A 67248-nucleotide genomic window follows, 5' to 3' on the forward strand; every position below is an offset into this window, starting at 1 on the left:
ATTTCTTTGTTTTATCTTTATTTTATGTTATTCCACTTTATTTTCTCTTTTTTAGGTTTACTTTTATGCATTTTACTTTTATATTTTTATTTTATTTTGTTGTTTCCCTTTTAATTTGTTTTTTTATTTTTAAATTCAAGAAAAGGTTACTTTTTTATATAAAAATTTGCACTACAATGCTGACATAAAAAAAAAGTGAAACAAAAGGAAAAGGAAAAACTAAAATCCCAAAGTCAACTCTGTTCCCTCATCCTGAAGCCATCAGTTGCAGTGTTCGAGCATACAGAGAATGCTTAGAATATGTTTACACAGTGGCAGCGTGAAAAAGGTATTTGTTTTTCTTGCTGAAAATTCTTAAGTAGCAGCAGCAGACATACATGGAAGGGGAAAGAGTTTTGAACGAGCATCTGCCAACTACAAAGTGGAAACATGAAGAAAGAAAAGAGACAAAGAAGATCCCGCGCCAGAGGATATCCCAGAGTTCCCATGAAGCAGTACAAGAGGAAGGAGTGTGCTTTGGCTTTGAAAAGAGGGATTATCACATTGGAGACGGACCATCACTGATCATCACCACTTAGAGAGCAAGAGACCTCAGACCAGAGAGAAAAGAGGAGAAACGACTGTTGTGTGAACCTGGCTGCCCAGTCAACTTCACTTTCCGATGCCTACAAGATCATTTTTCGTTACCAAAAGAGAAGTTCGGTCGAGGAGAGCAAAGGGAATTAAAACCCAAGAGGAAAGGCATCTTGAAGCTGCGAAGGTAAGTCTTCGTATACCTGAGCTCTTTGGTCATGCTCCTTGTAGATATGCTTTGCTTATGCGTGCTGAGAGATGAATGATCGATGTTCGATCAATGTATATGGTTGTGTTTGCTTGCCTTCCTCTGTTAATCAAAACTGCACCCAAAATGTAGATTCAGTGCCTGCAAATTTCATCTATTTTGCTAACAATAGAAAATAGGCATATACTCCCCAACATCAAAGCTTCAATACCCTTTAACATCCAGAAAACATGTAATAAAAAGAAAATAGAAGTAGCATAGGTGTTTTCATATAAGTTCTCATAAGAAAACAGAAAAGAAAAAATCAATCAAAGAGAGAATGATCCTGGGAGCAACATTCCCCGGGTCCGGTACTCACCCTTCACATATTACTACTGTGAGAACCATCAAGAACCACTGGGGCACAGACTAAACGGATTCTGAGTTTCTCTTCATATCTCCGTCTTCCTAAAGAACCTGAAAGATAAAACCACTGGCCATTCGTTGAACGAATTAATCTTGCATTCCAATAACCATTGCCAAGGCCTCCCCACCTATCATTTTTCTCGGCGACCACTGCTTCTTCTCCAAATACGCTCACGCTACTGGACCAGCTCTGAGTCCTCCGTTTACAGAACAACTTGCTCACAGAAACCATCCCTGCATCAACGGCAGTAGACCTCGTCGGTGTCAGAGAGAACGCGTCCCGGGAGCGGCGACGTTAGCTCGGCGGACGGTTGTCGCCACGCGGAAAGAGAAGGAGCTTCGCGTCGTGGCCGTCTTGATCCTGGTGACAAGCAGCGGCGTGTGCAACGTCCTGGGCCGTGATCCATGGCGGTCGGTTCGGAGAAGGAGGCGTGAGTGCATCGGCAGCGGTTGGTCTCGTCGGAATCAATGAGAACTCATCCTAGGGAGTGTGTTCTTTTTCGCTCACGAGAAGAGAAATAGAGGGCGGTGACTGTGTTGGTCGTCGGTGGTTTCGGGCGCACCTGCTGTTGCCGGCGATTTCGAAACTGGTGGAAGGCGGTGGCGTGGTGGCCAGTTCTGGCTGAGGCGGCAGCGAACCTCCGAGAGGGGAAAGAGATCTTGGGTCTCTGGAGAACTGAGTATGAGTGTTGGGAATGAAGGGGGAGATGCTAAACCCCTAGGGATTTCTGGACAAAAATTCGGCCAAACCCTAAAACAAAAGAAAGAGATATATTTTTCCTTGTACCCCCTGCTTTCCTTTTCACACTCCTTTCCGCTTGAGCTTAGGCCCAGTCCGTTATTAGAAAGAAAAATGGTTTAGACACCCCCGTTTTCACTTGTATACTCCCATTCCGTTTGGGCTTAAGCCCACTCTATTTCTACAAACAAAAATAAAAAAGGAATTGGACCTGGGCACACATTTCGGGATGCACCCCCATTTTCATCTTTACACCTTGGCAGATACAAAGTTGGAGAAAAAGGATTTTGACCCAAACTAAAGAGCCTCAATTTTACTCCGCACCTCTAGTTTTTATCTCTGCACTCCTATTCTTATTGGGATGTTCTCTTGCTTTTATTTTATTTTTATGCTTTTATCATTTGTTTGACTATTAGATTTTATTATATGTAACCCCTTGTATGATAACTCCTCACCCCTTTGTTTTATTTATATCTATTGCACTTGTTTGTTTTGTTTTACATAAAAATTACAAAAATAAGAAAAAAAGATAAAATATTAAAATTACAAATATTTTAAATTAAAAAGAAATATTTTAAAGGTCAAGCACATGTGTGATCGCTCGCATCATCCTTGTGCTAAAAACCTTTTCTCTTTCTTTTATAAAAAAAATACAAAAATATATTTTGAAGGTAAAGCACATGTGTGATCGCTCGCATCGTCCTTGTGCTAAAAACCTTTTCTCTTTCTTTTATAAAAAATACAAAAATATATTTTAAAGGTCAAGCACATGTGTGATCGCTCGCATCGTCCTTGTGCTAAAAACCATTTCTCTTTCTTTTATAAAAAAATACAAAAATATATTTTAAAGGTCAAGCACATGTGTGATCGCTCGCATCGTCCTTGTGCTAAAAACCTTTTCTCTTTCTTTTATAAAAAAATACAAAAATATATTTTAAAGGTTTAGGCACATGTGTGATCGTTCGCATCGTCCTTGTGCTAAAAAACCTTTTCTCCTTCTCACATAAAAATACCAAAATATAAAACATTCACATCTTCAAACAACAATCAACCTTTCGGCCAGAACTACGTGATCCTTGATTCTCCATCAAAAGTGGAGATACGTAGGAGCAAGGCTAGTCCTTGTCAGGTTCACTTCCCCAAAAATCCAAATTTATCCATAATCAATTTCTCAAACAATTCCTCAAACAAAATTTTCAAGCAGTTTCTGAAAGAACTACGTAACCCTGATTTCTCGTTCTGAATGAGAATACGTAGGAGGAAGGTCAATCCTTGTCAGGCCCAAAAAACAAAAAAATATATTTTGTTTCTTTAGAGTTTTATTTTAGGGGACAGTTAAATATTTTGAAAACCACATCATATTCGCGTATTTAGTTAAAGGTACTGCCTTAAGACAAGCGTTGTAGGGTGCTAATACCTTCCCTACACGTAATCGACTCCCGAACCTAGAATATGGTTCTTGTAGACCATGCCTTATCATTTTATGGTTCTTCCGTAGTTTTCCAGAATAAACTATGGTGGCGACTCCAAATCTCTTTTTCAACCCGTTTCTTTTTTTGGATCGTCGTCCCGTCGCGATTCCGGTTGCGATAGTTTGAAACTATGCTACTGATAACAGTTGAAAAACTGTTATTTTCATGCTTAAAATTGATACTAAAAGCAACCTTTATACTTAGAAACTAGCTTGAAATCATGCTTTTATTCATATTTTCAGAAATAAGAGAGCTGGACAGGTTTATGCTTGATTTCAGTGTTTTTGTGCAGGTTTTTAAGGTGAATTTGGTGAAAGAAGTGAAGAAGGAGAGAAAGGGAATCAGAAAAGACATCAAAAAGTGCCAAAGGAGGAGCCGCAATTACCGCTCAGTGGCAGTTTACCGCTGAGCGGCACTCAGGAGTTCACGGGGGATCCGTTGAGGGGCAAAATGGCCGCTGAGGGGAAGAACCGAGCTCGCGCACTTACCGCTGAGCGGCACTTTTATGGGCTTGGGCCTAATTTTTCTATAATTTACGAATATTATATAAGCTTTAGGGTTTCCTAGGGTTTGGATCTTTGGCTGGGACAAAGCAAACACTCTTTCTTCCACCCCTTTGAAGGAGGATCTTGGATGCTCAGGCTACCTCTTCACCTTTTTAGGGTTTTATTTTTCATTCTTTCATTATTGTTCATCTAGGTTCACCATGAATATGGTGAACTAAACCTTGTATGTTTGTTGGGGAATCAATGTAATCTTTTGAAGCTCTCATATATGGAATTTGTGCTTGCATCTTAATCTAAGACTTATGCTTTCTTTCATCATTAGTTAGGGTTTTTCCTCTTTGCTCAAGGCTTGCTTTGTTTAACTCATTCAATGCATGATTATTGATTTTGTCGATACGGGAACGTACGGGGAAGTCTAGATCTGGGGAATTACTCCCAATAGTATATTGGTTGTCGTTAAGCTCCTGTGCTAAAAGAACTAATTATTAGGAATGCTAGGAATTGTATGAACTCGTAATTGGGGATAGACCTTCTTAACAAGGTAATTTAGAGAGTGGCATTAACAATGATGACTTGAATGTTGAATTCCTAAAATATGAGAGTGGATAAGATGAAATTGACCCCCAACAACATACTCATCCATATATTCCATTGAAAGTATTTGTATTTTGTTTTAGCCATTGATCACCCTCATGCATACATGTTTATTTTCGTCTTTTGCATATAAAATCCAATTATTTTGTTCTTAAGTCTTAGCTAATCAACAAATCACAACTAAACTAGGCCGTGAGTCCTTTGGGAGAACGATACTTGGTCTTACCAAGTTTATTACTTGAAACGATTCGGTCATACTTGTCGATTGTAAAACAAGTTTGTGACATCATATTTTGGTGATCATAAATTTGTCATCAAGTTTTTGGCGCCGTTGCCGGGGACTCGTGGTTTAACTGGTTAATTTGTGTGATTATTAATTATCTTTGACTTGAATTTTAAATTTCTGTTTTTATTTTTTGTCTTTATTTTTCGGTTTTTATTTTATTTTATTTTATATTATTCTCTGAATCTTATATCTTCTCTTATATCTTTTTGTGCTAACAAATATTTTCTAGAGTTTTGTGCCTAATGTTTGCAGGATGCAATTTGAATAAGAATTTAATAGGCACTCAATTCTACTAAGGTAATTTCAACCACTGGTGGGATCTCACTCAGGCATGGATAATGATCAATTTTGGCAAGCTGTCAAACAATTTAAGAATCGACCACCACAACAATGGCAGCAAAAACCCTCTCTATCGGGAAAAAGGAGAACGTTGGAGGAGGCAGTTCAACAGTACATACAGATACCTGATTGTCATCACAAAACCACTCAAGCTGCCGAAGAATTTGATAGGTCGCCACCACAACAATGGCAGCAACAACCCTCTCTATCAGTAAATTTGGATGACACCCTTCAGCGATTTTTGAAAAATTCTGACGCTACTCAGAAAAGCAATGAAGAATCATGTAAAAGGATGGAGATGCACCTTCCTTTACATTAGTCAGAGATTGAATGAGGAGGTTAATACTGAAGTTAACCTTAAGGAAGAAGGGCAAGCCATTGTCACTCAAAGTGAAAAGATTCTTGATGAGAAAAAAATAGGGGGAGATGAGGAAAAGACAGAGAGAAAAGAAAAAGAAGAGTTGAGTGAGAAAAATAAAGATGAAGAAAAAGAGAAAGAAGTGGTTGAGAGAGAAGAGAGAAAGAAATTGTGTGTGAAAATAAAGAAGTTGAGGAGAAAAAGAGAAGGGAAGAAAAAAATAAAAGAAAAGAAAAAGAGAAAATTTGGGGAGAGGAAGCGTAAGAAAAAGAAGATGAGAGGAAAGAAGAAGGAATCATATGAAAAATCCCATCCTCATCTAAAGAAGAATCATAGGAAGGAAAAGAAATTTAAGTGCTTTATGGAAATTTTCAAGAAATTGGAGATTAAAGTTCCTATGATTGAGACATTGCAACAGGTTCCTGGTTTGATCAAATTTCTGAAGAAGTTCAGTAGGAAGAAGAAAAAGAAGAAGGAACTTGAGCTTTACTGGGTCAAGCTAATGACGTTAAAAGAGCGCTTGTTGGGAGGCAACCTAGTGATTTAAAAACTTTTGATTTTATTTTTGTAATTTTTAATTTGTTGAACATTATTGTGTAAATATTTTGCTGGACATAGCATCTACTGAAGGATGCTAGTTGGATATAGCATCTACTGAAGGATGCTAGTTGGATATAGCATCTACTGAAGGATGCTAAGTTGTAACACCTACTGATGGGTGTTGGTGAGAAAATTTTGCACCTACTGATGGGTGTTGGTGGATTTTGGGTCAGGCTCGTGACGTTAAACAAGCGCTACCTGGGAGGCAACCCAGTTGATTGAATATTTTTGTTTGTTTCATTTTAGTTGCATAATAGGGTTTGCATAAGTATTTTAAGCATAGAATTGCAGGGAACCAGTGAGGGGCATGCCTAGGAGGCACGTAGGTTAAGAAAAGAAGGAGAAGAGCACTTCACGAAAGTGCCGCTGAGCGGTACTCTCGTAGATGGGCTTTAGTTTCCCCTTAGCGGAACCCGAGCCCATGAGGGTATTTTTAAACCCTAAGCTGCGTGATTGTTCATTCTTTCAGGCTCTTCTCTGCACAAGCACTCCCACATACCTTCTCCAAGGTTTTCCACATCTTTTCACTCTTCCCTCTTAAGAAAACTTCTCTTCCACTCACTTTTTCACTAGTGTGCCATCAAAGTTTGGGGTTGGAAGAGAGCATTTTAGCTTGGAAACATTCTCATTGCATCTAGTATCTCCACCCAAGTAAGTAAAATACATTTTGTTCATTCTAGGGTTCTTGATTTTGAATGTGATGGTTAAAGCATGATTATTTAGGGGTTTTGATTTCTATGCATGATTTGATGATATATTTGATGTTTGAACCGATTAAACTGCATGATTATGAACTGGAAAAATGAAAATTGCATTTGGGTGGAGTTAGGACAGCTTTAAAAGAAGTTTTTCAAAATTATGCAGAGTTACCGCTCAGGGGTAAACTGTCGCTGAGCGGCACTCTGCCAGACTTGGTTTTTTGTGATCTGGAATGTGGCACTGGTGGCGCTGAGGGGAAATTCTGGCCCTCAGCGGTGGTTTAGCTTCGAAAGGAGTTGTGTTCTGTGTTTTACTAATGATTAACATCATGTTCTGTGGTTTTGTATTTGTGTTTGAATGTAGGAATGGCATCCTCTTCAGGAAAGAGATTGAAAACCATGGCAACCAAGAGAAAGGAAAAGGAACCAGAACAGCCCCACTCTAGTAGGTTCCTCTCTAGGAAACATGAGAAGCACTTTAGGGTGGTTCAGGACAGGAGACTTCTAATGGAAAGAAAAGTTGGAATGATACCTAACTTTGCTCCTCAATTTGGAGAGCAAGTGTTAGGGAATGACTGGGGAAAGCTAGCCACATATCCTGCACCTGCCAATATAGCTGTGGTAAAAGAGTTCTACACCAATGCAAAGAAGATTGGTGACTATCCAGCTGAAAATTATCTGGGCTATGTCAGAGGCCATGCTATCAGGTATGATCCTGATTCTATCAATAACTTCTTGGACACTGTGTGGGCTGGTGAGCAGTGCCAGTTTGCTCTTTGTATGGAGGAAGGTGCTGATTATGAGGATGTAGAGAGAGTACTATGCATACCTGGAGGACACTTCCAAAGGAATAGATCTGGCTCAGTGGTTAACATTAGGAGGACGGATTTGACTCCTCTTGCAAAGTATTGGATGGCATTTTCTCATGCCAACATTCAGCCATGTTCACATGTGTCAGATATTACTCTCAGCAGGGCACCCTTCATCTACTATGCTATCAGGAACTTAAATGTTAACATTGGGCAGGTGATAGCTGATGAGATTAGTGTGTGTGCCAATACCTCAAACAACAAAGCACCCCTGGGACATCCCTCCTTGATTACTCACCTTTGCAAGCTAGCTGGGGTGGATACTTCTGTTCCACCATTTGAAAGGCCAAGAAAAGCCATTGATGAGGCTTATTACAGACAGTACTGTGGAGGTGAGGATGCAGCTCAGCCAGTTCCACCATGCCGTGCTCGTAGAGAGAGAGGGCCAGTACAGAGCCAGACATCGGCTGAGACACATGAAGCAGAACCATTCCAGATGAGGGATATGTACATGTCCCTTATAGGTGCTCAGTTACAGTCCATTCATAGAGGGCAGGTGGCTACTGCTGAGATGATTGTGGGGATGTATGATACACCTCCAGCTCACAGGTGGACTATGGATGAATTCCATAATGTGGTAGCTTGGCCAGAGGAGCCAACACAAGGTGGAGGAGCTGAAGCAGCTGAAGCTTCAGTTAGGGAGATGGAAGAAGATGATGATGATGCGTTTGAAGATGATGAAGATGAGGAAGAAGAGGAAGATACAGAGGACAGCTCAGATTGATGAGGAGCTGAGATAGCATTTACTGATGAATGCTATCATGAACTTATGCTTTTGTTGGTTTAAGTGTTCTGAACTTATTTACTTTTGTTTTAGATTAGGGTTGAAGTACTCTATTGGAAACCTGGTTTGTTATGATGGTTTGCTATTGACTGTGATTGTGTGATAAGTAATGCTTGATGATGATTATTGATTGATTGATGTTGAGATAGATGTGCACATAAAATGCTTATACAGGTGATTCACAAGCTTTGTGAACAAATGCAGGATATTATGATTGTGATTGTGAGATTAAGCAGGATGTGTATGTCAAATGTGAATGAGCTTATATGTGAGGTTTTGAGCTCCAGAGTTTTTATTGATTGAATGCTATTGCTTTGAAAGCATGAATGACTTTGCCCAGGTTTTCTATGATTGAATCAATTGCTTGTTTTGCATCATATGATCAAGGCCATTTTTTGGAACCCTTTTTATTGGCCAAATTCATAAAGTTAGCCCATTAAAAGAGAACACTTTGTGTTATATCCTTTGAACCCTTAGCCTTGAACATAAATTGAAAACCCTTGTTGAAAAGCTTTACCTTGAGTTAAGTAGAAAATCTTGTGTGGTATTGTTAAATGTTCAAGTTTGGGGTTGTTGGGAAAGCATGAAAAAGAAAAAGGGAAAAGCATTGAGCTAAGAAGCCAAGAGATAAGAATGTGAAAAGAAAAAGAGAAAGAAAAGAAAAGAAAAGAAAGGCAAAGCTCAATGCAAAAGAAAGTTGGGAAAAATAAGAATAATTGTGTTGTTATGATTCTCTTAACTCAAGGATTTTGTGATCCAGAAAAACCAATTTTCTTGTTAGCCCAGCCACGTTATAAGCCATGGAAAAGTCCTTGTGATGATGCATGCTTGTTAATGTTTTTGATTGTGGTTAAATGAAAGGCAAAGTTAATTCATGTGACATTGTGATAGTGGAGTGAATGAGTGATTACCTCTTATACACTTGAGTGTGAGTGAAACACTTTACCTGGTGAAGAAGTATTCCATGAGCACATAAACATCCATGCCTAATTGATTGATCATTCATGAAAAATAGCATTTGTTGGATATTAAATAAATTCGTGAACACTAAAGCATGTGCACATCTTGATTGAAATCTTGGTCATAAGTTTGATTGAAGTTTTTACTTATCTTGAAAAGAAGATTTTTGAATGAGTGAACCATCATATGAATTGGTGGAAGATTGAGTTACATTTTGTTTGCTTGAGGACAAGCAAAGTTCTAAGTTTGGGGTTGTGATAACAGTTGAAAAACTGTTATTTTCATGCTTAAAATTGATACTAAAAGTAACCTTTATACTTAGAAACTAGCTTGAAATCATGCTTTTATTCATATTTTCAGAAATAAGAGAGCTGGACAGGTTTATGCTTGATTTCAGTGTTTTTGTGCAGGTTTTTAAGGTGAATTTGGTGAAAGAAGGGAAGAAGGAGAGAAAGGGAATCAGAAAAGACATCAAAAAGTGCAAAAGGAGGAGCCGCAATTACCGCTCAGCGGCAGTTTACTGCTGAGCGGCACTCAGGAGTTCACGGGGGATCCGCTGAGGGGCAAAATGGCCGCTGAGGGGAAGAACCGAGCTCGCGCACTTACCGCTGAGCGGCACTTTTATGGGCTTGGGCCTAATTTTTCTATAATTTACGAATATTATATAAGCTTTAGGGTTTCCTAGGGTTTGGATCTTTGGCTGGGACGAAGCAAACACTCTCTCTTCCACCCCTTTGAAGGAGGATCTTGGATGCTCAGGCTACCTCTTCACCTTTTTAGGGTTTTATTTTTCATTCTTTCATTATTGTTCATCTAGGTTCACCATGAATATGGTGAACTAAACCTTGTATGTTTGTTGGGGAATCAATGTAATCTTTTGAAGCTCTCATATATGGAATTTGTGCTTGCATCTTAATCTAAGACTTATGCTTTCTTTCATCATTAGTTAGGGTTTTTCCTCTTTGCTCAAGGCTTGCTTTGTTTAACTCATTCAATGCATGATTATTGATTTTGTCGATACAGGAACGTACGGGGAAGTCTAGATCCGGGGAATTACTCCCAATAGTATATTGGTTGTCGTTAAGCTCCTGTGCTAAAAGAACTAATTATTAGGAATGTTAGGAATTGTATGAACTCGTAATTGGGGATAGGCCTTCTTGACAAGGTAATTTAGAGAGTGGCATTAACAATGATGACTTGAATGTTGAATTCCTAAAATATATGAGAGTGGATAAGATGAAATTGACCCCCAACAACATACTCATCCATATATTCCATTGAAAGTATTTGTATTTTGTTTTAGCCATTGATCACCCTCATGCATACATGTTTATTTTCGTCTTTTGCATATAAAATCCAATTATTTTGTTCTTAAGTCTTAGCTAATCAACAAATCACATAACTAAACTAGGCCGTGAGTCCTTTGGGAGAACGATACTTGGTCTTACCAAGTTTATTACTTGAAACGATTCGGTCATACTTGCCGATTGTAAAACAAGTTTGTGACATCATATTTTGGTGATCATAAATTTGTCATCAGCTACTCAAAAGTGGAGATCACTAAAGCAAGGTGAAGCCCCCAAATGTCAGTAGTTGAAGGTAATAAAGAGCATATCAGTTAGTAGTTAGATCAGAAGTAGTAGTGATCAAGTCAGTAACATAATGGTTATTAGAATAAACATGATGAGGTATAAGAGTATCAGTCAAGGGTTGATCTGAAGTGATGACTAGTAGAAGATAGATGAAAGGTTGGTGGTGTGGCAGACAATATGATTGGTTATGAGAAAGCAAGGTTCTCAAAGAGCTCAGGTGTAGTAGTGCAAAGTTGTTTTGAGGTTAATGGCTAGACCAATATACACTATTTAGCAGTAGAGTATTTTAACACAGAGGTAAGGTTTTCTTGTCAGCCAGGTTGTTGGGAATAATATATTTGTCAAATAGGTAGTTGAAATAGAAAATGTAATGAGAGTAGGTTGTTCCTTCTAGCTTATAAGTGAATTTTCGAGGTCGAAAATTTTTGATGTTGGGGAGAATGTAAAGACCCAAAAAATAGAATAATAGAGTAGATAGAGGTGCTAAAATAACTGAACTGAGCTTTTAAGGTTGAAATACATCAATAGTATAAATAGAAATTTCTAAATACTCAGTTCATTATCTTAAAATTGTTTATCTCTCTAGAACCATGATGAGTCAATATTTTCTTCACTTCACTTAGTTTATTGTGCTAGAATTAATCAGGAAATTGTGCTTAAATGTCCGATATTTTTCTGTTTTTGCTGATTGTGCTTAATTTGATCAGAAATTCTTATTTTAATTAATTTGAATTATCTGAGGCTAATTATTTGCAATATTAATTGGAGGGAAATTGTTGGATAATATTTGGGACTTAAAGAGAAATGCCACATCAATTATTGTTTAAGCTAAAATAAGAGGAGGTGTGGATTTCATTTTTGGGGGTGCACATGGAGATGGGCTGGAATTAAGAACACATGCGAGATTTAATTATGGAGCAGCAGCACACAGATAGGGAGAGATGTATGGTGCCACGGTCCATTCAAGAAGTGGAGTGTATGGTGATTGGAGAATTCAAATCAATTGCAAAGAGATGGCACACGTGAAAGAAGTGCTAAATCACTTGGCCTGGTCCAGCAGATTTCTTGCACATGGGTTACATACACATTCCACGGTCTAGCAGCTTGGAGGTGCACACGGAAGAAAAGAGTTGCTGCCACGTTTTAGTAGGTGATGTCACGGCCTGCACCATTCAATTCGTCATTCATCACGACCCACTGGAAGAGGGGCAGCCCTTGTGCACATGAGCATCCAGCTGGCTTGGGAGGAAGGGGTGCTTGGAGTAAGGAGCGTCCTGCGTGATGGGCTTTAGGCAGCAGCAATGGCTGTTGCTCCCTCCACCACCTCAAGTGCTCCTGCACCTCCTCACAATTTTCTTTTATTCCAAAAATACTCTACATCTCCTCACTATTTTTTTTTATTCCAAAATTACCCTACACCTCCCCATTATATTCAATAATCTTTCTCTTTCTCTCTCCACATTAATGGAGCATTGTTCAGATTTAAATTTGTGATATATTGCAAAATTTTATTTACATTTTCCCTTAAATAAGCTTGATTCAATCTTATTTTCACTGTTCAATATATTTTTTTTCTCTTCAAATCACTTAATAAATGGTAAAATTTGTTCTAAATTTCTAGAAAAATGTTTATATATATGTGTGTTTTTTTTTACATTTAATATCTATAAGTTTTAATATTATATTATGTTTTAACTTACCAACATGTTTGACTCAAATAACTTGAATAAAGTATTTAATTTATTAAATAAATAATATAAAAGTATTATTAAATACTTAAAATATAAAAGAAAAGTTATTTGTTAAAGATTTGGTATTTATTTAGTTCTTTCGTCATTATAAAGTTAGTATATAATAATAATAATAATAATAATAATAATAATAATAATAATATATTATTTACTATTAATATTATGTTTATTATTTTGTATTTGCATCTAACTTTTAAGTTTATAAAATGGAAGTGGTAGAAGTACTAATATTGAAGTTTCCTCTCAATTTTATATTTTGCAATATATCACAAGTTTAAATCTAAGTCATATGAATGCTCCATTAATGTAGAGAGAGAAAGAGAAAGATAATCCTCCATTAATGCAGAGAGAGAAAGAGAAAGATTGTTGAGGATAGTGGGGAGGTGTAGGGTATTTTTGGAATAAAAGAAAATAGTGGGGAGGTGTAGAATATTTTTGAAATAAAAGAAAATAGTGGGGAGGTATAGAAGTACTTGGGGTGGTGGAGGGAGCAACACCCAGCAGCAATAAGCAACGTCACACTCCAGCTTCAACAAAAGGTCCAGCAGCGGGATGGAAGACTCACGGTCCAGCAAGCAGAAGAGGTTGTTACGGGAGAGTAGTGAGAGCCGCCACCTATGGGAGATTTATTTTGGCTTAAAGGGATGTAGCGCACGGAGGGGAGCGTGGTGCACGGCCTGGATGGGAGAATGTAGCTTCCTGTGTTGGTGTGCACGGTTTTTATTCCAGCAGCGAGAAATGAGTGTTTCTTTTCTTTAGAGAATAGTGGCAAGGTGATTAGATAGGAGTGGGTGTGTACGGTGAGTAGAGCTAAAGAGGGCACAATGATTTCATTTTCCTTTGAGAAGCAGCCACTGTTCATGCTTTATCTTTAGAGCTTTTCCGTGAAGAACTGCCTTTTCAATTCTTTATCTTACTCGTTACATTTCAATTTTATTTTATTGTTCACGCTCTCTTGCATTGAAATGTTATTCAACTCACACGGTGCTCACGGTGATTTTTATTATTCCAAAAGAAAAATTTCTTTTCTTGTAATGAAGCTGTGATTCAATTTTCAATTGCTTCGGAGTGGTGTTTTAAGCGTTATTTCTTTTTTCAGCTGCAATATGTTTTCTTTCTTTATTAGTTTAAATGTTGCATTTCATTTTATTCCAAGTTGCAATGTGCATTTCGTTATTAGTCAAACGTTCTTTCTATTATTACTAGTACATTTTAATTAGTTCACACATCTTGCTTTAGGAATCTTCAGTTCACTGCCTTCATTCATTTTAATTAGTTTACTGTGTTCGTTCACTATGCTGTCTATTCTTTTCGGCTTCTTTATCTTCCTGCATTTCCAATTTCCTCACTTGCTTCAGAGACCGTTCGGTCTCAATGTAGAACTGTTCGGTCATCTGTAGGACCGTTTGGTCTTCCTGCTTTGTTCATTTATTTCAATTTTTCCAATTATGTTTGGTTGTATTTAATTTCCAGTTTTAATTTAGTTCATTTCTAAGCACAAAAACACTTTAAAACCCCTCCACTACATGTTTGACCTAAGTCTCGAACCACAATTGGTCCTTGAGACACGACCTAGGAGTCACTTCCTAGCACTATACTGCATTCTTTAATGCACATCAAATTTGATGGGCCGCGATAGCCGCATCAAACCACTATTTCCTAATTTTCCTCTCCCTTCTCTCTAGATTTCTCTTATCTCACTTCATCTGATTCAAAATCTTGTTGCGCCTATGACATCCCGGTGTCAAGGGCTTCCTTTTCCACCAGTCAGTTTCGTGTTTAGAGCCGGTAAGTGCGTCTCTCTTTGATTCTTGAAACTTCTGCAATTTCTTGTACATGCAAGCATGTTCGGCTTTGCGTGTGTTCATCAGTTCTTCATCTTGGTTCTGATTCTGTTTCTGGTTCGGTGGTTGGTTTCCTTTCACCGTTTCAAAGTCTATAGGATGTTCTAGGATCATCTTGCGGTTTAGCAAAGCTATGTGAAAGGTTAAAATCTGTCAAGTTGTGCTGTGCGATTGAGAGGTAAGGGAAGCTAGTTAATTTAATTACGATTTTCTGAGTATAAAAATGTTGTTTGATGACCCTACATGTGTATGAAATTGGATTTTTGGTGTGCTCGGCATTGTTCCATGAACTGTCATATTCTGTGAACATGTTGATTAGCTTCTGTAGTGTTTTGTTATTGTGTCGTGTGAATTTCTATGTATTAGAGTAGTGAAATTGGAGAATTTAGATTGGGTATGGAGTTGGTTGACAAGAAGAGTCTGGACAAGTTGTTTTGGACCTATTAGAGCTCTTAGAACCTTTAAAAATGTGTAAAAAGTAGGAAAACAGATTTTGGGTCTTTGAGTTGTGGATTATGCAGAATTTGAAGTGAAATCTGGTACGAGACTCTTTGGAATGATGTTAGAAAGATTTAGGTACTCTTGGATAGGTGTAAATGTGTATATGATTCGTGTTTGGAAGATTAGAAGTTTGGAAAACTGTTTAGCTTTGGTAAACTTTGATGTGTTCATAATTCTGCAGAAGTTTCTGCAGAATTATGCAAAAAATTGAGGATTCGTTGTTGACCGCTCGACCATGCGCTGATTTGGCCGTTCGACCTTGTTCTGTGCTCGGTCATTAACTGGGTTCGGTCTCTTTGGAGTCCTCCCAGTTCATGACCGTTCGGCCTTAGTAGCACTCGGTCTCGGTAGTGCTTGTTCTGTATTCGCGCTCGGTCTCGGTAGTGCTTGTTTTGTACTAGTGCTCGGTCTCGGTAGTGCTCAGTCTTGTACTGGCACTCGGTAGTGCTCGTTCTTGTACTAGCACTCGGTTTTGGTAGTGCTCGGTCTTGCACTGGTAGTCGGTTTGGTTTTGGTGTTCGGTCTTAACTACGTTCGGCCTCTAATGAGCCTTACCTTTTAACGACCGTTCGGTCTCTCTTAGTGGTCGGTCCTAAATAGTGTACGGCCACTCCTTCAGTCTTACCTAGTATGGATCGTCCGGTTCTGCTCTATGGATAGTGAAAGACCGCTCGGTCTTACACTAGGTGTTCGATATAAGTTCTTAGTATTCGGTCTAAGCTCTAAGTGTTCGGTTGTTCTATTGTTTGACCCTCAAACTGTATGCGGCTCATGTTTGAGCCTTACTCTTCAAATTGACTTTTCAGTCATATTTATGAGTGGTAGTTGTTACCATTCGTTCTGTACTAAGGTGGTATTGGTTTTACTGTTCGGTTGATTTTACTTAAATGTGTTATGGATGAGGAAGTATGATGGTATTAAAGTATGTTATGATATGTGTAATATGGATATCAAAGAGTATTCCAAGGAGCAATATCTCGTGCATGGTTATTGAATTATAAAGTATGAATATGGATATGGTAAGCTGGCGTTCATCCTGAAATTCTATGAGTATCATTCTCACATAGAGAGAGATATTTCATTTGTGAGAATAGCATGAGGTCCCACCGCCTCAGGGTGCCGAGGTAGGTATTATGGGATTAACCTTGGGTAGTAGCATGATTGGTGTCAGCTGTTACACTACCACAAGTGCAAGGACGACTGTAGCTACATATTCATGCAATCCGGATAGTCAAGTCAAGTGGTCGGTCATAATATGCTTATATGATATTTGTATGTGTATGATTATATTATATGTTTGTCTGAATTGCATGTTACATGATTAATTAAATTACACTAGCTTACCCTTATTTTCTATCTTGTCATGTTGTCCGTTCGGTATTCTTCCTTGCGATGATCACCCTGTGGGTGTGAGCAGATGGAGAGGAGTTTTCACTAAAGCAATCGCTGGAAACAGAGGATCCACCTACGTAGGTATAAGACCGTTCGGTCTTGTACATAGGTTCGTACCATCATAGGAATTTTGTAAGGTTTTAAATTTCCTGGTCATTTTAGGATAATTGTAAAATTTTCCTACGGTGATTGTTCTATCTTGATATTATGTGATGTCTCATTAATGTAATTTCATACTATAATTTTTGAGATGTTACATTATTTGTATTAACGAATTTTTAAATCTGTTTAATATATTCTTTTAAATTTGATTTTTCAATTTAAATTTTTTTATATATTTAATTTCATTTTAATATTTTAATATTTTAAAATATATTTTATAAAATTAAAGTAAAAAGTATTTAATAAAATTTTAAAAAGAATGTTGAAAAAATAAAGTTAAAATGTAATAAATATGTTAATGGATATTTAAATTCGTTAGAATTTTGAAATTTGTTAAAAATATTTTGGAAAGGTTTTTCTTAAACATATTTCAAAATCTGTCGAAACATTTAACGAATTTTAAAATTAGTAAAGGCTTTGTTAAATTTTAAAATTTATAAAGGTTTTCAAGAGATTTTAATATTTGTTGATATTTTTAACAAATTTAATATTTAATGAACTTTAAAATTTGTTCAGATTTTAATAAATTTTGAATGTTTCAATAAATTTTAAAATTTATTAAAAAAATTTTATAGGAGACTTTTAACGAATTTCAAATCGTTAAGGTTTTTAAATAAATTTCGAAATTGATAACTGTAAAATAAGATAAAGATGAAAAAGAAGAAGGAAAAGGATGCAATACCGTGCTAGGTTGAAAAAATTGAAGGTGGAAGAAAATACTATTAGAGGTGCATGGAGAAACATTTTCAATTTATTCTCACAATTCTTGGTCTGCCATAAATTTCATGGGTCCAAGCTAATATGCAGTGTAATAATTATAGTTAATAATTAAGGAATGTTTGCTTCCTAAAACTTGTTAGGAAAAGAAAAAATTAATAAAGTTATTATAAGCTAAAATTTAGACAACTTAAAAATATTTTTTAAGAGATTAACATTTTTTTTCTTTGTTAAATTGTGTATCGTTTTTATTCCCAATATGTATTGTATAACGAAATAAACGAAAACAATATGAAAGAAAAAAAAATAAACTTATTATTTACAATAGCTACGAAAAAAAGTAGTATCCAACCAGTAAACTTGGAGAAATTTGTGGTGGTAGAAAAAGAAGTGTTGCTTACAAGTCAGACTTTTAGATTAGATTAATTTTAGGTTTAATCATTCAGGATATTCCTATTTTCGGACAGAATCTCAATTTGGTCATTTTCTTTCTTGGCGTCTCAATTGGGTCCTATTTTTGTGAAAATTACAAGAATTCGGCCCTTGCCGTTAAATTAAGCCCAACGACGTCAGTGTCTTGTTAATGTGGCACGACTGGAATGAGTTTTTAATTGACTTGTAGGCGCACTCTATCTGATGTGGCAGGCCGGTCATTTTTTTTCAGATTTTCTTCTACTTTCCCTACCTGAATGATCATCTGTTGCTTTTTCCCCACCAAAGCTATTTCCAAGTAGTTCAGATCTTGGTATCCCTGAAGTATCTTTAGAACTAAAGCCATTAAATTTATCATGGCTTCTTTGAATGGCATCAAGCCCGTTATCTCTAAGATCTTCAGGCAACACTTTGGAAGAATGTGAAAGATCGGATGCTCTAGTAACCTTGTCATCATGCAATTGATCAGAAACAGAATCATTGGATGGTAAAGACATGGTTTTGATCTGAGCATTCACAAAATTAGTTTCATATCTACTATGCTCATGAAGTTGTGAAATGCCATTAACAGATACATAATGTGTATCTGCCAAAGGTTGCTTAATCCTTGACTGGTAAGCAGCATCTTTTGCAAGAGTTGGCACACTGGAACTCTCAATTTCATTGTCTTCATCATCAACATCAGAACCATAATTTCCAAGACCTAAAACATCTCCAAGAGAACTAGAATTAGATTTTTCACTGGAACCATCATTTTCTACCCTCTCTTTGACTGGTTCAAATCCAACGTGCATTCGAAGTAGAGAGAACCCCCAAATCGGGTTCGTCCATCAGCCTTCGTCGCGTCACCAGGTGCCGCTGTCACTAGAGCACCGGATTTCGCCTCCTTCGTCTCCACTATCATGCAACCCTGCAAACAAAAAGCCTCAAATTTGCGAACACTTAGCGCAGGAAAGATCGCCTCCTCCGACACCTACAAAATCTGGAAGCGCGACAACAACCTTCCTGTCGGCACTTCCCTCGCCGGCTTTGGCGGTCTCAAAATCCAGTGCGCTGACCAGAGGTTTCCTCTTCCTTGGAGACGAATATCACTAGCATGACGTCTCACCCGATCTCTCAGATGCCATTAAAGCTGCCATGGAAAAAGGTAAGAGCTCTGCCTCCACATCGGAGCTAGACTCCGTCGACGATCACCGCCAAGGTCAGTGGGTTTCTCCCCAACTGCCACCTCCGCGGCTACCATTCCCGTCTTTAGCACCATCATCAAAAACACCAAAACCCTAAGGCGTGACCTTCACCACGCCAAACACCGATGGACAACGCCTCACCATCACGTAACTACTAGAGTCAGCTTCACAACCCAACAATCCTACTTTCCATTTGTTTGTTTTTTAAAAAAAAATATAAATATACCTAACAATCCTACTTTCAATTTGTTTGTTTTTAAAAAAATATAAATATACACGTCAGACAGAGTAGCCCCTACACGTCAATTAAAAACTCATTCCAACGTGTCACGTCAACAAGACACTAACGTCGTTGGGTTCAATTTAACGGCAAGGGCTGAATTGTTGCAATTTTCACAAAAATAGGACCCAATTGAGATACCGAGAAAGAAAAGGACCAAATTGAGATTCTGCCCGAAAATAGGGACCTCCTGAATGATAAACCTTAATTCTAAGAATTTCAATAATAAAATATATATAAAAAAATTTAACCTTTTTATAAGTTTAAATTATTTTATGTACAATTTAAAAATAAAAATGTAGAAATATTAATGAGAGTTTCACACATTGATAACCTATATATAAACTAATTGCAACAATTAATTTTATTTTTTTTTCCTTTAAAATTCCATAAGTCCTTATTGTAACATCCCATTTTAATAGTATAAAACTACAAAAAATGAAACGTTACATATATGCTAAAAGAACCACTAGATAAAACGAACATCGCTCAAAGAAAAGATTTACTTATGTAGATCTATCTAACAAATCATTTGTTTTTTCCCCATCTCTAGCTGGAACAACTGAAAAGGTGGATAAAAACAATACATCATAAGTTTAAAGCATTTCATATAAGAATAATGTATAAATTTAATCCAATCCAAACATCTTAACATGCAAAGACCTAAACTAACTGTCCGGAGTTAGAATGAATACCGAGCTATGACGGGTTATGCACTTGTGGTGGCCTCTACTGCTTTGCAAAGCCATTCCTAAAGGGTTTCACCCTACCACACACAAGGTTAGTCTGTTACCGCGCAATAGGCCTTCAAGTAGTGCCTACACTAGGATCTCCTACTACTCTCACCACATGAATCAATCCTCTCTAAATGAGAATGAAAGACCGAGCTCCCTATATTCATTCTAAACAATACAAGTATCTCACCAAGAGATCCTACTTTGATACTCAATTACACCACATTGAATCATACATTTCTTCACTTTGAATCACCATTTATACCTCGGATATTCATATGATTTCATACATCTTATACATAACATTCAATGAATTAAACATCATTCAACCACTCAATAACAGAGGAAGAAAAGAGTAAACTGAACTTGGACCAGTCGCACAGCGCACACAATCGGTGAGCAAAACCAGAGGGCTTTCGCATAGCGACCCCAACTCGCTATGCGAGAGCCCCCAGGCAGTGACTTAGACTCCCCAAACACTCAAACACTCGCAAAGCGCACCCATTCGCTATTTGAATTAAACTAGCATTTATCCCAAACCACCATCAGTCGCACAACTCCTAGATTCGCCATGCGAATCACCAGACAAAGAGCAACCCTCTCCAACCACTCGCAAAGCGCACCAAGTCGTTGTGTGAGTGCCCAGGCAGAGAGCAACTCTCTACAGTCATTCGCACATCGCACCAGTTCGCTGTGCGAATTCCCTGGCAGAGAGCATCTCGCCAGGATGACTCGTTGTGCGAATCCATTTGCTCAACGAGTCTGCATAATCTGTAGAACGAAATTCTGCAGAATTATGCAACTCAACCACAAAATACCAATTCTAACTATTTTTTCCAACTTCTAACACTCCTAGATTGTATTATATACCTATTTAGACTTGTCTAAGTGATTCTAAACCTTCCTAACCTCAAATTAAAGTGTTTATGAACCAATTTCCATTCTAAAATGTAACACCCCTTATAAGATATATTAATAATAATAATAATAATCTTGAAGCATGAATCTTATGAAAGTATTTTTTTTTTAAAAAAACAATACATCACATAAACAAACCATGCGTACATCATAAGTTCATACATTACAACAAACAAATCTTAATTGTTTCCTTAAAATAAAAAAATCAAACAAGCATAAATAAGAAAACATTATAAAAATCCCAACAAGTTTTATTTCCCATCTCTCTCGAAGAGCTATTCCAATCCAGCTTTATCTGCAATACCATCTACTCCCGTACAAGTACGATCATCGCAGGTGGAAACCACAACCACAACATGCAAGGGTGAGTAACCAGAAGTATCACATCATACACCCACTACATATAAACTATAATAATTTCCATGATTTAATATAAATCGGCACACATGACATTGCAGACTAGTCTTTCATAAACTAATGTCGTTTCCTTGTAATTCGTCGTCATAACCTGTTCTCAATAACAGGCGATTCGAGTCGTCTTCCATCGCGACTTCAGACCTATCTCCCCGACTCCTCAAGGACTAACGAGTAAAAATATCGATACTACGCGTAACGATGCACTATACTCAACACGAGCCGAAGTCATTGGGCGAGACATTCACCTCCTCGCGCAGAAGAAGGTGACACTCGAATCTCAGTCTCACGCGAGACTCGCATTTATTATAATATTAATGCTCACAAGACAGATGAAGTTACAAGTAAATAACATAGTGTATGTACCACATCAAACAAAATAAACGTGCTCAATCACGAATTCATACACATTCTCAATAACATGTATAAATAAATCAATATTAGATCAAGAAAATAACCAACAATTCTCAATAATTGTTTTAAAATACTATTTGTACACATAATTCATTTCAAGAGCAAATAAACCTAGACAACATTATTTGTAGAATACTATTAGGACGACCACTATTCACCGGACACTGTGGAACGAACACTACTGGACGAACGCCATTTTCCAAACACCAGGCCGAACACCATTTGGACGGACGTCATCAAATCACACTATCAGGTCGAACGTACAAAACCGAATATTGAACACCATTAGTCCGAACACGAAAACCGAACACCATATTCAATTAAACACTATTGGGCCGAATGCTATGATCGAGTACTTAGGCCGAACACTAAACCATCGAACACCATATTAAAATTGAACACTATTCAGCCGAACGCTAAAACCGAACATCTCACTGGATTAAACATTGTTCAGCCGAACGCTAAATCCGACCACCTCACTCAAATTGGATACTGCTAGGACGAACGTTAAAATTAATCTCATATGCTCAACACTTAAAACACCAAACGTTATTAAACCGAATACTATTAAGTCGAATACTATTTGAACGAACGCTAAGATTGAAGCCTGAGAAAAAGATTATCAAGATCGAACGCTATCCATCATTAATACCCTAAGACCGAACGCTACAAACTACCTAAGAATACTTACATAAGGCCGAACGCTCACAATCTGAATAAAACCAAGACCGAACGCTCACAATCAGAATTAAACCAAGACCAAATGCTCAAAATCAACAATTCCCCAACACCGAACGCTAAAATCCACAATTCACCAAAATCGAATGTTCATTATTTAAACATAAGAACATCAGATTTAAGACCGAACGCTATGATAACTAATTCACCAAAACGAACGTTCAAGATCTTAAACTAAGGATATCAAATTAAAGACTGAACGCTTACTAATACACCCAAAAACGAACCTACCAGATTCAAACCTAAGAATATCAAATTTAGATCGAACGCTTAAAATCACTAAAACATCAAAATCTAACGCTCAAGATTTAAGCCTAATCATACTAAATTCAGCCGAACACTACAGTCACCCATACACGAAGACCGATCGCCGAACGCTCACAAAACAAGCCTAGAACGAACGCTAATGCTCGTTACTGAAGGACACAGGACCGAACGGTTATTTGGCCGACCACTGGTCGAGCACTATTGGGACGAACGTCTAATATGATATTAACTTTCACCATGGACGAACGCTAATGCTGGGTACATCAGAAAATAAAACCGAACGCTCAGGAATTTTGGCCGACCACTAATTTGATCGAGCCATTTGGACGAACGCGCGTTCTGCAGAATTCTGCAGAATCGCACCAGATTTCCAGAAACCCAGAAACTCCCAATTTTCATCCCCAAATTCCCAGATTTGCATTAATACAGTATGATTCAACAATCAAACAAAAGATGTAACTCCCCTTACCTCTTGAAGACTTCCTTAGAGAATCTTGAATCTAGAAATGCAGTATCTTGATCTCCTTTCAAATCCAAAAGCTCTCCACTTCTCCTCTCCCAGATCTCGCAGCAAGCTTTTCACTCTTCCAGAAAATCAGAATCCAGCCCCCTTGAATCCATGGAGTCTTCCCCTTAAGAGGAAGGATGACCTGGACACTCCACTGTCGGACGAACCTCAGCCGTTCCCTTCCACTCCTCAGTGCCAAGCACACTATGAAGAGCTGATGATGAAGATTCCTGGCGGCTGGAGCACTTCCAGGTGGAGAGACCCACCACTCACAGTTGCTGCCCACTTTGCTGAATGGGAAGCCTCTCCATTTCAACGTGCAGCCGCCCACTACTCCACTTCCATAAACATGCAGTCGCTCCCTACCCTACCACTTAGAAACGTGCAGCCCTCCCCCACTTCCTCTTTTTTTTTTTTTTAAATGGACGCTCGGTCCTTACATAAAACACCAAATTCATCAGCTTAAGGACCCAAATTCAAATCCACCACTTTGCACATGTTTTTGACCATTTGATTGACTCAAACAAGTCACAAATGACTTACCCAGACTATCCCAACAGACTAATTGAGTCCTTGACCTCTTGTTCTCATTTTCACTACCTCACTTCCTCCAAAATGACTCAAAACATGCATAATTCACTTAACCTTCTATCTAGTTATCCTTATGACAGATTACCCTCATCCATTATGATCAAAACAACTTTGCACCACATTCAGTTCAGTTCAAAATCATCATCTTCATAAGTTGAAAATCAAGCAATCAAATTACATATAACACAATATTACTCAAATACCTAAATTCAATTCAATCACTATTATATCACAAACTTCATCACACATACATGCCAAATTACTAATCAAAAACAGAAATCTAGCTTCCCTTACCTTGAATAATTCTGGACAGTTCCACCAAAACCCCGACAGCTTGCTTGCGATGCAAGGAATTTCTAGGAACACCTACAAATCACCGATTGGCGATAGAAAACAACTCTTAAAACCTAAATTGAGCTAGAAATTGAAGAAAAGCACCCAAACACATGCAAACAACAATTGTTGCATGATCAAGGTTAGAAACGTATGAAGAAAGGGGAAAAACGACTTACCGACTCAAATCAAGAAATTGATCGATCTAGATTATTGTCCTTGACGCCAGGATCGTTTAGGCACCTCCTGATTGTCGAACAGATGAGCCACCGGTGAGAATTTCTGGAGAGAAGGGATAGGAAGAGTAGAAAATAGTGTTTTAGAGAGATGGAAAGTATTTAGATAATGAATCGAGTGTTTGAAATTTATATTTATACTATTGGTTTATTTTAACACAAATTGTTCGGTCTCATTATTTTAATACATTTATCTATTCTTAACAGACTATTTTCTGGGTTCTTACACTTACAAGTTCATCCAAACAACTTTATCATGTGAATCATGCATATAAGAAGTAAGAAGAAAGAGAAAAGAGAGTATATATATATATATATATATATATATATATATATATATATATATATATATATATTCTAAGCAACGAAAAGAAACTTATGAAAATGAAGATTGAAGTGGATGAATGGAGGCACAGAACAATAGTACATGCACTATGTATGTGTGAATCACATGGTATAGCTCTGAGACCCTACAAAGTATAATTTTCTGGTTCCTTGAAGCTCATGCAATGTCATAGTTGCTATCTTTGCCTTCAAGTTATATACATGTGTCAGTGTCTACCATTGATGTTCATATACAAAAATAAAATAAAATCTGCCATTAAAATGAAGATGTTGTTCATAAAATAAGACCAAATTGCATCAGTTTTCACAAATTTAAATCAAATTGAAACTAAAAAACTAAAAAACCAACTTAATATTGTTGGACCAAAATAAAAATTAAATGATTACCTTAATAAAATTATGCAATGTGGGAAGTGAAAGGAAGTTGTGTCAGTTTTATCGGTAGTAATACAATTATTTTATACATAAGATGATTCAAATCCCTAATAACTCAAAAATATAAGAGGTACTTCGAGAGAAAGGACATAAGAGGATCTAAATCCAACATTTGATGGGTAACCATGATATCCAAGTTTTTTTGTCGAGAATATACGAGAATGAAATTAAGTTCTTTATTGTATTTTTATAAATAATAGAAATTTAATAATCGTCAATCAAAATAGAAATCATGCATAAAAATGAAAATTATATATTAAGGTGGATATTATTTGCAAATTAATTGAAAAAGAGATTATTTACTTATTCAAAAAGCATAGAAAATATATATGATGAGTTAAAAAATTGTTTAGCGAACATATGCATTTATTATCATCTATTAAATATGTCAAATGGGATTTTTACAAGTGTAAAATATAATAATAATTAATATATCTATAGAAGATGATAAATGTGTTCATATATTGATCAATATCTGTTATAATAAAATATCTAATTATATTTTTCAGTTTTTTTAGGAACCGGTTTAAGCACTCAAAATATTAGCTTTTATTATGTAATTAATATATTGTGTGCTTTTTTGGTGATTGATGACATTATTTTATGTCTTTCTTTTTCTATTTTTAATTTATTTTTCTTCGAGGAAAATATTTAGTGAAAAATTAAAGTGTCAACTTAAGATTTTATATTTTTATAATAATGTTATTTATAAAAAAACTAATATAAAAATCAAACTTTATGAAAGAAAGAAAAAACAAAGAGGTGTAACATAAGTCCTATAATTTTAACATTAAGGATGGACAACCTTTGGATTAACAATTTTTTTTTGATAAATATACTAACTATCTTTTTCTTCCAAAAATAGACAGTGAAGTTTATATTTTGATGCATTTTAAAAATTAAATTTTTTCATAAAAAGAGAGTAAGGAAAATGTTTTTAGTGTCAATGAATTTGGTTTTCTTCGATTTCTAGAATTATTTCAACGCGTCTAAATTAAAAATCTTTATAGATGGTTATAGTTTAAATAAAAAATTCCCTAAAAATTTAATTTGTTTTTAGTTAAAATAATTTATTTCCTATTATAAAAATTTCATTGAAAAACGGTCTTTATTAAATCCAAGCATCTACTTATTATATAAAAAATAAATCTTATTCTTTTTTGTTTGTCTTCTAAATAGTCTATAATGCTAACACTCAAACCTCGAATTAGCCATTTTTTTCTTCGTGAAAAGCACCTTGATACCATGATCCACACTATATAATATTCTATATACTTTGAAAATTTGAAGAGCAAAACTGCCTAAATAATGTACATAAAGACGTGCGCACCACCAAGAATATTCACAAAATCTGTCAATGTTAATACATAAAGAGGGTTTGATTGAAATGTCCTCTCAATGTTTGAGGGAAAAGTCACAACTTTTTTAGGTTCCAATTCTTAAACCCTAATGGGTGATTATCACAATGAAATGCCATGACTTTAATTTGTAAATGGTTATGATTGTGATAAAAAAAAATACGTATATGAATTAGGGTATGTTAAAAACTTGAAATAAACCCTAGAAAGATAGGTAACACAAGAAAAACAATAGAATAGGACATAAGAGAGAAGTCTAATTTATTTTTCATTAATCAAGGCATGGACCCGAAATCTTAGTTAACTAATCAATGTCTAAAGAATTGATCAAAGTCATTTTCTTGAAGGTCAGAAGTGGGTTTCATTTTCTTTTATCCTCAAATTAAATTCCTCTCCTTCAATTCATCACTTCTCTTTATTTCATATCACATTTGGTAATTTAGGTGTGTTAGGTTGAGAGTTGGAATTGCTTGATAACTTCTATTCTCATTTTATTGCCATAGCCAATTATGTATCTTAGTCATTCATGCACACAAATGTGTGTCATGCATGCTTTTTGAACTATACTATGGAAATAAGAACTACTATTTCAATTTAACTTATTATCTCACATATTCAAACAAGTCTTAGTGAAAAATTAGTACATGTGATTTCCACAAAATATGAAACATGTTCTAATTTGGAAATACTAAAATTTTTTTCTTATCAGATCATTTCAACTCTTATTAAACTATCTTTTAATAATAAAATAATGCATATTAATTTTTTCTTTAATATTATAATAAGAGAAATGATTAAATATGTTTTCTTTTTAGAATCTACTGTGATACATTTTGATCTCAAACTTAAAAAATAATATATGTAATTCTTTTCATTTAATCGTGTTAGATATTTTTTATATACTAAACGATATTTTATGTTGATATTTGAGTTGGAATATGATAAATTATGTAAACAATTCATATGTTGTTGGATTAAAAAGACTATATTCATTATTTTTAGAAATTGAAAATCAAAATATATTAAAATTTAAAAGGAAACAAATTTCAACTTCGACTAAACATAATGATTAGATCATGTGACTCATCCTATTTTTGGGGAGAAATCTCAAATCAACCCTCTTTTTTATGTGTTTCAATTTAGTTTCTGTTTAGGAAAATTTGATGTCATATGCTAAAAAAATGTCACGTTTCAATTCGTGATTTGTTTATTTAATTTTTTTAATACTTTTTTAATTATATTTATTGTTTTTTAATTTTCATTAAAAATAAAAAATTGTGACGTGTTAAGCTCACATCGTACTATGTAACAACAACATTGTGATATGACATTGACAATGTTACATATCACTATCACACTAAATATATTGCCTTAGTTTCAATTTCGTTATGTATTTTTATTTTATCTCAGTCATAATTCTTTTTAAAATTAAACAATTTCATATTTTATCAAGTTAAAACAAAACTTAATTTTTATATAAATATTAGGTTAAAACCCTCGGTTGGTCCTTGTATTTATATGAGAATCTCAAATGGGTCATCGTTTTTTTTTCGGTCTCAATTGGGTCATATTTTTTGTAAAAATGAGCAAATTTTACCCTAACCGTTAAGTTGTTCCAAACGGCGTTAAATTAGGTTGAGCTGTATTTTTTGCATTGATGGCGTGGCATTATGCATTTAATTGAATTTAATTGAATGAGTGATGTGTTTTAAAATCATCAAACCACTGATCACCTTTCATCTTTTTCGCTCTTCCGCCCAAGTTGTTTTCTTCCCACTCCCACCCTCAAACCCTCACTCCCCAAACACACCCTTTCTCCCTCTCAAAAACGCTGCCGTCATGTGAGAACAGACTCCTCCCGTGGACGCACAAGGATTCCGCCGCCATCGCCGATGTCTGGCCTTCTACTTCCGCCATCGCCGATGTCTGGCCTTCTACTTCCGCCTTCGATGTTGGTCGGGGATGCTCTAGGCTGTCAACTAATGCAGTTTCTATGATGTATCTGTCTTTCTTCCGAATGTAATCCTCTTATCCGTGGCAGCTGAAGCAACCCTTAAAATGAAGAAGATGCCTCCCAGGCGCCGTGCACTCTTCTACTCAATCCATGCTTTTCTCCAAAAAAAAATGAAAACACCCGTGAAGCCCCCTAGTGGCGGCTGGACCCTTCTCTTTCAATTACCCCTTTCTTTCCCCAATCCTTGCTGGACTGCTCACTCATCACCTCGTCCATGGGCTCTTCATAAATGGAGAAATGAATTGTTTTTTTTCCTGGCGTCTGCTGCGTGCTCGTTTTTTTCCAGCCAAAAGCCCCCTTTTTTTTTGACGCTACCCTCCGTTGCTGCTGCCTTGGACCAAGACCGTGACACTTGCTATCCGTGTGGGTTGACGTTGCTACTGGGTGCGTGAAGATAGCTGGATGTCACCTCAAGTTTAGTCCAAGCACCTCAGTGAGGGTTTGAAGGTAGGAGTGGGAACGAAGCAGCTTAGGCAGAGGAGCGGAAGAGGTGAAAGGTGATCAGTGGTTGGAGGAAGAAGAAGCACTGTAGCCACAGAGATTTGATGATTTTAAAACACATCACTCATTCAATTAAATTCAATTAAATGCATAATGCCACGCCATCAATGCAAAAAATACAGCTCAACCTAATTTAACGCCGTTTGGAACAACTTAACGGTTAGGGTAAAATTTGTTCATTTTTACAAAAAAATATGACCCAATTGAGACCGAAAAAAAAACGATGACCCATTTGAGATTCCCATATAAATACGAGGACCAACCGAGGGTTTAAATCTAAATATTATATTAATATTTTTATTAAAATTAATATTTTATTAAATATTTTTATTTAAATTTATACTTTAAAATTGAATTTTATTTAAAATTGTTTTAAAGCTATTAATACAAATAAATCTTAATAGAAAAGTTTCAAAATTAATTTTAATTAGCTAAACTTGTTTATCGATTACATTTTATAAAATAAAATAAACTTATAAACTCTTTCAATTATTTAAAATAATTATATACTTTTAAAATATGCAAACTTCAATAAGTTTTATAATTATATATTTTTATAATGTGTAAAATTCAATCATTTTTATATAAATGTTTGAATGAGTTTAAAAATAATAATTTTACAAATTCAAAAGAAAATTTTAAAATAATTTAAAACAATTTTATAACAATTTAAAAAAAAATTAAATTTTGAAAACAATTTTAAATAAAATTTAATGTAAAATAGAAATATAAATAAATGTAATATTATTAAAAATATTTAATAAAAATATCAATATTAATATAATTATTTGTATACAAAAACTATATTTCTTTTCAATTTACAAAAATAAAATTATATTATTTTAAAAATATTGGAACTAAATTTAAAAAAAATAAAAATATATGAATCAAATTATGACTAAAATAATGAAACTTAACATTACAATAACATGAAACATTATTAGTGTTACTACTCCATATATGACACGATATTAATTTAATACGTAATAATATTTTTATTTTATAATTTAAAAAAATAAAAATAAAAATAAAAAGAAGGGATACTCTTTAACTTTATAATAAAAATCAAATTAATATGTAATTAAAAATGACCGATTGATTTAAAAAAAATGGAGAGAAATATTATGATTTAACCAAACATTTTATCCAATAAGAATTTTCGTAAAGGATAATCATTAATTAAACTCGTTGACGCTTTTAAAGAAGAAAGATGCTTGGAAAAGGTTTAGCATTGGTCGCTGGAAAATTTCCAAGGGGCACGAGTTTACCTCATCAAGGTGGCATGAATATGAAGAAACAGAAGTCAGAACTTCATACATCATGTCCAGAACAAGTAAGCAAGAATCAAACTTGATATCGTGATGATGTGGGCATTGCAAGCATACATGCATATACAACACTCACAAAAATTTCGGTGCGGTTTGTTCACAGCGTGGAACCAATCATTGCTGTGCAGAAGAGAGAAAAAGCAATGAATGAACAGAAGGGTCCTTCAGCAAATGATCAAGTTTGAATCTACAACAAAGTGAGGGTCCCACATGTCCACCTTGTTCAAAGTTCAAACATCCCTCGCAAGTGCGTGTGTGTGTGCACTTTATGCTTTTGTTGTTGTAACAACAGCTCCTGCTCCACCTTCATCAGATTCTTCAATTCTTCTCTCTCAGCTTCCTTCTTGGATTCTCACTCACATTTGCTTCACTTTTTTTATCCTTCTCACTGCCACACTGTTGTTTTTGGAGTTCTGTGCTAAATAAAGCCGGTGACTGTCTCAGGGTTACCTCTGTTGTTTTTTCACCTTGTATGAACTGGTGAGTTTATGGTCCAACATGGTACGCGTTTTTCTAGAACATGTTTTTGTTGGCCTAACGTTACTGCTGTCGGTGTTTTTTATCTGTCGGGCAATGTTTGTAAGGGTGTTTTGTTTTAGCGTTGTCATTTGATCAAAGAGTTGAGTCGTTTTTCATAAATCTCAAAATTTTCTTGTGTTCTCTTTTGGCACAGTAAGATTTTTCTTGTAGAAAGAATTCAGAAAAAGCAAAATATGTATATTTCACTTGGGGAAAATATTGAATTGAACTCCATTTGCGTTGCGTATTTTTTTCCCCTTATGCTGCTTCACCTTTTTTGGCCTTTGATGCCATTCCTTGATTTCTGTATAACTGTGGTTTTGACTAATTGACCTTTCGGATTTACAAGCTGGGTTGTTATCTTAAATCTTTCATTTAGTATTTTTTACAATTTGCTCTGTTATTCAACACAGTTTTGCCAAGCTGTAGCTTTTAGGTTTTTGTTCGGTGTTGTGGTTTTCAACAATGTATTGAGAAGAATTTATTGGGGGCAGTGAAATCAGGAGTAATAGCCTAACAAATCAAGTTTCAAGATTAACATTTACTATGTTATTAAATATTAAGTATGATTTGTGGTGTGTTTATGTATCTTTTGGCAGACCTATGGATGGATTGGAAGATCAACAGGGAACAATAGCAAAGAAGTGAAGAGGAAATGAGAGAGGAGTCAATAGGGATAGTTATTGGGGTTTCCATAGGGGTGGTTATTGGACTGGTTTTGGCAATTTTTGCATTCTTCTGCCACAGGTATCATCGGAAGCGTTCACAGATAGGCAATAGCAGTTCTAGAAGGGCTGCTACCATTCCAATCCGCGCACATGGTGCTGATTCTTGCACCATTCTATCAGACTCAACCTTAGGTCCAGAGTCACCCATAAAGTCTGGAAGGTATGGCCTTCCCTTCTGGCTTGAAGGGTTTAAGAAGAGTAGTAACATGCTCCCAGCATCTGGCCTACCTGAATATGCATACAAGTAAGAGTTTGTTTCTTATATGAACTTGCCTTCATTTGCCTTTCTTTTTGTTTTGGGAAGAGCCTATTTTAGTCTGCTTTAGTCTAAGAACTATAATTTTCTCTTTATTTTCTCATAATGGAATATCAAAATGGTCCCTTAAACTTGCATTGCATGCTTCTTGAATCATGATCTGTATAGTATAATCAGAAATAGTCTCAATTATGAGGTTGAAACAGTTTGGAGCCGTAGTTTTAATACCACTAGGCATTGTACTTACTAAAATAGATGCTTGATTCGGCTTTAGGAATGAACATTTGGACTCATGATTGATATGCATCTGCTACATAAATGCATATGCAAACATAAGTTTTAACCTATCATATCTGTCTTTTAGGATAAGCCAAAAGTAACTGTTTTGTTGGATATTTTTAATTTTTAGTGACTACAAATTGTAACCAAGTGAAATTAAAAATGTTTGACTATGTTTGTCATTCTATCTATTGAATGTTTTATTTAAAATTCAGGGATTTGCAGAAAGCAACACATAATTTTACAACAGTCATAGGACAAGGTGCATTTGGTCCTGTTTATAAAGCTCAGATGTCTACTGGTGAGACTGTTGCAGTTAAAGTTCTTGCAACTAATTCTAAGCAAGGGGAGAAAGAATTTCACACAGAGGTTGGTTGGCAATGTCATTTTCCATTACTTGGCCACATCATCAATATCATAAATAAGAAAAGTTTATGTTGTTTCTGCTGTGCTACTTCAGATAATCAGTTACTTTTAGATGAAGTTAAGGACTCTTGGAGTAACTGATGATATTGCAGTTTTACAGTCCTTATCATATTCATTCATTTTCTGCACTGCCTTTCTTTTCACTCCAGGGTAATTTCCAATTGCAACTTTTAATGTTCTACTTTTTCTCAGGTCATGTTGTTGGGAAGGTTACACCACAGAAATCTGGTGAATTTGGTTGGATATTGTGCAGAAAAGGGGCAACATATGCTTGTATATGTATACATGAGTAATGGTAGCTTGGCATCCCACTTGTATGGTAGTAAGTTATCTATCTCACCTTTTGAATGACATGTGTACACTGTTCTTCTATACAAACTTTGGTCCCTGAATGTGTTCACGGATTGCAATAATAGATTGAACAATATGCTTTTCTTGTCTTTATATTCAGGTGATGTGAATGAAGCACTGTGCTGGGATTTGAGGGTCAACATAGCTTTAGATGTGGCAAAAGGCTTGGAGTATCTTCATGATGGGGTAAGTTTCCATGTGATCTGAACCAATCAAACTATAACTTATATATTGCTATAATTGTTTGTATTCTCACTTCAGGCAGTTCCCCCTGTAATCCATAGAGACATCAAATCTTCCAATATTCTGTTGGATCAATCCATGCGAGCCAGGGTATGTCCTTGTTACTCATCCACCATCTTCTTTATCACTAAAAAAGTAGCTTGTAAATTGCAAGAAATACACACACTATACAGTAGTATTACAACTTGTCATTGTCAGTTGTTGCTGTCAAGAGTCGAGTCCAGATTCTCTAGTCATTTTTTTTTTGTGTTGTCTTGTGTCGATTCTTCAAAATACACTAATGTTGGTATATTAAAAAAGCTTTTAATATATTTTGAAACATTAAAATCAATGTCAATCGATATATTTTAAAGGCACAGCATAGGAACAATACCAAAAATTCAGCAAAGAATCCAAATTCTTTAAGAGTCAGATGCTTCTGAATGTTTAATTGTTAATGTTGAATCAAGCAGGTTGCTGATTTTGGACTTTCAAGAGAAGAGATGGTGGACAAACATGCAGCCATTAGGGGTACCTTTGGCTATCTTGACCCTGAATATATATCTTCAGGAACATTCACCAAGAAAAGTGATGTATACAGTTTTGGAGTATTGCTCTTTGAAATTATAGCTGGCAGAAATCCTCAGCAGGGTCTTATGGAATATGTTGAGCTTGTAAGACCTCTTTCTCTCCTTCCACAGCACACTGAGAATAACTGTTAGTGGTTACAATCATAATCATAGGTATATTCTTAGGAGTAGTAGAATGAGTTACTTAAAGTGGTACTTAAATTTTGAGAGTTTCTTCTCTCTAATGATTAGGTTCTCTTCTTGTGCTTAAGTCCTTATATATGTATGTAAAGATAACATTCAAAATTAGGCTGCAATTTTTGAAGAAATCTATTAGGGTCACATCAATATATTGGTTAAAGATATTGGTGTGTCTAATTTATATATGATTTTTTATTTTTGTTATAATAAATATTTTCACTTTCTAATTCAATAATTAGAGTTTGTTAAGAAGAAACTATTAGGTGGTTAGGAATCATCATGGTCCCTCTTGATCGCTTGTGATGAACTAAAAATGTTATTAGTTTCTTTTTTTCTGTAAATTAAAATTTTGAATACATGTTACATCAGATTGATTGGATGAGATCATAATTTCATGAAGATCCATTGAGATTATGAACTCGATACTAAATTATCTAACAATTTAATCTTGTCAAGGCAATTCAATACGGTTCTTAAGATGCTTTTAATATTGTTTTACTGTTGGAATTGAAATTTAACTTCAATAATCTACCTAATAAGATATGCATTAAACACACATTATAAGAGAAAACTTCCATTCAAGAATGGCCACTGGATGACTCTGTCTGATGAAAACGTCAAATCTTGGTTGAATGAAAGTGTCATGGTAAAGAAAGAAAACATCATGCATATTCATTTTGTGGGCTAACCAATGTGATTGATGGATGATTAGGCAGCAATGAACATCGAGGGAAAAGTTGGGTGGGAAGAGATTGTGGATTCTCACCTTCAAGGAAACTTTCATGTGAAGGAACTGAGTGAAGTTGCAGCAGTAGCTTACAAATGCATCAACCGTGCACCAAATAAACGTCCTTCCATGAGGGACATTGTGCAAGTGTTAACAAGGATCCTTAAATCAAGGCACCATGGGAATCATCACAAGAATTCCTTGTCAGCAACGGATGAAGTTTTCATTGATCCTGACCAGCTAGAGACCATGATTTCAGTCACTGACCACAGGAGAGAAGAATCTAAGGATAATCCTGCGACAGAGGTGTACGATGAGTAGAATGTTGTTTCATCGTAACCTCATTTTTTTAGTTAACTTCACCTTTTGATTTTGGATTTGCATGTACATGGTTGTAGATTTGGTTTCTATACGGTTGAGTTAATGTTCCATCTTTTTTTTTTCTTTGCATTGTCTTGCAGAAATGATACACCCAAATTTGTAAACTAGTACTTTCACTAATGGAAGTGAAGAGAAAGATAATTTTTTCCCAAATTATATTAAATTTATCAGTTTATTTATTTATAGCAATTGTTTTAAAAACCATAAGGAGAAATATAATTAATTATTTGAACAAAATGATTAAATTCATGTAAAGGTCATCTATATACTCACTAATTAAAATAAAAAAATTTTATTTATTTTAACTCACGTTAGGAATGATAAAATGGGCTTGGGTCGGAGGGTTGAGTTAGTGATTCTAGGGGCCTTCTTCTTGCAACCCCATATATTTTTCCTGGACTCCATAATCCTAAGGAAATTATCAAAGTAAATTTAGAATCCTATCAGATATCATAATGGTTGGAACTCCATGCAATTTCATAATTTCTCTTATATATATCAGTGTTTACACTCGTGCAATACAAAGTCTTCTTTTAATAAATTTGAAAGAAATTTATTTTATGTTAATTATTTTGCTTAATATATTTTTTATTAGATAATGTAAAAAATAATTTATTAAAGTATTGATAAATTATTGATAAATAATTTTGTTATAAATTATTTAGGTATCATATTAATTTTAAATGATAAAAAAATTTTCAATCTTCTATTAATTTGTGATAATAAGTAATTAAATAAAGAATAAAAAATAAAAAATTAGGTGGAAATGAGTATTTTTGTAGAAATTAAAAGTATTATATTTATTCTTTTTAGTAATATTGAAGTGACATTATGAAAAAAGGTTTTGAAAGAGAAGAGGAGGTTTTGAGAAAATTAGTATTTGAGAATATTTTAATGGTGGTAATCAGAGAAGTTGAATGGGTTGGAAAATAAAAAAAAACGTCTTTGGAAAATTATTTTTTTAATGCATGAGAAATAACATTTTAATTATCATTAAAAGTCAATTAAAAATTGTTTAGTGAAATTTTTGTAAACGGCATCAGTAATTAATACTTAAATATATGAATTTGATATTATGTTAATTTTTTTTAGTTTTTTTATAATAATTTATACTGTTAATTTTACATCATAAAAATTGTTTGAAAAATAATATTGTATAGTAATAAGTCATAGAATAAAGAAAAAAAGCATACGAAACTAAAATTGAAATGTGTTTTATATGTTAATCTCTCAATTATTTTTTATTTAGTCTCGTATAAGATTAATATAAATTGATAAATATGTATTGAATTTTTTTTCTTATGTTTTTATTAAGTCATTAAATAAATAAAAAAATATCTTCATTGTTCGCCATTGAGTCATGTGGAAGACTCAAAAGAATGGTATGAGAAATGGATTGCTTCTCCATGCACCTCATCACTTTTTTCCTGCATTTTTAAAAGGTCTGTTATACCCTCCAAATTAAATAAAAAAGACAAAACTAATTAAATGTTACGGTAGTAAATTTTCACCAATCTTTACCAATTCAATTAAATGATGTTTCTATATTACATGCACCCTCCATCAAACATTCACTTTTCTCCTTCATTCTTCATTTTGTTTTCTTGTTCTTCTTATTCGCATTCGTGATCATTTATTCGTATAAGTGGTCTCGTTAATTTGGTGATTGTCCTGCTCCTCTTTCATTGTGTGGTCCTTGTGATGTTCTTCTATTATGGTATGACCCTCATGGTGACATTTGGTGTTGTTTGTGAGTGAAGTGTGAGGTTGTGCAGGAGGTGCGAGGTTTAGATAATACTTATGGTAAAACTCTTTAACGACTTTTGAATATTAGTTAAAATTTTATCGGTTTTTAAGGTTGTATTCATTTTTAGGTATTGTATTGTTAATATGAATTTGTGAGGACGGATTTTAAACTGATTTCATGTTTATTTGAAATGATTAGCGAGCGATTGAAATCGAAGAGAAGCGAGATAAGTAAATTTTTAGATATGTGCGAATTTGAAATGATTTATGATCAAATGTTCATGTTATCCCATATTATCCCTGCTTTATGGATTCAGTTGGCACTCATCCAATTGCAGCTTATGAATGCCTCTAGCAGTAACATCCAAGTAAGCACGTGATGAAAAAGTAATTATCAAATTAATTTTTTTATATATAAAAGTAAAATCTTTATAAAAACAAACTTTTTGTTAATTAAGTCATACTTTATAAATTAATGTATTTTTCAGCACTACTTAAATACCGTTCATTCATATATGAGATGAGGTTAGAGTCACTTTCAATTATTGTTTTCATTTTATTTCATAGTGAGTTAATCATAATAATTGTAGAAAATTAAAATAATAAACATAATAATAATAATAAACATAATAATTATTATTATAATAATAAAATAATAATAATACAATTTTTTTTCATGTTAAAAATCAATTTTTATTTTTTATCTTCTCATAATAATTTTTACAATTATATATAATATTAACAATTACAATTTTATATTACTTTTACTATTAAGGGTATTTTGGTAATCTTTAATTTCTACTAATTAAACAATTTTTTTATCTGTCATATTGGTCAAATACTACACTAATTTTCATAAACTTTACCTCCAAATCCACTCTCACTCACCTCCAAATCTACTCAAGCAAACAACAATCAATCACTCTTAAATCCCTTCAAATTCATCCACCCACTCTTCCCCAAATCAATCTTCTAAAGTGAACACACCCTAAAAGTCGATTAAGGAATTAACGGATTTTTAAAACTATAAATTTCTTAATCGACTTTCGAAAGTTAGTGATTCCTTAACTGATTTTCGAAGACCGGTTAAGGATTTAACAGATTTCAAAATATGTTAATTCTTTAATCGGCTTTCAAAAATCGATTAAGAATATAAGGATTTTTAAATTTGTAATGCTCTTTAACAACTTTCAAAAGTCGGTTAAGACATCACTAATTTTCAAAAGTTGGTTAAGGAATTAACGGATTTCGAGGTTTGATTATTTTTTTTTTCTATTTTGATTTAGTTTATTTGTTATTTAAATTTTAATATTGTCACAATTTATTATTATTAGTATTGATATTATTATTAGTATTTAGTGAGTTATGGAGTAACCAACATGTTTATCATGTAGGTGATTATTATTTTTAGGTGTAATATTTTAAGATGAACAATTATCCATTTGATTTGATGCATTCATAAATAAATTTGAGCTTTATGTCCGAATTTTCTTTTTTTATAAATGAAGTGGCTAAGGGAAAATACAAATAATTTTTCAAAGAATAAAATATTTCCCTTACGCGATGAATTAATTGAATGGGTTCAAGAAATTGGATTTATTGTGGTTATTATAAGATCTGACACAACAACTAGTGAATCTGGAAGAAAAAGGTTTGTGTTGTTAGTTTGTGAAAAGGAATGTGAAGTACAGGAAGTATAAACATGACTTTTAGCCGAGTGTATCTGACACAAGAAAGTGTCCCTTTAAGTTGGGGGATAAACCCTATTCTAATGGAAATGTTTATGTGTTAAAAGTAATATGCAGATATCACAACCATGAACTGGCTGAGACTTTAATTGGTCATCCTTTTGCTGGCAAGTTAAATGTTTTTGAACAGTCATTATTGAAATGCAACAACTGATGATGATGTTAGATCAAGATAAATAGATCTAATGAAGTAGATGTGTGAATGATTATGAGGTGGTAAGTGACCTTTGGTGGACACATCATGATGTAGTGAACTTGTTGAATGTATTTAATATTGTTTTCTTGATGAATACCTCATATAAGACAAATACATATTGACTCCCATTGCTTGAGATAGTTGATGTCACATCTACAAGGTTGACCTTCTCACCCGCCTTTGCATAGTTATCAAGTGAACGCCAAAATAATTTCACTTGGACAATGAAAAGGTTTAGAGGTTTATTTATACATCTAAGGGCGAACCACATGTGATTATTATTGATAGAGACCTTTCTTTGATGAATGTCATTACCAATTTATTCCTCGAGTCTTATTTGATGCTATGTGGCTTCCACATTTTGAAAAATATGAAAGCCAAATGCAAAATGTTAGTAGATTTTATTGAGGCATGAGATATGTTGATGGAAGCATGGGAAAATGTGACGGACTATGAGGAGGAGTCCATGTTTAGTGCTTATGTTGACCACCTTCATTATGTTTCTACTTCATGGCTTTTGTTCTTTGAATAAGTCAATCACACTTGGATCATTCCTTGTAAGGCATACTTAGTTAAGGCGTGGATGAACAAAGTTATGCATCTAGGAAACACAACAACAAACAGTTAATTGTTATTGTTATTTTTTTACTTATTTATGTTATATGTATTATGCTATTATTAATGTCGTTTGTATCAAGGTTGAGTTTGTGCACTAGAGCCTGAAGAAAGTATTGAGCACCAGTATCAGAGACCTATGTTCATGTTGGTATGCTATCCACAACGCCATTGTCCTCCAACATAATAAGATAAAGGCGTCGTTTGAAATGAGTGAGGCTTATAAAAGAAGCAAATATAAAAGGCTTGTTTGACGCGTTTTGAGATGTACTTTAGGACTCATTATTGACGAATTTAAATGAGTGAAGCATATAAGATTGGATAATGAAATTTTTAAGAAAAAAGTTTTAGAGTAAACTTCTTAGATCATGAAACTCCTTATCAGAAAAATCAATTTATAGTGTTGATATTTTTGAAATTAAATAATGGAGTATCATTATTTAAAACATTCTACTACCTCTAATACTCTATTTTGTAGGGTCTTACACATTTCTATTCAAAATATTTTAAATTTAATATTTGATTTTAAAATAAAAAATGTAAAATACATTTTTTCTTTTTCATCTTTTGGTTTATTCAAGAGTTGTTATCAAATACTTTTAAATATGTTTAAAAAAATAAGTTTTTAAAATAAAAAAAAATGTTTGGAGCAATAATTATATTTAAATTTATATTTTTTTCTTAGGATGACTCTTCTTGAACATTTTTAATATTTGTGAAAAACATTAAATTCAAGACATTAATGTCTTGAAAAAATATCTTAAGCTATAAAGTTAAATTTTTACACTAAGTAAATTGTTTAAGAAAAAAAAATTATTACATGCTTAAAAAATAGCTAAAATTTGTTATACTTACAATTAAATAAAAAAACTTATTTGATCCGTAAAAAAGTAATAATAATTGAGTATATACAATTAATTATATATTAGAATAATTTAATTCTCATACTTATTTTTTATCATAAATATTTAATTTTTTGGTGTGAGAACCTAGAAAATAGAGTATTAGAGTTCATGGATGTTTTAAAATAATGAAATTGAGTATTTTAAAATTAAAATAATTTACAAATATAAATAGAATTTGTTAAACTCGTCTCATTACATAAAACACAAATCATCTCTCTAAAACTATTCCTCTTAGTTCTCTCTTCATTTTCTCTAAGAAATCTTACTCCTCGATCATCTATTTGACGATCAGGAAGTTCCTATGAGACCACAACTGACCTCCATTTTTAACCAATCAGTTCTTGTTTTAAACACAAGTAAGTTTCTACTTCCTTTTCCTTTTGTTCTCTATTTATGATCATGCTTAGGAAACTCTTTGCATGTGTCATTTATACTCTATTCTTGGTTCTTTGTCGATCTGTAGTCTTAAAGACTCCTTTCTATCATAATTTGGTGATTTGTAGGTGTTTCTAGAAGTTTCTTGTACGATAAGTAAAAGAGGTGTGTTCTTAGAGCTGTGTATCTTCGACGTAAGATAAAGGGAAGCTAGAACTTAATCTTTAACTTTAATTGTCATGTAATTTTTAGGGGTTGTATGTGTATTAGCTTGATTGAGTACTAATTTTTAGTATTTGTGCTATTTTGGTTTAATTAAATGTGTATGTTTAAGTATTGGATGATCTAATTCTAATGTGCTGAAATATGAATATCAATGTTGTCATGAACTGTGTAAGATGAAGTTGTATTGATGTTTGAAATTGAATGCAAAGTATTTGGATGATGATCAAATCTTTGGGTTTTTAAGTCTAAAAGGGAGTTTTAATAGGTGATTTTGAGAGGTAGGTGTTGGGGTGAGGAAACAATTATTCTAGGTCTGTTATGTAGTCATTTGAGACTTTTTAGAAGTGTGAAATTGTTTAAAATTGATCTAGGACAAAGAGGTAGTTCATTATTGGTGTTTTGGAGGATTTTAAGTGTAAATTTGGAGTTTTAAGTTGCAAGATTTTGAAGTAAGGGTGTGGACTGTTTTGGGAAGTTGAGAGTTTGTTATTAGACAAATTATGACTTGTTTAGGCATTTAAATCAGTAAAATTTGGTGTGGAAGCGATAATTGCATAATTGGGTGAGTTCCTTAGCACATTTTAGTTCAACTTTGAGGTTTAACTTGTGAAAAATTGAAACAGAAAGGTTTGGAGTAAACTAAGGTGTTAGGGTATGTTATCTAGTGTATTATGACTTGTTTGTGTTGTTAGTTTGCTGAAATTGGTGTTAAAAGAAGTATAAAGGAGTTTGGGCAGCTTAGAGAAGTGCTTTTGGTTTCAAGTGGTCAAATAGAGTTAGAGATGTGTTTTTTGGGGTTTCTCAGTGTTTAGAGGGTCTTCGGGATTAGTTGAAGTGGTGTAGGAAGTGCCCAAAGTCATAGAAGTAGAGTTTCAAGTTCTGATATGGCGTTGAACACCTTTGTCATGGTGCTTAAGCATCACTTTCCAGTGTCGTTGGAGCTTAGTGCCAGGTTTCTAGGGCTGAGCGCCAGGTTTCCAGTGGTTGTAGCGCTGAGCAGTAGTTTCTAGGGCTGAGCACTACTTTTGTAAGTATGAGTTTAAATGGATTTTTGTGTTGTTTAGTGACTCTTCTTGGATTGTTTCTTATGTATTGATGTATATGGAATGATTTCATGTGATTTCTAATGACTTGTAAGGTTGTTTCTGGTTCTTTAATGTATGATTAATGGTTTCATGTATTGGTACACTATATGAATGTGAAGTGATATCAAGGGTTTCAAAGTTGTGAAAATGAGTTCCAAGGTAGGACTTCTTGGTATTGGTTTCAAGTATTATTAGTATGAATGGAGGGAGCTCAGTGTTAAGAGTTATCTTAACACTCTAATGGTCATTCATTCTCAAGTATAGAAGATTGACACATGTGGTGAGAGTAGCAAGAGGTCTTAGTCTAGGTACTTCCAGTATGGCTTAAGACTCGGTACAAATTGACCTTGTGAGTGTGGTAGAGTGAAACTCGTTGGCAATGATTTTGCAAAGCAAGAAAGGCTACCACAAGTGCACAACCCGCCATAACTCGACATTCATTCTAAATCTGGATAGTTAGTCTTGTTCCTTGCATGTTAAGATGTTTAGGTTGATGTATGTTATATGTGATTCATGTATGCTATGTTCTAAATGTTATATGACTTATTTTGTATCTAGCTTACCCTTTTATTTGTGTATTGTTTGTATGTTTCTGTGTTTCTTCTTTTAGCTATGATCATCCGATGGGTGTGAGCAGAGACGACGAGGTATCTGTGGAGTAGGCTCTAGATAAAGGGATGTCTGATGTTTAGTTTTTTGTAAATCAACTACATGTATATAGTTTTGTTTAGTTATCTGGTATATAAAGTTTAAGTTATTGTTATTTTGGATAACTGTAAATTGTACTTTATAATCTTGTGTTTAATTGATCTATTATATTAAATCTGTGATGACTATTATATAGTTTAATGATATATTTTGGGATGTTATATTTAGTGTACCAATAAAACATTTTACTAATGTGATGTATTTTTTTTCTAGAAAAAGAATTAAATTAGAAGATATTATATTGTTTTTTCTTAGCATCGTCATTTTATTATTATCATTAAGATCATTATTACGTTAACATTCTTATAATATTCTATTATACATCAAATTCTCAATATAAATAATAGTTATCTAACACAACGTGGTAAACATACATACATAAATAATTTATTTGGCAAAAATCCATATTAACGTAATCATTGGGTTAGCAACATGCCGTTAATTATTATAATTATACATACTTCCCCTCCCCACCATAAGATAAAAATTTACATATCAATGGTATCCAACAATATGGATTTGAACATGAAAAATTTATCATTTCACAACCATATTACTTCCAATTTATAAATTTTTTTATAATAAACTATTATATTTAATAAATAAAAATAAATGTAAACAAAATTTGAAAATAAAATAGTAATATTCATTAGATGGTAGTAAAAGAAAATATTGTGAACTATCATGGTGCTTTGAACATTTTCTACATTTGTTTTCAGATATAAACCTTAAAAGGGGAATAATATTCCTATGTGCCATAATTAATGGATCAGCGTTGCTAAAGTCATGCGCATCCACCTAGATAATGCATATGTAAATCAAACTTTTTCAATTCAGATACAATTCATTTTCTACCTTTTTTTCAGTTATAACATATGTTTATAAACCCAACATACACTAAAATATTAATTATAAACCTCTATTCTGTCACTAGATTTAGAAATTCAGTTTCGTCACGCTGTTTCTTTCCACCAAATATGAAAATGAATTAAGAAGAATCTCATTTCCCCTTCTTTCCAGATTTAGTTCTCTTCTACTATTGTCGTATTTTTCCTTATAAAGTCTACTGATATATATTAATAATAACAATAATAATAACAAATAATAATATTAATACTATTGATGTTGTTTTCAATTTTATGAATAAAACTATATTTATTGTATTTTTTTTTCTTTATAGAAAAGTTGTGAAGTTCAGAAATCCGCTATAGAGTTCTTGAATTTTCTTTTCCTGTAACGGCTAGAACTTTCTAATACATTTCTTGTGTGATTGACAAATTTATGTTAAATACATGAAATTTATAGAACTTTCTTATTGTATTTTGTTATCTTGAGTTGTATTGTGATGGCACGTTTTGCATTGTTTCTCTTCGTTAATAACATGTTAATTTGATAAGTGAATAACTTTTTTAAAATTAAAAAATTTAAAAAAATCACAAATTATCACGTAATATACATTATTCATCCTCTAATTTAAATATCGTTACCATAACAAACTAAATTAACTGAAATTAATTAAAATTAGAATTTCATTGAACAAGAAAAATAACATATTGAATAAATTTTGATGAAAATAAGAAACAAAGTAATATTTAACCTAATTTATAATAACAAAAACAAAAATTATTCAATTGTAGTTACAAGTTCAGAATGTGTTTATGTTAAATACATGAAATTTTTATAATTTATGATAAAATTGTTTCATTATGTACCACTTAACATCGAAAAGAATTGCAAACATAATAATTGAAGAATATTCAAAATAATAAAATCAAATTAAATAAGAGACTAAATACATTAATTTTAAAAAAATAAAACTAAATTAAAATAATTTATAACAGTCAGAAGAATTTTTTTTATAATAAGAAGAAGAAAGAAATATATTAATATCACTTCATTCTCACTTGAAACAGACTTTCGTCCTCTTCTAGAAACATATCAAATCACATGACTATTTGACAGATGGAAAACACCACTGCATCTAATGATGAAAAGGTTGATAGTGAGAAAGACTTGATGTAAGAAAACGTTAAACTTAACCATGTGTTTCATTTTCTTTTTCATTTTATCTTTAAATTAACATGATCAACTCACTCATTTAAATATTTTTCAACATAAACTAACATTTCTATAAACTAAATTAATTAATATGTAAATTAAAAAATCACTTGTTTCGATAAATCAGAATACACAGAAACTAATTTTAGACAGTGAAAAAAAAAACTTTAGTTTGTTATAGAAAAAGGTTTTTTTTTGAATGATCAGTAATACTAAAAAAAAGATGATTTTGTGTTATTTATTTTATAGCACTTGCCTACTTGTGTCCTTGGTGCTTGCCTACTATGTAGTATATGATATTATAAAAATTAGGTTATATTATTGAATAGAGAACGAATATAAATCAACGACTTTCTCTTACCATGTTTCATATATAAAAGGGTTGGATCATGCTGGCTTAGTTTGCAAGAGTTTGAAAAGTAAGAAAATGGAGGAATTGGTGAAGAAGAATGGAGAAGTTCTTCAAAGAGGCAAATACTGTGTGACAGGTTCCACAGGGTATATTGGTTCATGGCTGGTGGAAGCTCTTCTTCAAAGGGGTTTCACAGTTCATGCCACTGTCAGAGATCCCGGTTAGTATTCATCTCTAATATACTAATATAATAGAGTAATTTAGATTTTTTATTATATTTTTAATGTTATTTATTTATTGTATTTTCAAAATATATTAATATTTAAATATTTTAAAAACCCTTTTAAAATTAAAATTAGCATATCCTAAACAGAGGAATAACACTAAAAAAGTTCAGCAGATAAGCTGAACTAGAATAGGAAAAACTAGCAATCATATATCATTATAGAAAATTATTGGTTTAAACAGAAGTTATATGAAAATCATTAAATTTTCAACCATAATGTTTAGCTAACAAGTTCCTTAAACGCACAAAAAATTTCGTTAAAATCATTATATAGAAATCAGTAGTTACTTTTTTCGAAACTTTTAACATGAATTCTGTCGAATTCTGAGGTCATTGTCAGATATGGACATCGGAGAAAGAATATAATGTGTACTTTTGAGTAACAATTAGCTACTCAAATTTAAGTGTTTCTGTGTTTTTAAGAATTTATATTCGAACTATTTATGTAAATATTTACATGTATGTGTAAGAATTGAATTTTGGAAGGGAAGTGGAGACAACTAAATTTTCATTTGAATAAGTATTCTCTAATGTAATAATATTTTAAAATAAAATAAATAATATAATAAATTAGCGTGACTTTAATTTTTTTTTAATTTTTCATGATATTTATAATATTTTCATTATTTTGAAAATAAAACATTTGTTTTTACTTCACATTTTGCTCTTTTTTTTTGTTCCATTTAGCATTGGTCTCTTTGCTGAGGCTTTTACTTGCAACCCTCAAATTTTTAAAAAGACCATTTATTTTCTGTAGAGATGACTTTCGGATTACATATTAAAATTTCTATATAGTATAATTTGGAATTCATTTTTTCTTCTAGATTTAAAATTTAAAAGTTATTTTTTAATTTTAAATTATATAATTTAGAAAGAGAATTTATGAAGGTGCAGGAAGAAATAATCATTATTACAGGTAACTAAAGTTTTCTGCACCCTTTCAAATTTTACCTCCCATCCCATCAAGCATTCCAGAAAATGTTTTTCGTAAAAGGAGGGGTGACTGATTCCGGAAAAAAAAATTCCAAAAGTGTCTATTGTATTCTGAAAGATAAATTCAGGAAGTAATAGGTTGTAAAAAGAAAATGATAGGGTGCAAGAAGTAGTTTCCTTACTGGTATCCTATAAGCCCATTGTTGATCTCTTTTGCTGAACTACTCTGTTATTAGACTCTAGCCTAGAACCCATTATTAAGTTGTCTATTACCAATGCTTCATTTTACTGTTAAACTAAAATGTTCATAGAAATCTCACCATCTTGTATATACCAATCTTAATGAGTAATTAATCCAGGAAGTTTAATACATCTAAAATTAATTATAACTCAAACTTATATTGTGATTTATACTAATAAGATGTTTCATTTTCCTATCATATAAAGAGATGATTTCTTTAATAAAAAAATTATATTTTTATGCAAAGGACATTCTATTTATAGAGGAAAACATAAAAGGGTAAAAATAACAGACATTCAGGATCAACAAATTTTGTAGTATCTGATGGGCTAATGAAACTCAAAATCAAATTATGTCTTATTATATGCTTGATTTTGTTGATTACAAATATTTCTATATTTTAATTATTTATGACTCATTCTTCACTTTCTTGTGGCTATGTAAAAGCAAAGTCATTGCATCTTCTGTCTCTGTGGAAGGGTGGTGACCAATTGAGATTTTTCAAAGCGGATTTGAATGAAGAAGGAAGCTTCGATGAGGCTGTAAAAGGGTGTGTTGGTGTGTTCCATGTTGCTGCCTCAATGGAATTCAATGTTAGTGAGAAAGAAAACAATGGTAATGCATTGAATGTTCAGTGCTTTTTGTTAGAACCTGACATACACCACAAAAACTTTTCACTTCTGAACTTTCTATAATGGTAACAGATAAATATTCTTTGAATTGAACTTGCAGAGGTTTTTGTTCAAGAAAACATAATTGACCCTGCTATCAAAGGAACCATAAACCTTCTCAAGTCTTGTTTGAAATCCAATTCTGTGAAAAGGGTTGTCTTCACATCTTCCATTAGTACAGTCACTGCCAGAGATAGCAATGGAAATTGGAAACCAATGGTGGATGAATCTTGCCAAATCCAACCAAAAAATGTGTTGAATACTCAAGCAAGTGGATGGGTAATAAGTGATGTTTTTTCACTTGTAATTTACACCAGATTGGTTCCATTCCTTAAGAACTTTCTCTATGGTGACAGGTTTATGCACTTTCAAAGCTTCTCACAGAAGATGCAGCATTTCAATTTGCAAAAGATAATGGCATTGATCTTGTGTCAATAATCACAAGCACTGTTGCAGGCCCATTCTTCACTGCTAGTGTACCAAAAAGTGTTAAAGTTCTATTGTCCCCTTTAACAGGTGATTTTTAATGAGAAAGTACTGTAGGTATGCCTAACAGAAAAAATGTCCTTAAGTACTAAAATTAATATCTATTTCAATAACTTTCATTCAATTCCTGCATTTGTGAACTTAAGCATCTTTTATGACAAGTTCTTCAAAGAAAATGTACCTCTGTTCTGTGCTTCTATCTGCATCATGAAGTACAAACAATCCAACATTAGATTGTACACAAAATTCTACATAAAAGAAATATTTGAGTTATTATCACTTGACTCTATTGATCATAAATGTAGGTGAAACTGAGTATTTCAAAATATTATCTGCTGTAAATGCAAGAATGGGATCAATAGCTTTAGTTCACATTGAAGATATATGCAGGGCTCACATGTTCCTGATGGAGCATGCCAAAGCAGAAGGGAGATACATATGCAGCAGCCAAAGTTGTACATTGTCTAACTTAACCACTCTTATTTCCAGAGTGTATTCATGTTCTAACATCTGCATGAAGGTTGAAAAAGTTTATGACAAAGTTCTCTCTGACATCTCATCAAAGAAGCTAGAAGATTTGGGGTTTAGCTACAAGCATGGCCTTGAAGATATAATTTATCAAACAGTTACATGTTGCTTAGACTACAGTTATTTACCTCCTGTTTAGGTTGCAGTTTTTCATACCATTAAACATGATTTGAAAAACTCAAGTTTGGTGTTTGTCACACAAATAGATGATGTACTCCTCTTCCAAACCAACAACTTCCTTGAATTTTGGGCATGTTATTTTCTCTTACCATAATGGCTACAACATTTCTTAGCCATCATTAATTATCAGTGAAATAGAGGCCAGACACCAAAACTTTCAAGCATGATATATATGACAACTAATTAGACCAAGATTGTGATGAGTTGAAAAACACCAAGAACTTAAAGTTATGTCTTAATCTCAATCAACTACTTCAATAGTGGCTACTCCTTATTTTGAGTTTGTAGAGTGAATGAAGGCAAGACAAGAGGTTGATAGAGGCAAACCTGCTGAATAGGTCTTTGGTCTAGATTGGGACCAAAGTCATTTACAAGAAGAAAAATTCGTTAAGAACTAGTCGTAGCCAAAGGGGTAATCGTAGTAAGAAAGGTTAGTAAGGTCAAAGTCTAGTAATATCAAAACTATTTGCCATTTTTGGTGAGGTTGAGCTATTTGGTAACCACCTCTTACCCTTTCATTGTTTTAATATAATTTTAGGTACATGTAAACCAATATTTTATATAAATTTATGAGTAAGATATTTTTTAATTAAAATACACAATTTTAATATAATTTTCAAGTAAAGCCCTAACAACATCTTATTTTTTTAATTGTAGAATTATCATATTATTAATTTATTATAAAGATATAATAATCAATAAGATACGAGTTCAAGTTAGGCAAAATAATTGACAATACATCTAACCAAAAATTTGAAAACAATGAATTTATAGTTCTTCAACCATATTAAGATGTTTAATTTTTTTTAATTTTTATTTAATATGAAATTAGGAGTAACAAAACGAGTCAAACCTGACTCGATATTGACCTACTAAAAACAGGTCAGGTCGGGCTGGCCTGTCAATTGAAAATGGATTGTACTTTATAACTCAAGTTGTTGGACTAGCAAGCTAGTCTACTTGTTTACTTATTTTTCTTTCTATCATGTAAAAAAAAAACTAATTCTTTTTTATTTTTTACATGAAAACGAGTTGAAAATGAGCTGATGTCATACTAATACTAGAGTGTTGGGCTACCAAAAACAATCGGGATTACTCAATTCAACATAAACAATGACAAAATCAAAAAGAAAAAAAGATAAGTCGAATTAATCTAAAGATAAAACTGTGTTAGTGTAATGAAGTCAAGCTACTGACTATTTACTGAACTGTCAAACTTGACTAACCATGGATTAGTTTGGAATAGATTGAATGACACTACTTGGTCCTTTTTGCCATCCTATATCAAATTTAAACTCACTTAAATTTTTAACAAATATCAACATCTACTTGACAAATTAAAGACATTAAAGAGGAAAGCCCTTAAAATGGTTCATAAACTTGTTAGATAATTAGCCAAAAACAGATTATGATGGTTTCTGTGCTCTTATTGTAAGTCAACAACACAAAGCTAGGTCATTTTGCAAATTGAATCTTATCAAAGCATGCTAGACTTCAAAATTTGAAATAGGAGGAGTTTCATTGAATGACCTCCATTCCAAAGTAACGAGGGTTAGTAGAGACATTTATGAGGTGCATGTGCCATGAGAAATGAAAGCTGTACAGATGTTACAGTAATTAAGTGACACTACCAACCCACACTAAGGTACAACCTCCGAGGACTCATGCCCTTTTCAAGTGATCAATAAATTTACTCTATCAAACATTTGTTTCTACATGACTTAGTTGTGAATACCTTTAATGGGATTAAAATATTGTGATATTAAGGAGGAGAAGAAAATAATCTTACCAAATTTCTAAAATAATGTTCATCTTGCCAACTTTGAGAAATTATTTTCTTAAATATCTTTTTTTTTTCTCAAATATCACCTAACTAAATTCAGGCTTATTCTAGTTACTAAATTAAAGCATTTTACTCTTTGTGGTAAGAATTTAATTTTTCCATGTCGGAAATCAAATTCTGACCAAGTTTTCCATTTTTTATAAAAATTAACAAAAAATATAAATCAGTACTAATAAAAGTAAATAATTTGTATTTGTATTTTTATTTGGTTATTAGGTTTTTAAATAATGAACAAAATCAAGAGCAATTTAAATACCAAACTAAAACAACTTAACATGAAATTTAACTAACATATATTAAAATTAAATTAATAAATGTTTAAATACATTAATTATAGTAGTTTTAAAAATATATTAATAAAAATAGTAATATTTTCCTAAATTAAGAGATAAGAATAATATAAATAATTTCATGTGATAAATATGAAAGATGATTTTGAAGAATAAATAAATATTAATTATAAATGAATTAATATTATTTATATTAATGATTATTAATAAAAGTTAAAAGTAACATTATTTATATGATACTCACTTATATAATATTTTAATAACATGTTCAGATAATTAAATGTACAGTTTTGTAAATCTTAGTAGTATTCATCTTGAAATTAAATTTACTACTTGTTATAATACATACAATTTATTTCAACTTTTAAACATAAGTTTTATATTTATGATATTACTTGCATACTACTTAAATCTTTATTTATTAATCCAATATATATATATATATATATATATATATATATATATATATATATATATATATATATATATATTTATATTTATGATAATAATAACATGAACATTAACATGATAAACTCAAATTCATAAATTATATTATTAATCCTTCGTTAACTTAATTTTTAAATTTATATTAATAATCATTAATACAAAATATATTAATTAATTTTAAATTAATATTCGTGTACTTACTTGTCAAACATATTTTTTATTTTTATCATATGACATTGTTTCTTAAATTTTCAATTAATAATATATTCTTTTATTAGTACATTTTTATATTTTTAGAACTACTCGGAAAATTTTATTTAAATATTCAATAATTTTATTACAAATTGCTTTTACATTTTTATTTTAAAATAATATTTTTTTAAATACCATTAAGTAGTTCCATATATTAAATTTTTTTATTTTATTATTAAAATCATTTTAATTTAATTCAATATTTAAAAGCTAAGAAAACTAAAGATTTAATTTATTTTTTTATTATCATTTATTAAATTATTCATTTTATAATTTTAGAAAAAAAAATGGAAAACTAGTGAAAAACTAAAACTTACATTGTTTCAGGAACTTAATTCTTTAGAAAAATACATGGACGTGGGTTTATTAGATAATTTTATTTTAAAAAATATTATTTCCAAACAAATTTCCAAATTTCCAAATTTGACATGTAATTGTCATCTGATAATTTTATATATTCCTGTAAAAAGAGACATCAGAAAGAGACCTGTCTTTGTGTTATGACATATGGGTCCAGACCTTATCTTAAACTGTTACTGTTCACATTATGATGCAATAAACTTCAAGGTTGCATAACTGACAAAAATGGCCATTAAATATTAATAAAAAACCTTCAAAGCACAAAGTGAAGAACAGACAAAACATAGACCTCATCTCTGAATATCTCACTTTAAAAATCAACTTTATGTTTGTCCTTAAGTTTAGAATCACTTCTCTCCCAGCTAGAACCAAAACCATGACCACATGCCATTTATTTGGTGTTACATTAAATACAAAATGAACAATTTGCCATTTATGTACTAGGTTGGAGCTTCTCATTTTGAGGAACACAACTTGTTTAACTCAAATAAAAGGTTAACAAAAGTCAACCACAACACTCCCACACAAGATTTATATATGGATTGGATCATTTTAATGATTAAGGATGTAAAATAAAATATGTAACTATTTACCTTAATTATTTTATAAATAAACTATTATTTTATACACAATTAGCTACTTATTTTATGAAGATAAACCAGAAAATAATAGTTTATTATCTTTAATATATTTGTTAATTATTAGAAATATAATCCAAACCAAAAGTTTTTAGTGGGCACTTGTGGAATCTAACATTTTGGTTGCATTAAATTAAACCAAATGGAACTAGGGTTCTTGCATTTTTCAATCAGCCTATGAAGTATTTAATTGGTTAGTAGGTTTTCTAGGTTATTACCAATTTAAATGGCTCTGTTCTTTAGACTTTCAATTAATGTAACACCGACAGATAACCTGCATGGCACTGCATTCTTGAAGAAATGTTGGAGGGACAATTATTAAATCTGGTTTAGTACAATCTCACAAGTCTTGTATTTATTTCTGATTCTTGAACCTAAGGTTACCATGTGCAGATGTAAAAATATTCATGACCATTTAAAAAATAACTTACAAATGTATGAATGAGAGGTTCACACAATGAACATGAAGAAGCAGAATTGACTCGAGGAAAGAATCAAAATCCTTTAAAAGATTACAAACTGCATCCACAAGGCCAAAATAAGGGAATCTACAAAACTACACAACATGTAAGGCTTTTTGAGTTTGATTTTATCCCTTTGGTTCAAGGTTTGCAGATTACCACAAAGCAAGGAAGAAGAGCTCTAGGATTGAGCAAATAAAGCTCCTCAATGTTTGAATATAAACCAACTTTCCCAGCCAATGAATCAAATCCTGTTTGTGCTGCCATTTCCTGAATGTTTTCTAGTGGTCTATGAACCCTGCCAGCAATTACTCTGCACACTATTAGTGCTTTTCTCAGTGATGGTTCATCACCAAAAATCTCTATGGACTCAAAAGCTCTTCCACTTGTTGATGTTGTGAAGACTCCAATCCCACCCTTGAGCTCCTTCTTGGCTGAAAAGCCATTCCTTATGATTCTGCAAACACAGCACTTTTCTGATAGGCAGAGACTAGAAGAACCATTAAGGCCTAGAGAGCATGCAACAGTAGTGCCATAGAACCTCAAAAGTTCATTTCCATCAGCTAGACATCTTGGATGCTTCTTCTGGAGTTTGCTGGCTTTGATCTTCACCATCTCCCTGTACTCTTCAAATCTTGCAAGAGTCTTTTGCATGTTGTGCACTTTCAAAACTCGCTCAATTCTACCACACTGGTTTTCAGACTTCAACCAGCTAGTCCTGCATATGATCTCCACTATTTTCCTTGATGAATCTCCTTCCACGAGTTCAGTCACTGCCAAGTCAAAACTTATTGTTCTTAAAAATGAAATATACGAATATGATGCCATAAAAATATCAAAAGAGACTACAAATACAGTAACAAACTTGGAGGTCATTAAACACTTCAAAACCAATTTTGAATTATGTAGGTTGGGGCGAAAGGGAAAGATTTTTTTCTCCTAGACACTTTTGATTTTTTAAGGGAAAGCTGCTGGGGAATCCTAAGCATAGTTATAAATTGGAAAGGTAATGGAAAAAGTGAAATCAGTTTTGTTGTAACAAATTAAAAAAGTATGTTGATTTATAATATTAATATTCCTCATCTCAACAGAAAAATCTATGTGGATCTGATATAGAAGTTCCCAGAAAGTTTGTGGTCAGAAGAATGTTTGAATAATAAACTTGAGGGTCACATAAAAATTGAAGAAAAATAAGAAAAGCCAATGATGTTGTGAAGTTTACAAGCACATTATATTTGTGTAGGTGGATAGAGTGTGGACCTTCAACATGAAGATAGAAGCCAACCATGAGACCAAACAAGACTAACATAAATATTTTGTTAGGAAAAATAAAAGAGAAAACAATTGTTACCAGCATGCTTAGACAGATGATGAGCTTCAGCAGCATCCCATTTGTTGAATTGCTCTCCACATTTGTGGCAAGTCACAGTTGAGGACCCGTTAGAATCTGTCTCAAGAGACAACCTAGTACTGGGTTGAAGCCCAGGAGGACCAGACCCTTCTTTATCTGATAAGAGGAAAGGAGATTTCCTTGGAGGGGTGGATGAGGTCCTAAAAGAAGGATTAAAGTAATGCATTGTAGGGTGCCCTCCAGGGCCAGGAGTCCCTGGCCTCAGAGTCCCCACAAAAGTTGAACCACCACTACCTCCACCAGCATTGCTGCCACCACTGCCAAGTCCTTCTTGGAAGCCTCCATACCCAGTTATTTTCAGCTCACACCTTGAGTTGCTTAAAATCACCTCATGAGTTATGGGGTTAAGGAACTCACTGCTTCCTATGGATCTTGGACTGCAACTCGGTGGCTTATCAAGGTGCCTCTTGCTTCCATGGATTACATCCTTGAGATTTGCTATGGACCTGGAACACCCTGACCTCCCTGCTCTCTTGGTCAAGATTGTGCTCAAATGCTTCCTTGTTTTGGGGTCATGAACATCAGATGGTTCAGATTTGCAGTGTAAAGACTTCTTCAGAGAGAACCAAACTGTTGGCATATTATCCTTAATGCTTCCCTTTATCTTCTTTTTTTCTTCCTTCTCCATACACTCCAACTAGACTCTCCTAAGTTTCTGTGCTTTTGAACTTAACTCCCTTACAATGCTCACTCTCAAAAGGCTCTATCTCCATGTCCCCCTTTTCCACCTTTCCCTCCCTTTGCCTAAGTGAAAGCTGAGAGAACTGAGAAAATACTCAAAAAGACAACAGCTTCAGCTTCTTTCTGCTTAAAGCAAATAACCCCTTTTTTTCTTTCCAGAAGATCCCTTCACTTTCCAAGAAACAAACTCAACCCAGCTAAAAACAACAATACCTAAGAGGAAAACATGCTTTACAAGAGAGATGAAAAAGGAAGAAAATTCAAAAGACTACACCAAGGTATTTTATCAAACACCTTGAAAACTCTCAAGTACAGATGTTACCATATGAAGAGAGCAGGGTGAGGGCAGTTCTGATTCATCATAGAGAATGAGTTAGGGCAGTTGCATAGGAGGGTGTCCGTGACCCCATCAGAGAGCAAATGAGACAAAAGGGACTCAAATTCAAAGATGATAGACACATGAATAACAGCATTAGTTAAAAACAGGGGCGTTTGAAAAAACATAACAAGAATCTTTAGCCCTTGGATATGGGATATCGGAACATGACAACTAACTTGGACAAACTAGGTACTGTGGCACCATTAAATGTGAGTTAATCAAGTTGTACCTTCCTTCTTACATTTTATGACAGAAAAAAAATGATGAGTTTAATTTATGTTATTTAAACAGACATGCTAAAATCATTCTAGAGTAAATTCATTCTAGAGTAAATTGCGGCAAGTAAATTTATTTATATTAGTAAAATAAATATATTTAAGTACAGAAGTTAATGGTGAGACTAATGAGAAGAAAGAAGACAGTGAGAAAAACAAAATATTGTTTTATTTTGTTGAAAATAAAGAAAAAGGGGGGAGAAAACAAATAACTCTAAAGGGATTAATTGTTTTAAAATATACACAATATTAAAATATTACTTTTAAGAACAAATTTGTGCACTAAAAAAGTGAAGGAAAGCACAAATTTGGTATGCCAAATTGAAGAAGAAAATGCAATACAGGAAATAATCAAGCGCTTTATGTTTTTGTGGAATAAATTAAGTGTCCCTTTTAATATTATGACTATGCTGTCAGCACATGAATGCATAGTGATAACTTTTATTTTATGAGGAAGATGACTAACACAAAATAATGCCACATGCATCAAGTTCCAAAAGGAAGGACCACTCAAGTGTTTTATTTTACTTTCCCAACTTTGAATACTCTCTAAACCATGGAATTAACAAGGATGACCCACAAATAAATAATTAAATATTATTAGGTATTTTTTGGAAGAATTAAATATTGGGTTTAACACAAAGAAGAATATAAATTTTGTCCCTAACTCTCATCTATTCACCTTGAATAAACAATTAAGCTAGTGTATCTATTTTCTTTTCAATATATAAAATGACTAATTTATTTTTAATAATAAAATTCTTAATACATAGACAAATGAGTAATTTCTTTTCAATACAATTGATTTCATACATTAAATAATAAATAATTTTTCACTTATTTAACATGTTTTAGGACAGATAAACAAAAAACAACACACAATATTTCTTATGACCTTAACACAAGATGACTAATCAGTACAACACATTTATAAAAAATTTCCCACCAAATTTTATTAATGTAGCAATTAAGATTTGGACTATAATGTCTAACAACCAAAACACTGATTAATATGAAGCATGATGATACTGTGTCAGTGAACTTATCAACACGCCTGAGATTTTCCTCTTTCATGTCTGCAGCTTTTACATGCGAAGTGCCTTTACTTCTGAAGCACTTTTTCACCCATATGAAGAAGCAATCTTTGTGCGTCATACACCAATGTTAAGCATTGTTTTAGCTATTTGCTTAATAGGCTAAACGACATGTACCCAAAAGTACAAACTTTTTGTTTGGAACTCGTTTTCAATTACCTCTTAATCAACATGTTTAAATTGATATTTTCCGCTTCTAATATTTTTGATTAAAACATCATGACATGTAGGACATAGCTCTGCACACACACATATATAATGTAAGTTATATGTAATTGTTACTACTGGCGTGTCCTTTGACCCTATAAATTGATTTGATTTGTATTACAGTGGTTAAAAAAAGAAAACAGACAGCTAATATCCATGCAATTTCCAAAGGTTAATGTTATAGTAGGTCTTTCTTTATTTAGGAAAAAGGTTAATGCAATATTTAGTATAAAGAAAGAAAAGAGATGAGGTCTATGTTTTGTTTTTCAGTTAGCTTGTTTGAATTTATGTTTGTCTAAACAAATTTGCTATATTTTGATTTGGAAGCATATATCTATACACCTATATTTGTTTTCAAACCAAATTATGACTTTTTTAGAGACTCATATTATAAACTTCATTTTAATTTGAGACTGTAAACTTAAATCAAAGTACGCATTAAACATTTGAATTTCTCTTTCTTCAAAATTGTGGGAAAATCATCGAGTAATTGAAAATTTAGTTTTTTTTTTCTGACTAAAATTGCATAAGATGTGATGTACCTTCAAATCATTATCATATGTTCTCAAATAACCATAATAGTGTATTAAATAATCACTACACTATAAAGTGACTTTTATTCACAAAACCATGAAAGGTTAGGATCTAGCTAGCCCCACTTATTATTATTATTATTATTTTCTCAATCTTTTGATCTCTTCATGTGAGTTGTAGTTCTTACCCTAAATTTGGGGATTAGTGGGGGTATAATTATGAAGGCAAATATGAAAAAGCACAAAGTGAGACCTTCAAAACTATGAGAGTTCATTATTATGTTTGACCGGAGCAATTATTTTATCAAGTTGAGAAAATCAAAGAGGTGGTGAAATAGATGCAAGATATGAGAGAGTTTTGAGAGGTTAAAATAAAAAATGATTTTACATAACCAAGGTAATATAACTTGTTTTGGTTTTCCTTGTTGTTCGTATGTTGTCCTGATGCTGCTTGTAATGGGTTAGAGAAAAAGATGACAAGTTGGAAGAAAAGTACAAGGAAGGTTAAGACAAACATAAGAATATAGAATTGAAGGTGATATTATTAAGTGTTTGCGAATGTGAATTAAAATTACAGTGATACAGAGTGTCACTGATGATGGTTTGGGCATGTGGTTGTGCAACCTACCATTCAATTCATTGATTAAATGCAAGCACATGCTACAAAATCCCAATTCTGCCTCTGGACCATCTGTTTTTCAATTCAAAAATAATAATAATCTTATGTAACATCTTACAGTTTAACTACACTTTATTACCTTAATTAATCTAATATCTTAAATTTGAGTCTTATAGATAAAAATATATATAATTAAAAAAGTCCCCTAAGTGAATAGATTTCCTTGTTATTATTTTTTCTGTTAATTTCAGCTACCTACTATACTCATGAACATCTATGAAAAAGAGTCCTCCCATTTAGAAAAGAAAAAAGTGATTAATTAACTTTCTGATTTCCAATCATGGTATACTCTGCACTAAGGGAAGAAAAAGTCTATATTATCCAACTTTCTTTTATTAAGTTTTTTGAGTTAAAAAAATATTAATGTCACTTACTTTTAATTTTAAATATATTTACATTCGCATATACAATATAATTTAATAATATTTTTAATTATAATTTGTAATATATTGTTTTACGTAAAGCTAAAAAAACTGAATATCTGAAAGGTTTTTTTTCTTGTATTTTTACTTATATAGTTATTTTAGCTATATTTTTAATAGACACAGATTAAATATTTTTAATAAAAATATAATGATGAATTTATTAATTTTGACAATTTTTTTTTTATGGAATCGCATATTAAACATTATTTTGAATTTTGATTTCATTAATGTTGTAAAATTCATCTATTATTTAGTATCGCATGAAACATATTATTATTATTAAAAAGTAAAAGTATGAAGTTAAACCAAACTCATACTCAAGAAATACAAAGTAAATAATACAACCCAAAGTATACAAAGTTGATATTTATTATAAAAAATATAGATTAATAACATCAGAAAAAAAAAACTAAACTAAAAATAAAGGTAAGCAAAATTAAAAATCATCTTAAAAAAATAGATTATAAGTGTAAGTGAATCCCAAAATCAAATATAAAAGATTTCTATTTATTGACCTACTGAAAGCTTAACATGGCATCTCAATGGAAGAGGTTCTTGGTTGATAAGGGAGAGGTGGAGCTTTCAAAGGATTGGTGTTGGAACAGTGACTCAAAGTTCTGTTCCCATTCAAGCCCAGTTGTGATCATCCATGGCCTTGTCAAGATTAATGTTAAGGGCATGGCTAATTAAATGTGAAAATAAAGTGCCAATTGTGACATTCAGACATTCACTTCCTTATCTTCTCTAACATTTTTGTCTCTCTTTTTATGGATTAAAAAATTTTAAATTTGTCTTGTGTGCCACTCACTATCCAAAGAGATGCTATTTTGATTAGTACAAATATTGCAATTATTTTAGTATCTACTTTTGCTAAAAGCAAAACAATTTAATGTATGAAAAAATAAATCATAAAAAATAAATATGATGCAGTACACACTAAAACTTTAACTTCATGTCATAGCGTTGTAAATTCATTTATATCTTTTTATATGGAATACCTAATACTTTAAAATTATTATTTTCTTATAACATACTTGTATAGTATGACCGTCGACGGACGGTCGACCATCCAGCGAGGAAATGACCTATAAGTTTGGAACAATCATTAATTGATAATTAATTTGAACAATAACAATTATTAATGGACAATTAATGAAAATAATAGTCATTGATTGACAATTAATAAGAATGATGTCATTTATTAGTAATAAATGGAGCATACCTAATAGTAAGCTCAATATAGTATTTAAATATAGAGGTCAGCTAATTAATTCTGATGATTCATCTTTATTACAATATTATTACGCCAAAAATCACTTACTTGAGTGTCACAATGCCTTTGACAAATACCCTTTCACACGGCTTGAACCAGAAGGAGAAAGAACGAACATCAAAACTTGGATAATGGAGGACCATTAGAATGCTCATTTAGTCTTCAGAACAACTTTGAGTGCTTTAAGTAAGGTATCTCAACCCCCCTACTCGAAACAATACCATTAGGGCATTTTGTGTACCCATAATAATAATAAAATATTAGTTGCGAGGTTTAATAACTTCAGTAACATATAAACATACTATGATAGTTATTTTAGTATCATAGTTACAAACAACATAGAAAATATATGTTTTTTATGATATCGCAAAAAATCTAACATAATAAGTTTCAACTTGTTAGGTATGCAAATAGTTCTCATAATAAGTTCAATTTACTATGTCATGCATTAATAGGTCTGACATAATAAGTTGACTTACTATGCCAGATATTGAGATACCTGACATAGTAAGTTCAACTTACTATAAGAGGTGTTGGTAGACTAGACATAATAAGTTGCATACAACACTTCACATATTTTCCCATCTTCTTTCTTTCCAACCTCCATTTTTCATTACATCCTATGCTCATACACCTTCATCTCATTTTTCAACATTCATCACCCCTTCGTTCTACCCTTCATCATCACGGGGTTTGTGATTTGAAGGGTAACAAAGAATACCCCATACAGAGTGAATGGAACGAGCAACCATAGAAGCAGTAGTTCCAGTGATGCTTCCAATTGATGACAACACCTCTGACAAAGGCTCCGTAGGGATAGTCGATGATAATGGAGGTTGAGAGACGTCAAAGAAGAGGAGGAAGAAAACACCCTCGCGTAGAAGAAGAAAAAGGGGACACTAGAGGCACTGATGACAACTCCTCTTGTAGACAACAACATTGGGTGGCGTCTAGTAGAGCTTGTGTAGAAGGGACAAAGCCCTCTAGATTTTTGAAGGAAAGGAAGAACGACACCAACAACTCCCTACATTTTAGGGTTCGCGAGTTCAACTTACCAAAATGGAAGAACGCAAGAAGGACATAATGGAAGACAACAAGAATGCAAAAAGACACAATAAAGCGAACTGTTGAATGAAAATGAAAAAATGGAAAATGGTTAGGAAGACTGAGTGGAAGAAGAGATTGGAACTAGTTTAGAGAGGAAGATTGAGTGGAACACAAAGTGTAAAAGTGAAATGACTCAGAGAAATAAAGGATTCAAACATATTATGTTAGGTCTTCTAATAACTAATATAATAATTAACAATGCACTCCACTTATTATGATAGGTTCACCTTCAGTAATCATAATAAGTTTAACCATTATTTCAAAAATGTCATTTGTATATTTATTATGATAAGTCCACCTACACCAATCATAATAAGTTTAAACCTTTATTACGAATATGTCATCGATCAAGTTACTATAACAAGTCTACCTACATTCTTCGTAATAAATTAAACATCTATTGCAAATATATTACCGATCAACTTATTATGACAAATGCATTGACCCATCATAATAAGTCATCAATAAATCTACTTGTGTTTTTTTTTCAATGTTACAATGATTTTTTAATTTCATTTAAATATTAATCTTTTTAGTATTTATTTAAAACATGTGAATATTGTTAGATCATTATGATACTGCTTTAACCTAACTTCCATCTTCCTCTTGCACTGCACAACTTCAATAAGAACCACCAGTAAAGAGATTACTGACACCGGTTCTGTTTATACACCACTCCAAAGTGAACACCACTTCTCCAAGATATAAAAATCCCATACTTGTTGCAAAACACCAACTAAAACCCTTACACCACAAAGACTCATCTTCTCTTATCTGCTTATCCTCGTTAAACTCTTCTGACTTTCATAACCCCTTTGACTTCACATTATAACTTGATCCATTTCTGATGCACAACCATTTGTTCCCTTCTTAAAGAACAATACTTCTTTCGAAGGCCAACAACCCCATAAACGATTTGAAAACAATCAAACATCCCTTGTGATCACATCTCAAATTTATGAAAGAACAACATCATATCTTCTTCCCTTACAATTATCAAACATCTTGAATTCCCATAACACTTGCTTTCATCTTTCGTTCAACTATACTTGATGCACCACCCTCGCTTTCCTTCCCTACCAAGAAACCACTCCATATAAACTTGAAACCCGAGCCCCTTAGATTAACTCCACAAACGCCACATCACTTAGAATTCTTTAGGCACTCATTTCGACCAAATTATCTTAAAATCTTCTTCTTCTTCAAGAATTGCCCTCTTCAACTTAGAATCTTCAGAAATACAAACCCTATCTTAAATCCTCTAAACCTCAAGATACCCTTAACCAACAACATCAATCCTCTAACCTTATCTGAACTTACCAACTCATTTCCTTTTGCAACCCATCATTCAACATCCACTTCTATCTTGATCATACTCAGTCGATCACTAGACATCACCATAAAATCACACCCGATGAAAACTAACTTTACCACAACATGCAACTTCATAACTCTAAACGTCTCAACCAACCCAAACTCTCTCATCATTTGCGATACCCTCTTTCACAACTTATACTGTAACCACCCTTTGCCATCTATTCTAAAACCTTTCTTCTCCTTTCTTCATCCATTGTGCTCTTAATTTTCTAACCTTATACTTTCCTACCAACTGACATTCTGATGTACTCCTTCCTTCAACACTTGAAATCTCTCATACACCCAATGATCAAACCTTTCTTCTATACGAAACACAAATTTTGAAAATCATTCTAGACTCAAATATACCAAATCTGCTTGTTGATAAGACCTATCCATCTCTTTTTAATTATCACTTAACTCAAAACTCTTACAATACTTCAATTCTCCGCAAAGACTTCACGTTCTCTCAATTTGGAAATTCCACCTTTTATTACATACCCTTAAATATGCTCTAGGTCTTGCACAACTACTTCTCAAACTCTTCTTCTTCTAATTCCTTTCTAAACATTGATTCCCTTTATTCCACTTCAGAATTCTTATTCCTTTCTTAACTTAAGCTTCAAACCATCCACCACTTTTCTTATTCAGATCTCAACCATCGATGATACACTGACCCATGTTACCAATCTCACCCAGTGCTACTCTGTTGCTCGCCCACACTTTCCTTCCTTCTTACCTCTGATGTTGCTGATATATTGAACCAAACTGATTTCTCAAACCTTGCTACACCCATGCTTATCCAAAGCTCCTCTTAATCTAGCCTTCAAACCTGACTCTTCTTGTGGACTGTACGGTATTTGATCTTCTGACTCTGTTCTTGAAAACTTCTTCACCCAAAAACATTACTTCTAAACTCCAATATATATTCACTCGTCCTTTGAAACCTAAATTCTGGTCTTCTAACTCCTTGTCTTTGAGGTAAGAATTTGACTCAAAGGCTTAAACCAATTCTAAAGAAGGTATACAGGTCATGTTGTTCTTGAATCTGCATTCCCCTACTACTATAAAGCACAATACACAACCACAAAGGCAAGAACAAGACGGGAATTACTACAGGAAACAACACTAGAACCCCAACTCTTTCTTACCCCAAACCTTTAGAATTAAGAAAGGAGAATCATCTTTGGTAAAAGTCATGAGTGTGCATCCTCATTCCTTCTATAGAGACATTTTCTGTTCCCAAAACTTCCAGTTAGATACACAATTTCACCAACTAGACTTGGAAGAAATGGTAGAACATACCATTCAGACTCAACTTTCCACAGGAAAAGGCACAACAACCCACAACTCACAAGTCATCCTAAGGACGATCTGCTCTGATACCATTAATGTAACATCCCAATTTAGTAATATGAAACTACTAAAATGAACATTACATAGATAATGATACAACAAACTATAGATTTGCGAAGAATAAAATTCTTCACCTAAAGGACCAAAAGCACAACCTACACTTCAAACTTCTCATCTAACTTCCCGTTTAGCCAACTGAAAAGATTACATCCCCAAGGTCACACCATTAGGGTGATCATCGCAAAAGAGAAAACAATACACAGATAAACAAACACAGAAGCAAGGGTGAGCTAAATATACAAGAAATCATACTATTACAATAACACACAACATACATGCTTATATCAAGTAAACTGGATCACACATCATAACTTGTTACACTTTAAACTTGACTCGTTCAGACTTAGAATGATTGCCGAGCTATGGCGGGTCATGCACTCGTGGTGGCTTCTACTGCTTTGCAAAGCCATTGCCAATGGGTTTCACCCTACCACACTCACGAGGTTAGTCTGTACCGCGCCTGGAGCATACTTGAAGCCTCCAAGACTAAGGCCTCCTGATACTCCTCACGACATAGATCAATCCTCTCTAAGTGAGAAGAAAGACTATTGGAGCTTCAGGATAACCCCCAAAACTGAGCTTCCTGCAAATCATTCTAAACATACTGAGGGCACCACCATAAATCCTCTCCTTGAGGATCATGAAATTACGTCCAATAACCATACTTTCCACTTTCAACATCAACCATATTGTCACTTTAAATCTTAACTCAAGACATGAACAACCAAATACCATAATACTATCACATTGAATCCAAACATATAACCTCACTAATCATACACTATCATAGATACTTCTACACTATTCTAATAATCAAAACATAGTACAAGGTTATCAGAAAACAGGAATAAAAAGAATAAAAGTAGGTTCTGGGCAAGCCACTCAGCACACCAAACTCGCTGTGCGAATAACAAAAACAGTGGATTTTACTCACTCACATTCGCTCAGCACACCAAGCCTGTGCGCTCAGCTAAAGTCCATTCGCTCAGCGCACCAAGTCTATGCGCTTAGCTAAACTGAAAATTCTGCTACACATTATCAGACTCTAAACCCTCGCATAACGCCCAAAATTCGCTATTCGAATTAAACTAGCATTTTCCTAGGCAACAACCATTCACGCAACGCCCAAATTCGCTATGTGAATCACCAAATAGAGAGAAACTCTCTTTGGCCATTCGCACAACGCACCAATTCGTTGTGCGAATGCCCTGACAGAGAGCATCTCGCCAGGGTGACTCGTTGTGCGAAACAATTCGCTCAGCGAGTCTGCATAATCTGCAGAACGCAAATTATGCAGAATTATGCACTCACACACCCTTTACCATTTCTAGTCATTTTTTCCAACTTCTAACACCCTAATTCGTGTTTTATACTTAATTAAACTTATCTAGATTATTCCAACCCTCCTTACTACAAATCTAGAGTGATTAAGACTCAAATTCAACTCTAAAACACCAATTTCCACAACTTAGGGACCCAAATCCAATTCTACTACTTTGCACCTATTTTTGACCAGTTTGATGACTCTAACAAGTCACAAATAACCACTCTGTACTGTCGCAACAGACTACAAGAGCCCTAGACTCCTAACTCTCAAATTCACTATCTCACTTCCTCCAAAATAACTTAAAATACTACTAATTCACTATGCTTTCTATCTAAACAATGTTGTAACAGATTTCACACCCCAAATCACTCCCAACCTAATCAATTACAGTAAATTAAACTCATCCACTCAGTTCATAATATCACAACACAGTTCACAGATTTCACATTTCAACACATACCACACAATAAACTCAAAAACGTAAAACACAAGTCCAAACAGTACACCAATTCAGAATTCAGTACGCATACACCTCATGCAATCAATTTAAAGAAATATTCTAGCTCCCCTTACCTCAAAGGTCACACAACACAGCTCACCGGAATGCCCCAACAATACCTCACACAACAATGAACTCAACCAAATCTTACAAACCACCGATATGGTGATAAAAACAACTCTTAGAGCTAGAGTTTGACAGAAAGTATAGGAATAACGCTACTAGTTACATGCAACCAGTAGAAATCACATGATCCATCTCAAGAACATGCGGAGAAAAGGGAAAACAACTTACGCGGCTAAAACGAAGAAACTGATCGGTTAGTTATGGATCCCTCTACGCCGTGGACGTCTGGGCACCTCTTGATCGGAAATCCAACAACTCAGTGAGGAGGAATGGAAGAGAGAAGGCAAAGAAGAGAGGACAGAGAAGAGAGTGGCTTTGAAGAGCTATACAAATCTCTGAGATAATGAGTGGAATTTAAATCAAACATATATATGAGTTAGAAATTATAGAGAAGACAAAAAGCTCTTAAAAGAAAGAGTTTGAGAGATACTGTGTTTTAGATAATAAATCTCTTTAATAGAAAATTTTATTTATATTTTTTATTAAAATAACTAAATATCATTGTTTAAAATACTCTACCACTTTTAATACACGATTTTTGAGACTCTTATATATTCCTAATTCCATATTAAGATATAGTTTTTCACTTCCATATTAAATAATATATAACTGTTATTCTTTTTAATTGTAGATTGGTTAATATGAAAGTTTGAATTTGATAAGAAGCATATGCATGAAAGCACAGGATGTCATTTGCCTAAGTTTGAATCATTTGATAAAACAACTTTTTACAGGACAATGGTATTTGATACCAACAAATATTTATTCCATTGGTATTATCTTTTATTATTACTTTTATCTCTCTTAAAAAATCACTTTTATTAGGATTACTTTATCTTTATAAAAAAGATAATGAATAATAATTGCAAATAAAAGTAAAAATTATGTTGATGTATTATTTTTTTATAAAAAGTATTTTGAACGATGCACTATCCATTAGAGTTGAAGAGAGTGACTTTGGAGCTTTTATGCAAACTTCTTCTGGAAAACACACCTTACATAACCCTTGAATCTTAATTTCTATCATGTGGATCTTCTGTGATATTTTATCATCCTTGTGTTGCATGTTTTCTTTACAAAAAGAAAAGAAATTGCAATTATTTATCTTATTATTGCATTTTCTTCTTATCATTTTCTCACTTTATGTTATATTCAATAATTTTACATAGTTTAGAAATAAAGATTAAAAATAATTTAAGTACAGTTTTATCTTTTAATTTTGGCTGTATTATTTTAATATATTTAAGATCGAAACATTATCATAATTTATGAGGACCAAATCAAGGTTGCTATTTGGAGTTTTGAATGAGATGGGTTCCTTAAATTTTGTTGGATACAAACAAATCGAATAAAATAAGAGATAAACATGAGTTTATATACACATAACATACTTTTATTGATAAGAAGTTGTTTTGAAGTAGTATCAAAAATAAATTCATGAGAACTTGATCCAAAATGGTATCATTGTGAAGATATTTATGTGTAGGTGGTCAGAGACAGCGTGACAAATCTAGTGCGTTAATGCATGCTTTTTGTTTAGTCTTAAGACTTTTAGGTAGGCCAATTCAAAACTTAAGAAAATTAATTTCAGATTAGTCTGAAAAAAAAATTAAAATGTAATTGTATATACTGGGCCTAATTTATAGGCTCAACAAAATTTGATAATATATTTTTCATAAGTTTAAAAAGTTTATAAATATTTAATTTCATATCTCAATTTTACTCACTACTATTCATTATTATCATATTATACAATGACTTGAGTTTTGAATTCTTGTGAACAATTTCA

At 33.0% G+C, this 67248-nt stretch overlaps 3 protein-coding genes across 4 annotated transcripts; 2 read left to right on the top strand and 1 right to left on the bottom strand.

The window, feature by feature from the left end:
- Positions 1 to 30286: 30286 nt before the first annotated feature.
- Positions 30287 to 35111, top strand: LOC108338922 (calcium/calmodulin-regulated receptor-like kinase 1). 2 transcript variants are annotated; one of them, XM_017575996.2, is made up of 9 exons: positions 30287 to 30388; positions 30487 to 30863; positions 31502 to 31874; positions 32381 to 32534; positions 32784 to 32913; positions 33043 to 33128; positions 33204 to 33275; positions 33638 to 33838; positions 34647 to 35111. In XM_017575996.2, exons 3-9 carry the CDS (start codon positions 31558 to 31560, stop codon positions 34980 to 34982), a joined length of 1296 nt encoding a protein of 431 aa, XP_017431485.1. In that variant the 5' UTR covers positions 30287 to 30388; positions 30487 to 30863; positions 31502 to 31557; the 3' UTR covers positions 34983 to 35111. The 2 variants fall into 2 exon arrangements, with proteins under 2 accessions (XP_017431485.1, XP_052734402.1); XM_052878442.1 differs by lacking the exons at positions 30287 to 30388; positions 30487 to 30863 and adding an exon at positions 30898 to 31407.
- Positions 35112 to 44607: 9496 nt separating this feature from the next.
- On the top strand, positions 44608 to 48444 carry LOC108339270 (dihydroflavonol 4-reductase). The gene is made up of 6 exons (XM_017576409.2): positions 44608 to 44647; positions 45033 to 45275; positions 46963 to 47130; positions 47248 to 47465; positions 47543 to 47702; positions 47978 to 48444. Exons 1-6 carry the CDS (start codon positions 44608 to 44610, stop codon positions 48337 to 48339), a joined length of 1191 nt encoding a protein of 396 aa, XP_017431898.1. The 3' UTR covers positions 48340 to 48444.
- Positions 48445 to 52674: 4230 nt separating this feature from the next.
- On the bottom strand, positions 52675 to 55336 carry LOC108340834 (uncharacterized). The gene is made up of 2 exons (XM_017578436.2): positions 54023 to 55336; positions 52675 to 53444 (listed from the first exon to the last, which is right to left on the bottom strand). Exons 1-2 carry the CDS (start codon positions 54708 to 54710, stop codon positions 52813 to 52815), a joined length of 1320 nt encoding a protein of 439 aa, XP_017433925.1. The 5' UTR covers positions 54711 to 55336; the 3' UTR covers positions 52675 to 52812.
- Between the last annotated feature and the right edge of the window lie 11912 nt (positions 55337 to 67248).

Source organism: Vigna angularis, chromosome 5 (assembly GCF_016808095.1).
Source record: "Vigna angularis cultivar LongXiaoDou No.4 chromosome 5, ASM1680809v1, whole genome shotgun sequence".
Taxonomy (NCBI): domain Eukaryota; kingdom Viridiplantae; phylum Streptophyta; class Magnoliopsida; order Fabales; family Fabaceae; genus Vigna; species Vigna angularis.

Bases quoted from the DNA above. Each gene is read 5' to 3' on its own strand.
- LOC108338922 (XM_017575996.2), top strand. From the start codon at position 31,558: ATGAGAGAGGAGTCAATAGGGATAGTTATTGGGGTTTCCATAGGGGTG. The intron at 32,535-32,783 runs GTTGGTTGGCAA...ACTTTTTCTCAG, and splicing joins AGAAAGAATTTCACACAGAG to GTCATGTTGTTGGGAAGGTT. The intron at 33,129-33,203 runs GTAAGTTTCCAT...TTCTCACTTCAG, and splicing joins TGGAGTATCTTCATGATGGG to GCAGTTCCCCCTGTAATCCA.
- LOC108339270 (XM_017576409.2), top strand. From the start codon at position 44,608: ATGGAAAACACCACTGCATCTAATGATGAAAAGGTTGATA. The intron at 47,131-47,247 runs GTAATGCATTGA...TTGAACTTGCAG, and splicing joins TAGTGAGAAAGAAAACAATG to AGGTTTTTGTTCAAGAAAAC. The intron at 47,466-47,542 runs GTAATAAGTGAT...CTATGGTGACAG, and splicing joins ATACTCAAGCAAGTGGATGG to GTTTATGCACTTTCAAAGCT.
- LOC108340834 (XM_017578436.2), bottom strand. From the start codon at position 54,710: ATGGAGAAGGAAGAAAAAAAGAAGATAAAGGGAAGCATTAAGGATAAT. The intron at 53,445-54,022 runs GTAACAATTGTT...TTGACTTGGCAG, and splicing joins TCATCTGTCTAAGCATGCTG to TGACTGAACTCGTGGAAGGA.